The sequence below is a fragment of the Papaver somniferum genome, chromosome 9 (assembly GCF_003573695.1).
Source record: "Papaver somniferum cultivar HN1 chromosome 9, ASM357369v1, whole genome shotgun sequence".
Taxonomy (NCBI): domain Eukaryota; kingdom Viridiplantae; phylum Streptophyta; class Magnoliopsida; order Ranunculales; family Papaveraceae; genus Papaver; species Papaver somniferum.
Window position 1 is genome coordinate 140276174 of NC_039366.1, and position 72089 is coordinate 140348262.

A 72089-nucleotide genomic window follows, 5' to 3' on the forward strand; every position below is an offset into this window, starting at 1 on the left:
ACACCTCACAGTTCCTTATTATTTTATTATTTCCCTCATCCTATGAAAATTCCCTAATTTCATGATTTTTCCCTAAACCCATGAAAATAAATTATAAAATTAGGAAAACCGTGGGGCCGGACCCTAGCCGGCCGGTCATGCCCTAGCCGGTCCCACACGCCCCTTATTTTATTATTATTATTTATTTTGTTTTCTTCATTCCATGAAAACTCCCTGATTTCAACAAAATATCTTGGTTTCGACAAAACTCTTGATTTTATGAAAATTCCCTAAAATCATGAAAATTACATAAAATTGGGAAGAGTGCCTTGGGACCGTGCCCGTTGGCCGATCGGCCATGCCCTGGCCATTTCCGGTCCCACACTCCATCATTCCCTATTTTATTATTATTTTATTTTTTAATCTCATGGAAATTCCTTAATTTCATGAAATTCTTCAGTTTTTATAGAATTTCCCTCGAAGCAGAGGAAAAAAATACAGAAAATTACATAAAATTGGGAAAAGTGCTGCGGGACCGAGCTTGCTAGCTGGCCGGTCATGCCATGGCCGGTCCCACACTTTGCAATCCCCTATTTTATTAACTATTTTTCATCATCTCATAAATTTTTCCTAGTTTCAGCAAAACCCCGGATTCTGCATATTTTCTCAAAATGTTGCTCAAACGCACACCGGAAAATATCAAAACTCTCAGGACTGAGACAAGAACGCTGTGGTGACACGGGCATATCCCTTTGACCGGACAAGGGTGGACCTAGGGCTTGCAATTGGCCGATCCCACATGTTTTAATTATTTTGACCTAACTTGCTCAATTTCCCGTATTAGGTCCAAACTCTTTTCAGACAATTGAGGGTTCGTTCAAATGACCATCAACTGGTCCCACGACCACCAAGGGCCAGTCTCATGACCTCTTGGTCGGTCCCTCATCTTTTCATGGCTAGGTTTTACTACCTGTCGCTCACACGAGCATTATTTTAACAAATGATTAAACCAACATTTAATCATTCTTTCACCAACTGGTCCTAAAGAGACTTTGGTATTTTGCTCATTCGAGCATATGGGTGTTACATGGTGGATTCATCATCCCATGTAGTTGGTCCTTGCTTCGTTCTGCGGTTGATTTTCAATAAATCATCAATTCATTAAAATTAGGGTTTTGAATCCGGAGTTCTGCAAAACATAATTCTGAGCAGATTCAAATACTGATAATTTTATGTTGATCCCATGATCAACACTTTTATTTATTATACTCGGCCCGACAGTCAGTATCTTAAATTAATATTTTATTTGGACATGCTACCAACAATTCATCAAACGAGCAATATTTGCTCAGACTAGCAATATTTACTCAAATCGGAAATATTTGCTCAGATTAAAGAATATTGGTTCAACTATCAATATTCAATAATTCAGCAACACAGTTTTCTCAGGTTATTGATTTTTATTTTGTCTCAGCAGGCATGATTCAATCCATGAGTCTCTTAACATTTGCAAGTTATGTTCAACTCAGCAATACAATGACTCATCGTCCCATAAAGTCAGCAACTAACTCGACAATCACGAGACATCAGTCGTGTCACATGGGGGGATATTAACTATGGTTTTGGTCTGGCGGTCAACGGAACGTGTGTCTAAATACACGACGATAATGTGAGCAAGTCGTGCAATCAGTTGGAAGAGTCGGCAAAGTAGTGGGTGGAAAATTAACCAAGTCTCCGCACGATGAGCAACTGGTTTTGACATGATTTCCCACTTACCCACTCTCTGACTCCAACAACTGTCACACTTCATGGGATCATGGTGTTTTCAATTTAGCAATATAAAAGACCTCTGAATCCTGATTGAAAGGACAAGGAATTTCTCAGCAAGTTCATACAGACAATCTTTCGTCTACACGAACTCATTGTCTGAGCAATCACTTTCAATTGAGTAAACTCCAATCATTCAGAACTTTCCTACGCTGCAACGCACCTACAATCTCAAATCACCATTGATCCGCACATTTCTTAGATTCCCTCCTACAGATCAACCCATCCTCTATTGTGACCGAATTGACTCTGGAACGACCATTGTTCTTGGTTTAGGCCGGAGTCCTACAGATTGATCTCTCGAACTTAAAGAACTCCCTTCTTGCAGTGCATCTGTGTGAGGTTCAACATTTCGCTCGGTTCAAGGAGTTTCCACACGGACGTCTTCTCAATTCCGTAAAAACCAGCAAATCGTTTTTCCCCATCTACATATTGGCGACCACATTGGAAGATTAATCTCTCGGTTGCAAATTTCAAGCTTTCACAAGATGGTTGGTCTTAGGACTAATTCAACTGATCCAAACCCGATCCAGAATCTTTCAAATGGCAATGTTCCTCTTTCTAATGTTACATCTGACGGCATGGAAGGCGGAGGAACCCCGACTCTGACAGAGTTGGCTCAGATCCTGGAGATTCACGCCAGGAACATGGATCTGATGAAAAGTACGATGAACCAGATACTCGATTTTCTCATCAAACTGACATCTGAGTTAGGCGGCGTCTCCGCTTCAGGAATCCCAACACTGGGGACTGATTCGTAACCCAACCCTCAAACTAATAGTTTCACTACTTATGAGAAGAAGGTGGATCAGGAAGTTGCACAATTGATCGAAAACTTGTGTGAACTTTTACACTTTTCAGGGAGCAGCGTACAGACACGTTTGCTATGCTCATCCAGATATCATCTGACATGCAAATAATTTCACCAACCCCAACAGTCGAAGAAATATCCCTGGCGTCTGAATATTCAATTGACAACATCACTTTTGGAGAAGAAGATCGCATGGCAGATGAAGGACATAATCGAGCTTTGTACGTGACTGGTTTCATCAAGGGCTCCGAATTTAGGATGGATCTCATTAATACAGGCGTTTCCACAAACATCGTCACTATGAAAACTCTCAGGATGGCTAGATTCCCGCAAGGTTAAATTATTCGTCATCCCATTATGATGACAGGATTTGAAGGAAGCCAAAGCCACACATATGGATATGTGTATATAGATTTGAGGGTAGGGCCTATTCAATCAAAAGTGAAGTTTCATGTGATCGAGCAAGAACCTGACTATAACATGATACTCGGGCGACCGTGGCTCCATGACAACAAGGTGGTCCCATCCACCTACCATCAATGTATGAAGGCTTTACTCTACAACAAGATCGTTCGCATAGACGCTTCATCATCTTCTTACGCGCTGGCCTACGATGTTGAATTCATTGAATCCCAGAGGAGCATTCCTGAACCTCCTAACAAGATCTACAACACTCCACTTCCAAGTTGGAAGACTATTGAAGAAGCTGCCGACGCGTCATCACTATCCTTAGGATCAGAACCAGTCAAATCACCTGCTACACCGGTTAATCGTCGTAAGGACCAGGTCACGACCCCAGGATCCAATTTTATGACTACCCATGATACAGAAGGGAGGGTCATTTATCGGCGGCGCAAAGATTAACAATTAATAGGGGAAATTGATCAAGAGTCTCCCCGCAATAATGAATCATGTCAGATTGAGCAATCACCTGATGATGGGGTTCAAGATGCTCCGCAACAGTTGCAAGATGGGACGAATTCTACTACTGATGATCTTGAAACGGTTAATATCGGTACAGAAGAAGATCTGAGACCAATTTTAATCAGTTCTGCACTATCACTGAAGGAACGAACAGGCCTGGTAAATTTGCTGAAAGAGTATCGGGATATCTTTGCTTGGACATACGAAGAAATGCCTGGCTTGGACAACAAACTGGTCACTCACCGTCTGAATATCACTCCCGGCTCCAAGGCTGTCAAAAAATCACCTAGACAGTTCAGGCATGAGGTCGAGGAACAAATCAAAGTCGAAATTCAGAAATTTCTAGTAGCGGGATTTATCAAGCCTATTCAACATCCAACATGGCTGGCTAACGTTGTCCCAGTTAAGAAGAAGAATGGTCAAATCAGATGCTGTGTAGATTTCAGGAACCTGAATAAATGTTGTCCAAAGGATGATTTTTCTTTACCCAACATTGATATACTTGTCGATGCAACCAACGGCCACGGTATGTTCTCATTCATGGATGGTTATAGTGGATACAACCAGATCAAGACGTTCGAACATGATGCTGCTAAGACCACGTTTCGCACTCACATTGGGAATTTTCACTATACTGTGAGCCCTTTGGATTGAAGAATGCAGGTGCTACCTACCAACGAGCCATGACAACAATATTTCATGATATGATGCATAAGCAAGTAGAAGACTATGTCGACGACGTTGTGGTGAAATCGAAAGCTCGAGCATCGTATCTAGAAGTTCTGAGGCAAGTTTTTGAAAGATGCAGAGAATACAAGTTGAAGATGAATCCCCTGAAATGCGCTTTTAGAGTTTCTTCTGGGAAGTTTCTAGGATTCCTGGTCATTGCCGAAGGGATCAAAGTTGATCCAGACAAAGCAAAATCCATTACTACCATGCCTCATCCACGCAACGTGAAGGAACTACAGATTTTCATGGGCAAGGTAAATTACATCAGACGCTTCATACCGGGATTGGCTCAACTTATTGCTTCGTTCACTCTTCTGCTGAAGAAGGGAGCAAGTTTCATCTGGACAACTGTTCAACAGAAGGCGTTCCAGAAGCTATAACAGATACTTTTATCACCCGCGTTCATGAGATATCCAGTACAAGGGCGACCATTGATATTATACACAGCTTCCAGTGATGTTGCTATCGGAGCACTGCTAGCTCAGGAAGATGAAGAAGGCGTTGAACATCCGATCTACTATTATAGCCGAACCATGAAGGATGCTCAACTCAGATACCAGAAAGCTGTAAGAGCATGCCTGGCATTAGCTCAGGCAATGCCGAGGTTCAGACATTATTTGCTGTCCAACAGAGTCGTGCTTGTCTCCAAGGATGATCCCATAAAGTTTTTACTCTCAAAACCTGCTTTGATAGGAAGACCTGCAAAATGGATGCTTCAGATGTCAGAGTTCGACATAGTGTGCGTTTCTCCCAAAAAGATCAAAAGTCAAGTGGTAGCAGATTTACTGGCTGCCTTTCCAATAGAAGATTCCACGACATTACAGGACGATGTACCAGGTGAATTTCCAGAAATTTCAGTCGTCAAGGAAGAAGCATGGTTGTTGTACTTTGATGGATCTGCTACTCCTAGCAACGATATTGGGGGAGTGGGCATAGTCTTGGTCTCTCCATCTGGTGAAGTATTCTCACATTCATTTAAGCTGGACTTCCACTGTACAAATAATTCAGCAGAATATAAAGCCTTCTTGCTAGGATTATCCTTAGCTAAACAGGAAGGAGCGATGCATCTGGAGATCAGAGGAGATTCAAAACTGCTGGTCAATCAAATGAATGGGATATACTCTCTCAAGGAGATAACGCTTGCTCCATTCAGGGCTGAGGCACAGCGACTCCTAACTCATTTCGCTGATGCGACTATCACCCATACTGGCCGGACCAACAATAGACATGTTGATTGCTTGGAAACCCTCACCTCCAAGTTGCAATTTGAAGGGTCAAAGAAAGCTATCATAGTGCAAAGACGAGCTGTATCATCCACATGGCTTAGTCAAACTGAAGATGCTCAAGCAAACGACTGGAGAACACCTATTATTCATGAACTGAGCAGTTTCGTTACAGAAGGAGCAGTCAGCATTAAAGATCTAAAGAACTTCTTCTTGCTCCACGGGGACTTGTACCCTCGCAACCCTGATGCCTCTCTATCACGGTGCCTTGGCGATGAAGAAGCGAAGGAAAAGCTCAAAAGTGTGCATCAAGAAGTATGTGGACAGACGCTGGTGATAACACTTTATAGAAGACTTCAAAGACTCGGGTATTACTGATTAAAGATTTAATGTGGGTTGTAGTAATGAAGGTTCGAACTCTAAGACTTGTGAAGGTGAAGGATTTTTAGATTTAAAAATATATATACAAATATTGACAAATTGGTAGAGAGTTACTGGGACTAAAGATTCGTCCATTTTTCATTTTCAAGTGGTTCAGAATTTAATTCTAGGCGATTATAGTTCAAAACAAAACAAATATTAACTCTAGTTTATTGCCAAGATAGATTTTATAAAATATTACTTGTATTTCTTAAGCATGGCATATCAAAAATCCCTAGGACTAAGCATACTCCATCAAATGAAATCATAAGTAATTAATTTAAAATCTTATTTCAATTAAAATTGGTGCAAAAAGTAAATAAAGAATTAATTTAAATTACCACATGGATGAAACACGGCCTCCTCCGTCGTCCCTGTGATGGGTTTAGCTCATCATGTTGGAAAACCTCTCAAAGAATTTCATTGATGCTCAAAAGTGTTTTACAATGAAGAGAAAGATAAGTAAATAGTATTAAACAGGATTCTGCGACCCAAAAAAGGCGTCCAAAATAAACGACAAGAAGAGGTGCTATTGTTACTGAATCTCTAAGACCAACACCTACGACCCACGCCTCTGAGTCTCTTTCACTGTTGATAAATGACTGCTGCTGCGAGTCTGTTCTTCGCGTTCTTGGTGTTCTTCATCATCAGCAGCAGCAGAAACAGAGTTTGATCAACTCTTGATTTCTGCTTCTTTGGCTCTCCTCTCTTCTCCCAACTCTCGACATCCCTTATAGACAACCATAGCAACATATTTATAGCCAACACACCCATCGAATCTCGCTCATTCACTCCATATAATTCTCTTTAACTCGGCAGTAAAGAAAAATATTCTTGGGAATATTTTCTTTCCATTCTTGCTCTGGTACGCATAGATTTACATCCTGGTCACTCTAGAAGTGTTCAAACACGACCCACAACGTTGCTAGAGCCCTCATGCATGAGAATAACACGCTCAAATCTTCTCCAATCCCGTGTCTAACCCGTGTTTCCCTGTTTTGCTTCCGTGAATTGTCCAGCTAATTATGGCCAAATTTGATCGAACCAAAAGCCCAAAACGTGTTTGATAGGACATAACACAACTTCCTACCAAAAATCAGCCATTGAATCGCCCTATAACACGTTCAAAAATTCCAACAAACATCTGCCAGTTGATATATATTTTTTTCCCGCCAATTTTTGGTTTTTGAATTTGGGAAGAAGATGTCCTCCCTCTAACCAGAACTGGGGTGTGAATAGCAGCTGCCTTGGGGTGACCTGGGGGTGCCCCTTAGTAATTAGGTTACCCCTTATCCAAAAGCGAGAGTCCGAATAACACTTGTCCTCCGGGTGACAAAATCAACTTTTCGAGCCGAATTTTCCAAAAATGTTTATTTCCTAAAAATACATAAAAACACAATATTAGTACAAAAATAGAGTTCCAACAATAGAGACATTGAGGACAAATTAGACACAAAAATGTGTCTATCAATTACTGGCCCTCCATGGAAGCACAGTCAAGAACTTTGCAGGGATCTTGTCCTAATTGTCGGACGCCTCCTCATCATTTAGAGGCCCTGACACTTCATCACACCGGAGACTGGAGGCAGCCTTACATAGAATACCTTCGAGACAACAAATCACCATCAGAAAAGAAAAATGCAATCAAACTCACTCAGAAAGCTAAAAGATCTGTCTTTCTTGACGGGATCCTGTACCGCAAAAGCTTTAGAGGAGACTTGTTGAGATGCCTGGCCGGAGATGAAATTATGACAGCCCTGAAAGAAACCCATGAAGGATAACACCAGGGGAAAAAGAAATTGTTTCTTCAAATTCACGAGAAGTATTACTGGCTGACTATGGAAGATGATGCAGCTGCGTACGTTCAGAAGTGTCATCAATGTCAGATCCACGCATGATTACATCATCACAACTACTGAGTATTTCACTAAGTGGGTCGAAGCAATCCCGCTCAGAGGTACTACGGGAGTAACTATTGCAGCCTTCGTCAAAGAACACATTATATGTAAATTCGGCGTTCCCAAACATATCATCACGGATAACGGGACTCCTTTCGCCAACAAGGATGTGGAGAAATTGCTCAAGGAGTACGGGATCAAACAGATTTTCTCCACACCATACTATCCCCAAGTAAATGGTCAAGCAGAGAGTACCAAAAAGACTTTGATCCGAATTATCAGTCGAACGATTCATGACAACCCACGATCGTGGCATGAGCAATTACCCATGGCTTTGTGGGCTTACAGGACTGCACCAAGGACCTCGATTGGAACATCACCGTACTCGCTCGTCTATGGAGCTGATGTTATAATCCCAGCTGAGATAAAAATTCCTTCAGCAAGGATTGCAGCGGCTAGTGGAATACGATGAGATGAAGCTGAAGTGTCCAAATCAAGAGTTGATGAAATGGACATGCTCGAATCGAGGAGAGCTAAAAGTATGTGGGGGCTTAGAAACAGAGAATATCTAGAGCTTACAACAAAATGGTAAGGCCCCGAACTTTCCAAGTAGGATATTTGGTATTAAAGACAGCAAAATATATTCAACAAGACATGTCTGCTCCTAAGTTCTCTCTGAAATGGGAAGGGTCGTATGTTATCACCAAAGCTGTGTCTAGTGGATACTACAAAATCTTAGCAGTCAATGGAGGAAATGAAGGAAATATTATCAACGACAAATGGCTCAAGGCCTATTATGCTTGATCAACAGCAAATAATTAATCTTTTACTATTATTCAAACACATATCAAATGTAATTTATTTCCATCAAAAAAAAAGCATGCAAGATGCTTATTTGTTCATCAAACATCCATCAATTGAACAAAATTACTCTGTTATATTATCCTTCCTCATCAAAAAACCTACACATCAACTCTCCCGAATGCTCACTCAGAGCAAACCGTCCAGCAATAGATAATCTCTATAAAAACCCTGTCAAGTTTCTTCTGGAAATTTTTGGTTTTCGTCTTCAAATCCTGGACCGCCTTCTCGACCCTTGCCGACTCTAAAGCGAGCATCTTCTCCTCCTCCAGTAAAGCAGTGGTCACAAAAATTGCATCAGCAGCCTCCGCCGCCTTATGAATCTTGATCATCTCGAGCCGATGACGAACCCAGCCTACATTGAACCGCAATGTCTCACAGTTCGAAATCATCTCATCCCACCTGTGCAGTTCCTGATTCTTGACATCTCGCAGGCGCATCTGGTCCATCTCCTCAATGATCGGTAACAACTCTGCAACTGTAGTCAACAGGGTTGGTAGAAAACCTTTACACACTTCGGTCGTAGAAATATGCCCATATCTTTTCCAGATTTTGGTGTAAAGAGGCGTGTGACACTTGGGAATGACGAATCCACCGACCACCTCATTGTCCGGGAAAGTATTGATCAAAGGAGCTTCAAACAAGAGTCCAGCTGTTGGATATTCACGAGCATGATCCATGTCTCCAGCCTCCACGGATTCTGCAGAGTCTTCACAGACCCGGTTGCTGCTATCTTCAACCTCAACCACGGTCACGGACTTTCCATTCCTTCTCCTTCTATCATCAACAACGACACGAACATCCGCTTGCGACGAAATGAAGAAGTGTTTAATTTTATCAAAATTGAGCATGGTAAAGCTTCAAGAGTTATAAGATGGCTTACAGATGATCCAACCTCAGCATGAGCCGACCTATACCGGGCAGGGGCTCTAACAGTCCGCTTGGGCCTCGAATTTTGAGAAGAAGGATTCTTCTGATTATCCTGCAACAGATCATTTTTCTATGATCAATAACCTTGATCAAACAGAGACGAAGAAGATATACAACTTACCGAGATAGACGCTTCTATTTCTTGCTTCGATTGAAGTTCGTTTCGAGAAGAAGTACTACCGCTAGACATAATGATGAAAGGTATGGCAATCAAAATTTCTTCTGCGATGAAACTAACTCAGGAATGGAAGAAATATTTGCGTAAGTGTTAAACCCTAAATCTTGGAGATATATACAAGGCACGGCTGGTACTTATCTTTTGTAGATAGTCAATTCGGTTACGAGTTTTACTGAAACCCTAAGCCCCAAACAAGATCAATACTAAAGATGCGGAGGAAAATAATGCACTGGGGACTGACCAAAGCTAGACATGGTCATAAGTCCACACGTCCTTGCGTGTTATATATCTTTTGCGACGTGTCCGGATGTTTTCACAGATGGAAACTGTAAAGCAAGTAAAGGGAGATCACAATGGGTTCGACGTATGAGGATTGGCTCATTTTATTTGATTCAATCGAGAAGACCAACATTAATAAAATGATTTCTCATTCAAAAGGAAAATCTTAATACTTAGGTGAAGTTGTTCAAACAAGATGTCTACTACGAAGGCTAAGAAAACATTCAAATGTTTAAAAAGGATCGGGAGTAAAACTACTCGTCAGATTCATCCAAGCTGTCAGATTCATCATCACTGTCCTTATCGGAATCCTCCTCTTCGTCGGAATCACTATCAGGACCATTGATGAAGTCTGGATGGGTATAAGGATCGTCCGAGTCCGAGTCTTCTTCTGCTTCAGCTTCAACTCGTTTCATAGTCGTCTTTTGGAGATCCCTGTTACGCGGTCAGGCTTGATCTTGCGCTCTGGTAACACCCACGTGGTTTCCTCTTCGGAAGCGTCAACATCATAGTCAGAAGTTACCCCATCGACGAATCGGTGTCTCTCCTCTGCCGCTAGTATTTTGCGCCGGATTCGATCCTTCCTACGCTTACGATCCTCTGCTTCATCAGTCTCGGCTTTTCGCTTCATAAGCTCAGCATAAGTGACTCTCCGGTTGTTCAGGGGTATGCTAGGCTTTGCCCCCTCATCATGAGTTGTCTTAGCTTTCGATTTGGCTGCAGAAGCTTTGGAATCCTCGTCAGAAGAGCTGGAGGAATAGCTATAATCATAATTGCTGCTGCTGGAAGTTGCCATTTTCTGGAACCAAGAGCACAAAATTATCGACATGCCAGTAAATCCATATACAAAAATGGTAATTCTTAACTCTTACCTATTTACAAGGAAACTCCCAGTCCCATGGTGTTTCCACACATCAAGGAAATAATAAAATTAGGAAAAGGTGTCGCGGGACCAAACCCACTAGCCGGCCGGCCATGCCCTGGAAGTGGCCGGTCCCACACCTCACGGTTCCTTACTATTTTATTATTTCCCTCATCCTATGAAAATTCCCTGATTTCATGATTTTTCCCTAAACCCATGAAAATATATTATAAAATTAGAAAAACCGTGGGACCAGACCCTAGCCGGACGGTCATGCCCTAGCCGGTCCCACACACCCCTTATTTTATTATTATTATTTTTTTTGTTTTCTTCATTCCATGAAAACTCCCTGACTTCAACAAAATACCTTGGTTTCGACAAAACTCTTGATTTTATGAAAATTCCATAAAATCATGAAAATTACATAAAATTGGGAAGAGTTCCCTGGACCGTGCCCGTTGGACGGCTGTCCATGCCCTGGCCATTTCCAGTCCCACACTCTATCATTCCCTATTTTATTATTATTTTATTTTCTAATCTCATGGAAATTTCTTAATCTCATGAAATTCTTCAGTTTTTATAGAATTTCCCTCGAAGCAGAGAAAAAAATACAGAAAATTACATAAAATTGGGAAAAGTGCCGAGGGACCGAGCTTGCCAGCTGGCCGTTCGTTCCATGGCCGGTCCCACACTTTGCAATCCCCTATTTTATTAACTATTTTTCATCATCTCATGAATTTTTCCTAGTTTCAGCAAAACCCCGGATTCTGCATATTTTCTCAAAATGTTGCTCAAACGCACACCGGAAAATATCAAAACTCTCAGGACTGAGACACGAACGTCGTGGTGACACGATCATATCCCCTTGACCGACCAAGGGTAGCACTAAGGCTTGCAAATGGCCGATCCCACATGTTTTAATTATTTTGACCTAATTTGCTCAATTGTATTAGGTCCAAACTCTTTTCAAACAATTGAGGGTTCGTTTAAATGACCATCAACTGGTCCCACGACCACCAAGGGCCAGTCTCATGACCTCTTGGTCGGTCCCTCATCTTTTCATGGCTAGGTTTTACTACCTGTCGCTCACACGAGCATTATTTTAACAAATGATTAAATCAGTATTTAATCATTCTTTCACAAACTGGTCCTCAAGAGACTTTGGTATTTTTCTCATTCGATCATCTGGGTGTTACATGGTGGATTCATCATCCCATGTAGCTGGTCCTTGCTTCGCTCTGCGGTTGATTTTCAATAAATCATCAATTCATTAAAATTAGGGTTTTGAATCCGGAGTTTTGCAAAACATAATTCTGAGCAGATTCAAATACTGATAATTTTATGTTGATCCCATGATCAACACTTTTATTTATAAAACTCGGCCCGACAGTCAGTATCTTAAATTAATATTTTATTTGGACCTGCTACCAACAATTCATCAAACGAGCAATATTTGCTCAGACTAGCAATATTTGCTCAAATCGGCAATATTTGCTCAGATTAAAGAATATTGGTTCAACTATCAATATTCAATAATTCAGCAACACGGTTTGCTCAGGTTATCAATGTTTATTTTGTCTCAGCGGGCATGATTCAATCCATGAGTCTCAGAACATTTGCAAGTTATGTTCAACTCAGCAATACAAGAACTCATCGTCCCATAAAGTCAGCAACTAACTCCACAATCACGAGACATCAGTCGTGTCACATGGGGGGATATTAACTAGGGTTTTGGCCTGGCGGTCTACGTCACGTGTGTTGGAAGAGTCAGCAAAGTAGTGGGTGGAAAGTTAACCAAGTCTTCGCACGATGAGCAACTGGTTTTGACATGATTTCCCACTTCCCCACTCTCTGACTCCAACAACTGTCATACTTCATGGGATCATGGTGTTTACAATTTAGCAATATAAAAGACCTCTGAATCCTGATTGAAAGGACAAGGAATTTCTCGGCAAGTTCATACAGACAATCTTTCGTCTACACGAACTCATCGTCTGAGCAATCACTTTCAATTGAGTAAACTTCAATCATTCATAACTTTCCTACACTGAATTCACAACACACCTACAATCTCATATCACCATTGATCCCGCACATTTCTCAGCTTCCCTCCTACAAATCAACCCATCCTCTATTGTGACCGAATTGACTCTGGAATGACCATTGTTTTTGGTTTAGGCCGGAGTCCTAATGATTGATCTCTCGAACTTAAAGCACTCCCTTCTTGCAGTGCATCTGTGTGAGGTTCAACATTTCGCTCGGTTCAAGGAGTCTCCACACGGACGTTTCCTCAATTCCGTAAAAACCAGCAAATTGTTTTCCCCCATCTACAACCATGTGTCTAGCTGCTTGCACATCTCAGAAGCCTGATTTTTATCCTAGATTGACGTGCTCGTACTGTTCTCTAAAGGGTCATGAACTTTCAAGGTGTTACAAGTACAAACACCAATTGAGGCACGTCAACAAACTTCAACGAAGATCAAATCAATTGGCAAATAAGCTTAAACTTGCTCAGAAGACCGCTGAGGTATGTAGGATTTTATCTTCGTCTAAGAAGTTAGTTTCCAAGGATAAATCAAGACCATCAAAGAAGAAAGTATGGTCAAATCACTTTGATAGACAGAGGTTTGTGGATTCCTCTCAAGAGGAAAATGGTGGACAAATTGTTGTTCACCGCAACACAACTTGATTGTGTTGATTGGTAAATCCTGTCTCATGTGCTTGATCAAAAGAGACAAGATTGTGCACCTCTCAGGCTTTAAGAAAAGTTTTTTTTTCTTCTTTTCTTAGAGCAAGGGCTATGGGATAGTGTGTTTTAACACTCTATCCCTTCCAAAACGGGCGAGAGACTAGCTGATTGAGTGAAAATATGACCATGGGATAGAGGGGATAGACACACTATACCGCATAAAATATGCCGTTTTCAAAAGGAAATTTTCAAAAAATATACTACAGTGTTAACTCAAATATATGTATGTTGTGTGTTAGTATGAAACGAATGGATATGATATAAATTAGGGGTTAGGAAATGGGACCAGCTATATCAGATTATTACACGTGTTATATTAAAATAGGCTTACGTGTATAGTTACAAACCTTATTCCCTGCTTTTCATGTGATTAACAAACTGTTGAATGAGAATTTCTCTCATACGGCTAAAAATATGACGTATTAACTTCCATTTTTACCAAACGGCTAATAGTGTGCCGTTGTTCTAATATTTATTTCAAACAGAAAATCGTTAGCCGTATAGGGAAGACTTTCACTCACTCCTTCAGATGAAAGAGAAGGTGATTTAGTTTCGGGTGAAAGGGAGTTTCCCTCTACCCATAGTGGATTCTAATTTGATCAAATTTGATCAACTCTTTCATTTTGAAAGAGACTCTCAACCCCCATATCCCTTGCTCTTAGTTTTGTGTCTATCAATAAAGGAGGGTTATTCTCGACAATTCTACTCTCTCTAGGAGATTTGTGCGTGCACGAACCTGTTAAAAGGTTGTGTGACCCTACATTCCTTTTTCCTTCCCTGAAACCTCTTTTTATCTCAAGACCACTTGTTGAGATTGTGAATTCCTCTCACAAACCCATACGCCTATGGATGCTCCAAGTACCTTGTCTTCTGATGAAAAGGGTGTTAATGTGATTGTCAAGCCATCAATCATGAAGGAAAAAGAGAAATCTCCGTTAGCTCTGACATTGAAAAGAAAAAGAAGGAATGTGAGGAAGCCTAGAGTCGTTCCTTCAAATTCTCAGAAGTTTTCTGATGTTCTTGAAGTGTTGAAGGAGATGCAAAAGGAGATTCATCAAATAAAGGCTTTTGTGTTTAAGACTCATGAGATTCAGAAGGCCCTGGTACGATATCAGTGAAGAAGGTTTATTGATATTAAATCCTATCTTCATGAACCTTATGTCCCAATGGCTGTTGACGACAAGGAGTTCGGGGACGATAAAGAATTCTTCAAAGGTCTTAATGTCTAATAAATCTTCTATTTTTCTTGTTTTGATTAGAAGAATAACTAGAGTTTGGAATAGCCATTATTGTGAGTACACATAGCTATGTCCAACGTTTTCATCTTCATGTTTTTAGATTTATTGGTTTAAATTCTAAAATTGTTTGGAAGATGATTTTTGCAGTATTAATATTTATGGTTTTATATATTGCAATTTGTTATGGGATATGAATGTTTGCGCCCGTGAACTGTGTTTATCCCATACCTTGTCAAAAATTAAGTCATTTATATGTCGATATGCATGTGTTGATAAAAGAAGGAATGAACTTTTGACAAATATAAAAGTTAAGCCTATTATGTCAATTTTTGATGGAAGATTGGTTAAAATCTTTTGTTTGCAAGGATTATGTCTATTGTATATCATTGTGTAAATGGTGATGGAAAATAGAATGAATCCTTGATTATTCCACAATATTTGGTCGACCTTTGGTCTATAATTTTTGTGCATATACTGTGTTGTTCCATAAAGTGTCTTATGTTGAGCACAATCGACTGAGTTATTCTTAGTTGTTGCTCCGTGAGATATTTTATGTCGAGCATGTTCAACTAAATTAATCATCCTCGTTTGGTTATTTAGTTGTTGCTCCATAAGTTTTCTTATGTCGAGCATGACCAATTAAATTGATTACTTTTTGTGGTTAATTTGGTTGTGTATTCCGATTAGATTAATTATGGGTTCTCTTGTGATTAATCTAATTGAGTATTTTTGAGTCTCCATAAGTTCACTTATGTCGAGCATTTCCGATTAAATTAATCATGGGTTCTCTTCTGGTTAATTTAATTGAGTATTTTGGATTCAAATTCATACTTGTATGTTATTTTTTATGTTCAAAGAAATCCTTATTTTCTCTTGAAATTAAGGTCGCTCTTGTTGTTCTTTCGGGAATGACATATTATGGGGGAGAGTTCTTAATTGAACTTGTGCTTAATTGCCAAATCTTTGTGGGGAGTGCGGTTGTGGAATATTATAGTAGTTATCTTGTATCTTTATAAACTCCTTGATAAATGCATTTAGCTTCGGCTTTATGATTGCATCTAAACAAGTTGATATATGCTTTCTTTTGGTCATGAAATGTCTCTTTTGGAAATTTTATTAGGATCCCGTTTTCGTACCTTTGCCAATTTTATTGACAAAAAGGGGGAGAATTAATATGTAATTTCACACTATAAATACATATGGTTTTCGGATCATTATGTAAGGGGGAGTGGTTTCCATGTGAGATGGAGTATTGACTAAGGGGGAGTGATACATATCACCATAGTATTGTTGTCGAAGTTGTGATACAATTGAACTTTGATACTATATAATGATACTATGACACTGTATAACAATGATTGAGAACTCTTGTCTTCTCGTTTTTATAGCTACGGATTTTTAACAACGATGATGCTGAACTTACAACCTTTGGGATCATTGGAGTACTTGGAAGTGACGAAGATTTCGAGTAATGTTGAAGATTAGGCATGTGGAATAGGAGTTAGAAAAGTTAATTTATTTATTTTTGGTATTCCATATGTATTGATAGTTTTGTTGCTAAAATTGACAAAAGGGGAGATTGTTAGAGCATTGCTCGGTCGAACTCGCATGCGTTGCTATTTCAAGCATGTTTGTCAATGTTAGTAATCAAAACTATAAGTCTTGATTTCTAGTCTACTATATCTAAGTCTCGGATTAGGATAGAAACTGTAGTTGAGCTCAAGAACTCCATGACAATCATCATACAAGACGAAGGACTACTCAAGGAACTGGTGGAACTTCATCGACTAAAAGGTATGTGGAGACTTGAACTTATCTATCAATCAAAAGTCTATCTACTCTATCTCCTATCTTGAGACAAAAGTCATTTTGCTATATAGACTTTGATTATACACATTTGCTATTTCGAGCCGAGTTTATCTCACCTATCTATTTCTCGAAATATGTGTTGGTAAGCTTTCTTTGGCCAAGTTCATCTTACCTAGTGACGAAAGTCATGATATTTTCAATCACTTTGAAAATTGCTTTGACGAAAAATGGTTTGTGAATAACAACTATATAACGTCCTCTAAGAATGTTTCAATGATTGAAATGAGAGTTTAGATTATATAACCAATGTTGGATATAAGCATTGTGTGGAAACACATATATGTATAAGTCCTTTTTCCTTGAACCGAAGTTTGCGAACTTTGTTGATCAAGAGAACCGGAACAGGAGCCCTGAACTCAGTCCACGAACTCAGTCTGCGAACACAGTCCGCGAACTGGCGCAAGTTCTCGACCCGAGATTATCTGCTGGAGTTTGAGAACTCCTTCCGGGAACTTAAGTCCGTGAACTAAGTCTGCGAACTTAAGCTGGTTATATCTAAAGACGATTGTTTGTGAACTTATTTATATTAACTAAGGAATGCTAAATGCAAACCGTGGCTATAAAGTTCATGAACCGATTCGAGTGAATCAAATCGTTTTTACTTCGGTTGTGTCTTGTGTAATTACGTAATATTTCCTTGCAATTGAACAACTCTTTAATTAGTTCATTTGAGTCGTTTGAACTAGTTATGGTGAAGAAGAATATGGTTGATATGAAAGTGCTCATACGGATAACCATTTGGTTAACTATTGTTGAACCAACAAATGTACATGTTTGGGTACAGTTACACAAACCTAAAATCGTGCATTTCATTTGTGTGTAACAATCTAAGTTTTCGATCCAACGGTTGAAAGATATTAGCTTGAATCTAATCAGGTTTTCATCTAACGGTGAATATTGAATTCTTTGTTACCAAGCTAACATTGATTGCAAACCTAGATTTGAAAAACTATATAAGGGAGAACTCTAGCAACTGGGAAACCTAATCCCCGCACCTCCTGTGTGATACTAGTTGTATTAGCTAGAGTTTATTCTCCTTTAACCTTAGGTTTCTTCCTGTAAACCAGGTTAACGACTTAAAGACTTCATTGGGATTGTGAATCCAGACCGATACTACTTTCTCGTAGTTGTGTAATATGATGTTGCATCTTCTATCGTTTTGATTACAATCGTAATGATTGGCTTGAGATTTATATCTCCGATAGGCAAGATATAAAAGTAATCACAAACATCTTCTTCTCATCGTTTGTGATTCCACGATATCTTTTTTCGACGCGTAGCTTAAGATTATTGTGAGGTGATTGATAATACTAGGCTGTTCTTCGGGAATATAAGTCTGATTTATCAATTGTTTCATGTTCACCTTGATTTATCAAAAGACGAAACAAAAACTATTGGGTATTTCAGTGGGAGACAGATTTATTTAATCCTATGGACTTTTCTGTGTGAGACAGATTTGTCTATCAAGTCTTCGACTTTGGGTCGTAGCAACTCTTGGTTGTGGGTGAGATCAGCTAAGGGAATTAAGTGCGTAGTATCCTGCTGGGATCAGAGACGTAGGAGCATAATTGTACCTTGGATCAGTGTGAGATTGATTGGGGTTCAACTACAGTCCAGACCGAAGTTAGTTTGTAGTAGGCTAGTGTCTGTAGCGGCTTAATACAGTGTGTGTTCAATCTGGACTAGGTCCCGGGGTTTTTCTGCATTTACGGTTTCCTCGTTAACAAAATTCTGGTGTCTCTGTTATTTCTATTCCGCATTATATTTTGTTATATAATTGAAATATCACAGGTTGTGCGTTTGAATCAATCAATTGGAAATCCGAATTTTGGTTGTTGATTGAAATTGATTGAACATTGGTCTTTGGTATCGTTCAAGCGATTTCTCTTGTATTCAATTAGAGTTGCAGATTACTATTTGCTTGAGTATGAATTGAATCGAGAAAGAGAGATATAACTCTTTGATATACTTTATTAAGATTGAGTCTAGTTGATTCTCTTGAAAGTATATTGGAGTTTTTCCATACATATTGCTAAGATAAATATTGGGTGTGGTTGTTGTACCCCCACTTTTTCAGTTTTCGATTGATTTGATTGACTAACGGTTGTTGAACTTTGATTGCACCTAGTTTGTTTATGTTTGAGAATCTTCTCTTCTGATATAAGATTCACGCAAACTAGATCGGAGTTTCGACTGGGATCCGTAGACTGTTTGTAGATCTAAAGATGTCTTGTGATAATCCATTGTTCCGCAGAGTGCGTTTACAGTTAGATATAATGCTCACTTATAGATTGAAGCAGTCAGGCGGATGTGGTATACCGGTCTAAGTGAGTATTTGATATGGAGGGGATAGACAAGTAAGTTATTTTCATTGCTTATTCACAAGAAAGTTTCTGATTTGGAATTGTAGCTATCGATGTCGATGATACAGACATGATGGATACTCTTGATGTAATAAGAGACCTTAAAAGCTATTTGAAATCCGAATTTGAGATGAAAATCTGGGGAAAGCTCGACTGAATACTGAGCTTGTGGTATATTATTCCACCAGTTTGCATAAGTCTAAAGTTGTCAGGCAATTTAACAAAGACATGCATCCTGATAGCACTCCCATGATTAGTCGAGGTTCAAATGTAAGTAAGTGACTATTTCGTCTAAAGGAAGATGACGAAGATGTGTTGGGAGATGAAATTCCCATATATAAGTACAATAGACACATTGTTGTACTTAGTATAATAATGTACTCGATAAAAATTTTCATCCTCAGGAAACTTGTTAGCTAGATATAGATCAGCGCCAAAGCAACGTCATTGGAATGTTACAATGAATGTAATCATGTACTTAAAAGTAACCATTGAATATATTTTTTTAATCCCTGCAAAGACATAAAAAGGAATGCTAATGAAAGTGCAATCCAAAAGTTGTTGATTATGAAGGAAAAATAATCTTTTCTCCAACGAAAGTAATCAGGGGGAGATATATTAGTCTATTCTCTAAGTCATTACCGATATTTAGTTTCGAAAAGTACATGACTAAAGGAATTGTCCGGAACAACTCTGAAAGTAATCACGGGGAGATGCCGACATCAGGGGGAGGATCCAAGGATATGATGTCGACATATTTTAATTCGAACTTGAAGTTGTGTTGTACTCTTTTTCCCTTCGATCGAGAATAGTTTTACCCAAAGGGTTTTGTTACTCGACAAGGTTTTTAGCGAGACAACACTAAAAGCATCAAATATGTTGAACGTTGAAGACATAAAGATTGCGTTGATATTACTGAAAATATCTGAATCAAAGAAATGAAACGCGATAGTCTGTTAAGCAACGTAACTTCCAGAATCAACAACAAGGTCATATAAACATTCAAGTCACCAAAGTAAAGTGTGATAAACTTCTTCTGACTGCATTAGACTAACAAAAAATTTCTGACATCAGGGAGAACATCTAATAGTGTGTTGAACTATTTTTTAATGAGACAACAACAAACACCAGGAATGTAATTTCCCAACTAAGGCTATTGTCTTTCTCACGAGGATTTTCTGCCTTAGGAGTTGTGAAGCAACTAGTCAACTTCAACGGAGCAAAGTGATCATCTGCAACGGATCACCTTTACTTGCATCTGTCACGTTGTACTCTTTTCCCTTCGTCAAGGTTTTATCCCACTGGGTTTTCTTTGTCAAGGTTTTAATGAGGCAACGTGTACGCATCCAACTATGTCCTAATTTTACCTAATATTGCACTCTTTTTCTTTTGTTCGGGTTTTTCCCCTATGGGTTAGCCTGACGAAGTTTTAAGGAGACAATTAACTTAGACTCAACGATCTTTAAAGATCTTATTACATGTGATGAACTATATGTAAAATACGACACAACATGTGAAGAGTTGTACCAAGGTTTTGTCCAACTGAATTTTTCCTTGTCAAAGTTTTAATGAGGAGATTGATTTCGGCACGGGTCATCAAGGAGAGGACGACATTTGAAGAACTATATTTGAAGCACTAAATGTGAAGCACTACATATGAAGTTCTACTGGACTGCACAAGGGGGAGTGTTGTAGGGCTTGTAGCCTATGGGTGTGCGGCCCAATTTAGCATCTAGGGTTTTCTTCCTACATGTATATATAGGATATTGTTCCATGTAACCCGATGATGTTGTTCAATGGAAACTACTTTCTGCCTCTTTACTTTTCCCTATATCTCCACTGCAATACTCTATAGTTTATATAAGAACAATATGGTCCCACAACATTTTGATGGATAAGTTTTACTGTATTTGTGAAGTGCCGACATTCTGTTAATTTTAAAGGTTTTCCCTATTTCCCAACCCATCTTTTTCTATTTCTCATCCCTTCACAATTTCTAAAAACCAATCTACTTTTTAATTCTCATATTTCTTATTTACCACCTCCAAAAGTCAAATTAAGTTTGACTACGATATCACCTCTCCAAATCCGTCTCCTTTGTTATTAAGAATCCATTTCCGGATAAAAAGACTATTGAGAAATTGTCAAGTTGGAAACCCTAGATTTAATTATTGTTTAATTATAAATTTATAACACCCACCACTGTGGAACGACAGATTTTGTCGACCACTAAACTGGTTAATCATTTCAACCTACAATTATGAAACCGACCAAGTTCTTCATTAGTTAAGATATGCAACAGCTTGAGTACGTTTAATATCTCCACTAGCCATACGTTACCCTTGTTGTAGTTGTTCCTAAAATAATCATCAAGTAGTACTCTTAACGATGAGCTTCATCACTAATAGTCAGTTGAATTACTATTGTTACACATTAACCTAAGAGCATTCACAGTGGGCGAGTATAACCAAAAATTTGGGATGAGATCGTAACACAGTGGGACGGAGTAAAGATCAAATCCCAACCAAAGATCAAATTCCAGACCAAATATGGTCGCGACCAAATCCCAAATTCTAATATAGTCGGGCGTAAATTTAAAGTACGCTTGTTGCTGGGCGTAAATTTAAAGTACGCTTGTTAACGGGCGGAGATTTAAATTACGCCCGATGAAAATTCAAATTAAATAAAAAAGAAAAAGAATGATGAAAGTTACGAAAAAAAGGGGACGGACTTTTAAAGTCCGCCTGATGAAAGTTACAAAAAATAAATAAATGGGGCGGACTTTTAAGGTCCGCCTGATGAAAGTGTAAAATGGGGCGCAGCCATAACAGTCCGCCTGACGAAATTTTAATCATGTACCGTTGCGTCACAACACGGACTAAACCCAAAATTTGGTCTTTTTTTTGATCTTTGATCTTTGGTTTTGATCGCACCACTGCAGTTGCTCTAACAATATTAATACAAGGAAGTGCAGCAGTAATACTTCCTTCTATTAACTGATTTAATAATTCGTAATTATAATTTTTTCTGACCAAAAATATTTCTTGTGATTTTATTTTTGGTATTAGAGATTTTACTTTCCTTACGGATTCATATACAATACTCAATCAAAAAAAAGAATAATCAAAAATTAGGTTAGTGTTTGCTTCCCTTGGGTTTTGATTTTTCTTGAACGATTCCTGATCTTTTTGGAAGCAATTTTTGCTACAAAATCAGGAAGTATTATAAACACTTGAGAAAAGATAATAGTACATGGTGACGGGTTTTGGAGATCACATAGAGAAGGTGTTGGTCGGGGAAAGATGCAGTGGAGAAGAAGGTTGGGTAGTTTTAGTTTATGGGTATAAACAAAAAGTCAAAAGAGAAGAAGGTTGGGTAGTTTTAGTTTATGAGTATAAACAAAAAGTCAAAAGATTGCAAGGAAAAATGAACATTCATTTTAGGTGGTACATATGATAATTGGGGATGGAAAATAGGAAAAACCATTTTAAACCAGAAAGAGATAAAAAATAAAGTAAAAAGTAAAGGACATAATTGACTAAATCTTTTAATGTCAGTTTTATATGTCCGTTATAAACCACATTTTAGTGGCCTATAAGAGCATATAACCCATTTTCCGCATACAGTTTCTTATGTATGACATAAATAAAGCACGACACAAATGGTTCATCTGGTCGATTAAGAATTTAAGATCTCTTTAAGCCCAACACATTGAGTACTATACCGAAATAGTCCAAGTCATAAGCCAATCTAAGTAGCTGCAACTTATTGGCAGTCCATGGAGGGAACCTAAACCAAAATTCAGTTAAGAAACTTCTTTTCAGTATCCCCTTCTCATGGCTAAATGTATCGAAAGAAAACTTCCCGTGGTACCTTCCAAAGCCACTTTGACCAACGCCTCCAAATGGAATTGTTTCACATGTGTACTGCAAAAATCGAACTTAGTTAGAGTCTTCGTCAATTCATGAGGTTCTACAATCATATTAGCCTCTGAAAATGTACCGAATATAAAGGCATTATATGCAACATATTCTCTCGTTCGTTCTGCATATATATATATATATATATATATATATATATATATGTCCAGTATGGTTTACATGTAGGTTTAGAGGATATACTTGAATAACAGCATCATTGAACGTTAAGCTTCCCGATGACGTCTCGTTTATCATTCGTGTCTTTAGTGTCTCATTGTTGGTGAAAACATATAAAGCAAGAGGTTTGGGCCTTGAGTTTATGAACTCAATACTATCCTCTATCTTCTTTAACTAAAAAAAAAAAAAAAAAATCATTAAAGTGATAACCGAAATGGATATATGTAAGAGCTTCAGATAGTAAGAAATTTACTGTGATTATTGGAAGTATTGGACCAAAGATCTCATCCGTCATAATCTCGGCTTCAAGCGGGGGATTCAGCAAGATTGTCGGCTCAATATACCTGCATTTGCAGTTTTAGAAGTTTTCATTATATTCGTAGCTGAATTAACAACAAATGACAAATCAACCAAAAAAACATGCAAGAATTTAAGTAATGGATTTTGAGTTTCAGAATGTTTTACAGATTATCTTCGTCCAAAGAACCTCCATGAATGATAGAGTCACCGACTGCAGGGTCACTAAGAATCTTCTTCAATCTTAAGAAGCAATTTTTGTTGAGAATCCTTGTCATTGATTCTCTTGGGTTTTCAGCATATATTCTCTTGATCCAGATTTTCAATAATTCAATCTAAAAAAAAGTAATTTCACATTATACAGGAAGTTATAATATACTACCTCCGTTTCTAGAAAAAAATGTTACTTTCACTTTTTCATTTTAGCCTAAAAATAAGCCAAACTGAAAAAATGAAAGTAACACTTTTCCAGAAACGGAGGGAGTACAGCACTATTGTACTATATTAGTATGCTCGCATTTCAAAAGGAAAAAAAAAATAGATAACGTACCAATACAGGCGCGAACTCCTCAAGAACAAGAATATAATCGATTCCTATACAAGCCTGACCACCACATGCTCCATATTTTCCGGCAATTATTCTCTTTGTAGCAGTCTTTTGATTCAACATGGCAAAGAAAACCTTTAGCTAAAACTCCTTCATGACATAGTTTAGCATAATTCATTCATCATCTCCATATACGTTATTCCGAGACCAGGAATAACATAACAAGAACTATATATGTTCTACTTCTAAATAATCTTTTTCATGTACAAAATCATGCTCTAATGTTAGTTCCATCCTTAATGGAAAGATGATTTACAAATTCAACTGATAAGAGAGAATTCATGCATATACCTTTCTGTCCCAAGTGCTCGCTAGAGAATCAATGACAGCAGGACATTTTCCTCCTAATTCTAAAGTAACAGGCGTTAGGTGCTTCGCAGCTGCAGACATGACAATACTCCCCACTCGTGGACTCCCTAAAGAATGTGTCACCATTAAAATCAATGAATACTCAGTACTATAAAGAATATATTTAAAACGCTAAAATATGAAAATGATGATGATTCTGCTTATAAAGAACTGATGAGCATGAATTGGTAATTCATATTATTTTATGAAAATGATGATGATTTAGATTAAACACCTGTGAAGAAGATCTTATCCCATTTCATTTCCAATAGTCTTTCTGCGATCATGGCTCCGCCTTCGACAACTTTTAAAGCTTCGTAATCTAAATACATTGGGATTATGTCTGCAAGAACGGAAGAACAAGCAGGAGCTAACTCTGAAGGTTTCAGAATAACAGTGTTTCCAGCAGCTACTGCGCCTATCAGTGGTTGCAATGCGAGACCTGTCCTTAGAAAACAAAGAGTACAAAACAAATATAGCACTTAGAACTACCCCAAAATATATCACTTCATATCATTTGGTAATCAAGCAAGAGGCAACGTCAGAGCGGTAATTGGATAAATTATCCGCGACCAACTTAAACACCGCATTGAATGAGTAATTTAAAAGTTTTAAGCTACTTGTCATGGGCCGGCAGGCACTCACCGAAAGGAAAATTCCAAGAGGAGAATATGAGAACAAGACCCAGTGGCTCTGGCTTAATTTCTCCTATCGTAGGAAATGCTGCCAAAGGTAGTTTTGCCTGGAAATTTTACAATCTTGGTTAGTTCTATACATTTAAACAAAATTATTTCTCTTACTCAAAGGATCAAAGCTGACAACTTTTTTTTTTTTTTTTTTTGACTTAATTGATTTTTGTGAACCAACCTGACTCATGACTCTTGAATCTCATTCATTACAATTGATTCAAATATATTTAACAGGATTACTAAAAAAAAAAGTTAAATTCACTCAAATATGTGCCCAAGGAGTCAGCTATGAAATTGTGGACAACTTAAATGCCTTTGAGTTAATGGGCTAATAAACGTCGAATCAGACATCAGAAGAGAAATAAACAAACAATCTAACATCTGACTCTGGCCGCATCAGATGCCTAGTCAAAATTAGATCTCGAATCACCCTCAAACAAACAAGGTGCAGGTTTACTTCTTTGAAGCACAATAAAATCTACCTTTTTGGTGGCTACCCATTCGTCCAAACTCGCCAATGCAACCTTTAGAGTCTTTTCCAAAACTCCTATCTGCAGTCATCGACACAAATGTCAGGAAGTTTTAAGAAGGGAAAGCATAGAATTTTAGATAGCAGTCCTCAATTCATCCGCGGCTGTAAACTTTTGTAAGCTATAGCTGGGAAAACATAGAAGTCTGGAGTGGTGAACCGGATAGAGTGAGACCTACCGGCAACCGATCAAAAACAACTGGTTAACCATCCATATGTTTAGTGTGACTTTCTGAATTTATGACCCGATTTCATTTGCTCTTACTCTGGACTTCCTTGATCACTCTTTAAGGAAAACAACACTCTACAAATTAAAATCTTTTTTTTAATAGCGTGTTAAATTAAATGTAACCGAATGATAATTACCTCATCTCTATAAGCTTCACAACGATGTTTCCCCAGGTCTTTATAAAGAGCCATGAAGATCTCTTCTTCTTTCTCACGCAGTAGAGTGAGTATTGCCTTCAGTTGAGTCCGCCTCCAGTTTACACACTTTGTCTTCCCACTTCTAAACGTTTCTCTCAACTTTTCCGCTTCCCTCTCCAAATTTTCTCCAACAAAACTCTCCATGCTCTCCAGCCTAGTTAGCTAGATCTCTCTCTTTGTGATCACTCTCTCTAATATGAAGAAAATCACACTAATTTGACTCCCAAATCTGAAATCACCTTTAATCAATCACTACTGCATGCGGGCCTCTCCCATTTCGATTTAACTACTGCTAGTACTAGTACTACCCAACTATATATGTCTCACTCTCAATAGTCATTCATCTTAATTGCATTTAAACCACCCCAACTGCTATAAATATATCTCAACTATATTGAGGTATCATGCAACGGGAATGATGATGACAAGTACCAACCATGATTGTTTTCGTTGTATGTCATACAAAAAAAAAAAAAAAAATTGTCCAATTCTTTTTTGTGCGCCTCGTAATACCATATCAAAGTTCACGACTTAATAAAAACTAGAAATAACCCATGTGATAAGGACATTGCATGACAATGAGGGTTCTTCTAATAAATGTCTAATGAAAATATGAAAAGTATGATTCGACATTTATCTAACTTAATAATAATTACATGTGGGAGGGATCCCCTAACACTTTTATTATCACACTATCTCACATGTGAAGTTATTTTTACGAATTAAAACCAAAACGTAACGAATTTGAAGCTAATATTTCGGGTATTATCACACTATCTCACATGTGAAGTTATTTTTGCGAAATAAAACCAAAACGTAACGAATTTGAATCTAATACTTTGGGGATATGTTACTATTACATAGCTCTACTTTCCTACCGAAAATGAGTGTATTCCGACATATATAACACCATCATCTACTACTTTGAAAATGAGCCGTTGAAAATCTGCGGATTTCTGGCCATCAAAATTAAAACCGGTAGATTGTGAGGTTTTATATTTCGGAATGTGCTCATTTCTAGTAGGCATGTAGACAGGGGCGGAGGTACAGTCGGGCTTCCCCTGACTGAAGCCACCCCAAAGCCCACAAAAATCCAATTTTTGACTGCCTAATTTTAGTGAGCCCAAATTTAGTGTACTAATTATAGGCTTAAGCCAAGGTATAAAAAATTGTCAAGCCACGCGTGTTTTACATTTCCAGTTCCGTCACTCCACGTAGAATTTGGTAAGAGGAACATATCTTCAAAATATTAACCTCAAATACGTTGCAGTTTGGCTTTTATTCACAAAAACGACGTCCAATGTGTAAGATAGTGTGAGAATAAAAGTGTAAAAGGATTCTTCCTCTATATAATTATTATTATATTCCAAAATTTCGTTAAGCCTGAGTTCCATACTTATATAACTTGCAACTTTGACGATGTAGATAATTTTGAAATTTGGTTCATATTGCAATTGATTAAAAGAGTAATCACTAAAATTAAGTTGCACTGGAAAAATTATCTTGTTGTGTTATGTTACTAGAAATAACCCGTGCTGTAACGGCGCGACATGAGACTGAATAATTTTTGGTCGTCATACCAATTTTATTTTTTGATGCATCTGATATGGTGCCTATCGCTAAATCAATAAAAATACCCATGCAGTTCTAAAATGTAGTGTTTCTTCAACTGCTATATATAAGAAATAACTCGTGTCGTAACAACACTGCTTACGACTGATGTAGTTTTTTTTCGGCCTTTTAATCGTTCAATTCCGAGAGGGTTCTCTATTTTGTTTCAAAACAGAATAATAATCCATGTGAGCCTAATAAAATTATCCGCATACATCACCAAAAATCCAACAACCGAATTATTCAAGTAATAATGTAACTATGTATATCACTTCTCATCCTATTCACCTTGCCACCACAAAATCCTACTAATGTATATATTTTACTCCCTCCGTTCTTTTTTAACAGGCTGGTTTCTATAAATACATGTTTCAAAAATATAGGCTGGTTTCCTAATTGGGAAAGTCAAATGTTAGTTTAATTTTCTGGGACCACTAGTCTCTTAACTTCTTTTGATGACAAGTGTCTTGTGGACCCTCTATCATTACTTCTTTTGCTGACAAGTGTTATGGGGACCATTTCACTTCACTTCTTTTATTGACAAGTGTCATGAGGACCATTTTCAATGATTAGTTCTCTTAAATACCTTAATTTTATCTAAAAACAAAACAACCTATTAAAAAAGAACGAAGGAAGTAATATTTTATACTTTAAACCATTAAACTCTACATATTTTTTAGAATTTAATAATTCAATTAACATTTTGAGTTATGAGGTGATCAATCAATTAAAGAGTAATAAATTTAGGTTCATAATGGAAGGAGGTTACAAACACCACGACCGCTAGATGTCTTTGGCTAGGATGAGACTGGGATGGTCGGATCACATGTTTGTCTCTCAAAATGTTATCCGTCCGTCCAAGCTCAAAAACCCATTTTGTTTTATATCATAGATTTAATTTTGCTGAATCAAACCAAAATATCATAAACTCGATCAAAACTTGGATTTGAATATAATATATTTAAGATTGTATCGTCCGTTTATTTAACAACTCTTAGTATTTAAATACCAATTCATTGTACTAGATAAATAAACTTATGGCCTTGGTTGGTAGAATTTACTATATTAATTTATGATTATAGATAATCATATAAAAATAAATGATTTTGATTTTCATAAAATCAATTTTATGATAAATTTTCACAAACATCATTTTTAAATAATTGATTATCTTAGAATAATAGAATAACGCTCTCAAAAAGGAGAGGAAAGAACGAGGACCTAAAATCGTTATTTATTTTTGTCTCTCTATTAATAGTTTAGAGAAAATAAGAAGAAAAATCCAAACCAATTTTGTTGAGAAAATAATTGATTATAATTATGTTTAAATATATTTTTTTCTATTTATGAATATGATGGGTTTTTTCAATTATGATTGAAATAATCAATCATTGTAAATTTTAACAAACACCCATATAATGGATTATTGGATGGATAACTGATTATGAGCTCATAATCAATTATAATAATATATACCAAACAACCCCTATACAAATGGTTGTGTATGTGTGATTTACTTGATAAAGAATTTTATATGTTCTTAATTTTATCTTCAAAAATGATTGGATTCATCTCTGGCTTCTGCTTATGAACATAAAAATGGAAGGAGATACGGCTTGATTAGTAGAAAAATTCCTACAAACAAACAAAAAGGAAAAAAAAATATAGATCCTACTTAATTAATTAAGAACCCACAATTAGCGGATATGGAAATTAAGGGGATACAAATTTTACTCCTATCTTAGGTATTTGCTAATAGGTGTTTTTCCTAAGCGAAATTACTAAATTATCCATTGTTCATTATAGTAATAAAAAAATATAGGCGAATCTATTAACTTACCCTTAGCTCAATAAAAACCTAAATCTATAACTTATATCCCTCATTCTCATTTTCTTCTCCTTATGTGTTGGTTGTTGCTCCTCTTCTACAACTTTGAAAAAAAAAATCTCCATCAAACTATTTTATCATCGATTAATCATCGCTTCAAAATTTTCTTCGCCAATTAATTACTTGTATAAAAATGTCTCGACGTAAACAAACTCAAATACCTAAACCTGATCCAAAAGTGGGAGTAGCGGTTAGATCAAAATCAAAATCGCAATAATTACTCGAAGATAAGTTACATCGAATTTCCTTTTGAACAAGAAGAAGATTGGGGACGATCAATTTATCAATCAAATGACTTCAGTGAGACGGTAGGTGACTCCCAGTTATTTTATAAGTTTTCTTATTGATCTAAGATAGAAGGAATAGGTTAGAATCATGAATCGTAGCTGAAAATTTTCAGTTACAATTTGGCGTGGGCATTGAATTGATGATGAAGACGCTCCCGGACATAGAGACCGCCATTGATTTTTATATGAATGCCTTGCCACCTGTACTTCTTGGTGTAGTCTTCGAGATAAATTCCATGCTGCAGTGATGGTTAGAATTACTAGATTTTGCATGTACTAAATCGATACTGATTTTTGATTGAATTTCATGTCGACCGTGTTGGCCGGCATTGTGTTTGAAAATATTTGTCAATGTTGAGCGGTGCTGAAATTACAGGAAAAAATCTATGGCTTGATTAATGTTCAATGCCAGTTGTTTGTTTGGTATTGTTTTGGAATTTTATCGATGCCGACGTAGTTGTAACCTAATGAAATTATCTGGATTGATGTTTATAACATTAGACATTATTGACTTTTAATGTTTAATATCGGTTATTTGTTTTAGTAGTGTTTTAGAATTATAATATCAATACCTACTGTAGTTATCCTCTGGTTTAAATTTCATAATATCTGGTTTTGTCCATATTTAGTGTTCAATGCCGGTTGTTGGATTTACCTTGAAATTTACAACAACTGGCATGCTAAACATTTTTCCATGAAACGTCGGTTGTTCGTTTTTCCATGCCAGATAAGTTTTCTTTGTGTCAGTTGTCTTTTTCCATATATCGTTGTTAATTTTATTTTTTGGACATATATGTTTCTCCTCAAGGTCGTCGCCCTAAACGTTTGGGGGCAGGTAAAACATGGACTGGTTAGGATTATACTGACCGCATTAAACTCACAATCATTGAACCTATTAGGGAATCAGATGATGAGAAAGAAGAAGAATAGGTTAAACCAAATCAAGAACCAAGACAAGGTGAAGGTGAAACCTCATGACAAGGTGAATTGTTCAAGGTAAAAACACGTACAAGGTGAACAAACCGAGAGAAAAGAAATAATCCAAAATGGAGGCACCTTTCTACTCCTGAAGACATATGTTAGCTTCCCGTGATTATGTAAAACTTTGGGGTGAACCCCTTGAGCCGACACTCTTATTTGGAGTACTTGTATCTTCATTTTGTTGATTTTCTTGGGTTGGTTCTTCACTTGAAACTTAATGCTCTTGATTTAGGGGTTTTGATTGAAAGTCAACAAAATAATGTAATTGAGAATCTTTATTATCAAAAGAAACATAAACCCATTATTCTTGATAGCCAGAAAATTTACCAACATCAAATTGTTCACTGGAATCACTCATTTCCCCGATCTCTAAAAAAACATAGACTATTTCAACTTTCCGTGCAAAACTTCTCCTTATTCTTCTTCTCTCTAAATTAACACTATAACCAACTGTAATTCATTTAGTTTGTGTTAATAATTAACAAACTAATCAGAATTAATTAACAACTCATTAATTAAAGGTAAATTAGACATTATCTATAATACAAAACAGAATAGGTTTTTGAGCTTTGGACGGACGGATAACATTTTAGAGACAAACGTTGCATCCAACCATCCCAATCTCATCCCAGCCAAAGTCATCTGACGGATATAAAAATTGTAACCTCTTTTCATCATGAATATACTTTGAGTGGGTTTTCTCATAATTAAGATCATAAATAAAACTTATATTAAATGTGATTTTCTTTTAAGACCATTAGCTTCAATTATCTTATCATTTGATTTTTTTTTACATTATATTCTCCATCTACAAATAAATACATATTTGAATAAATAAATAATACACCAAAAATCTTCAAAATCAATAATCACAAAATTTCAAATAAATCCACAAAATTAAATGAAAACTAACTATTATTTCTGATCCATGATGACCAATTATAGTGAAAATTCATGATTACCAACTGTCTTTTTTAATAAATCATGAATCAAGAAGCAAATTAAATATAAAGACATAAATTATTTATAAAGAACAAAATCCTACAACATGCCTAGATGAGAAACAAACCAAAGCACAAAATTGTCTTGAAATTAATATGAAGACATTTGGTGCAGTGAATCATAATCACCATTTTCATTCATATAAATCCACCCCTGCAATTGATATATGTGCAAAGAATCACAGTTACATAATGGATTTTCCATATTTTCTCCTGAACCATGAATCACAAATCTGGTATCTTAAATTTTCAGTAGACGTGAGATGGAAAATCAAGAATAATGTGTTCAAAATCCATTCATTTCATCTGCATCACTTGAAATTTTGAACGGTTTCATTAACTCATGTGGAGTGAAAATCAAAAACGCAGTGGGGATCTGTGAGATTTTTTGTGGGAAGTTGTTAGTTTTGAGAAAGTAAGTAATTTTAGGAAAAGGGAAATAAAGGTTTGCGTAAATTTTGGGTCGAAATATCGTCTGAGTTTTGGGTTGAAACACAAAACAATATCAAAGACCACCAATTTTGGGTCGACTAAAAAATAATATTTTAGGGAAAAATAAAACAATTGACTTGATATTTTTATCAGGAAATTATTATTTTAATTAATTACAAGTGTAACCGAATTTATAACTCTTTGGATGAATAATATCTAAGATTCTTATAGTTACCGGTTCTCATGGATCAACATAAGTCTTATCATAGTTCGTAGTATTTTTCAATCATTAAGACTAAAAATAAAAGTTCGTCTCATGTCGTGCCGTTACGAAACGGGTTATTTCTAGTATAAATATATGGAAAAGAGAATTATTTCAAAATATTCTGATTTTATTTTATTCAATATCCCTCACTTAATTTTCACATCCCCAATTTTGGGTTCTTAATTAGGCTTGTCTGATTTTGGAAAAAGTAATAATATAATACTACCTAGTAATAATATAATACTACCTATGGTCCCGACTTTTTCATTTTAACATAAAAAATAGAAAAGGAGGGAGTATCATACTTTTAGCATCAAAAGACATAAATGTAAATTCATAATGGTTAGAGGTTACAATCCTTACAATTGTCGATATTTATATATAGATAGGATGAGACAAGAATGGTGGGATTAACGTTTGTTTCTGAAATTATTATTCGTCCATCCAAAACTCACAACACCGTACTCTTTTTGTATTACAGATTGGTCGCCACAAAAAACCTTTTTTTATATGTAAGAAAGAAAATATGATTAATTAAGTGATGTCTGATAACAAAAATTCAGAGATAAAATTAGAATAACCTAACCAAGTACCAGATATACCTTTTTTGTGCCTATTTGATAGTATATTTGTTAACATCCATAAAATTCCGGCTATTAAATGAATTCAAAATAAATATAATGCCTTCCACAATATTCTTTAGCTCCTATTAAATATCTGATTTCTCCTACGGACAGCCTTGATTAGATTTTGATAGTCTGTTTTTATGATCTTCCACAATATTCCAAAATCTTTTGAGGACTTGTTAAAGGTGGGAGGTCAGACGTTTTCGACGTTGTTATGGTGGCTTTTAGTTCAGGGTCAAAATCGTACCCTGTATTTAATGCGCCTCCTGCAAAGGAACGAAATTCATCTAAAAAATAATGAGTACATAAACCTCTCACAGATGTATTGAGCAATTCAATGTATTCGAATATATATGTAATTCACTCAGAATGGTGCATACAGCAACGATCCAAAATATTCTGTGAATCCTATTTTACACCGGCATTATTTACTAATGCATTGACCTGCCTGGTATTTTTCCATGCTATGTTCCCAGCCGAACTCCCAATATTGGCATGACATGACGATTAATGTTCACTCGCAGCGGAGTAACATAAATCTCCCGAAGTGTCAGTATTAAGACCTGCATGAAAACACTCACATAGGCTACACCACCCTCTGGCAAAGAGATCAACGTGTTCACACATTTTTTAATTAAAAGTTAGCGCGATCGACCGTGCTTAAATTCCTTAAGGGAAATCTAGACTGTCCATATCAGTCTTAAAAATGATCATGGCCACACGATTTGGCCACACAATTCAACATGCCTAGCCTACTCCTAGCGGAACTGGACGGTCATCATGATGACCACCGACGGGCCTACTAACATCCCGACCGATCGGGTTCCTTCTAGCACTCCCGCAACGTCTTTGAACGCTAACCCTAACATGGGTGATCGCGTTATTGAAAGATAGCTCAAAGGAGCTAAGACCGGCAAAAACGGTCTCAAATATATCACGACCGTCCAACTTACCTATCCTGGTTGGACGGCTTAGATATTCCTTCGAATGATTAAAGAAGTGCTAACGTGTTCACCGTCGACCCAACTCCACCCTCGGTCGATCGACTTGCTCATAGCAAGACCAGAACGCATCAAATCGCTGGCCCAAAGTAGGGTGAATGCACCGTTTTGAACCCTAAGTTGTGTTGCGGCGATATACTATTGTCGCAAATCGATCAGAATCATCCATCTTCTCCAGCCAAATCAAGTGGCTTAGATTCAATTTCAGGCGACCTCGAAAGTGTTAGCGTGCTCACTTGAAACCCACCTTTGCATATGATCGACCGACCTGTTCGAACTAACGTTCAGTGCTTTGAATCGCTTGCCCAAAATAGGGTTGGCCGAGCGGCCCCTAAACCTTACATCAACGACAATATGTAACTGCCGCAAATCATCCCGTCCATCAACTTCGCTGGCCTAGTTGGATGGTGTAGATTTATTTTCCGAAAACAACAGGGTAGCATTGTGATGGCCGTCCACCCCTCCTCCACATGGAGTCATCGACCAAGTGATAGCTCGCCCATAAGGTCCTAAAACGATCACCCAAAGGTGGCCGGTCGTGCTACTTTTTTAAGTCGCTCAATTCGCGACTGATTCAATCGATCTCTAAAGCAACGATGCTTCCTGCACGATTATTTTTCAGCTGCTTGTTTGAAAGCGATGCTTTATGTACATCGATTATAAGCGATGTTATGAAAATATTGATTTCATAAATAACTTATTAAAAGCACTATGTGCTGATTTTAGTGGTGAGTCTCCTGACTTGACCCATTCACTCGAGACATCAAAGGTGTCACAAAATGGGGGATGCTCATTGGGGTATTGGTCTGGCGGTTACAGCGTGCAGCGTGCAACTCTCCCATTACGAGAAAGTGTCAGGAAGGGACGGATGGTTAACATCAATAGGAGTAGTGGGTGAAAGTGTTCCCAGTTTTCCCTCGTAATGGAAACATGGTGATCACCACTTTTTACACAACCCCACTCCTCCACTACTTAACTGCCTCCACTTCCTACGAGATCAGGAATGTGCTCAATGACTTGTATAAATAGGATTTCAACCTATTTCAACACAGAACACAAGTGTTATCAACACAAGTAGCCATAAATCATATTCTGATACAAGTCATAAATAGTCATATCTTCATAATTCAACATTCTGATCTCAAACACCTTCTTCGCTTCCCTCCCTAAGATCAACCTCTCTCCTTAACTTTGTGACCAAATTGAATCTGGAACGGCCATTTCTTGGTTTAGGACAGAGTCTTACAGATTGATCTCTCGAACCTAAAAGTACTCATGTGTAATACATTTGTTTAGGGTTTGAATTCGTTTCTCAGCAACACACCCAAATTTACCAAAAACAGGAGAATCAGTTTTTACCCCAAAACAACTGGCGACCACAGTGGGAGATTAATATCTCGGTTGCAAAATCAATTTTCAATTTTTTCAAATTCAAGATGGTGGATCTTAGGTCTGGATCAGCGACAAATCCTGATGTCACTGGCGCTGACAATACCCCTGGTATCAACATTCCTGCCGGTGACACCAATGTACCACCTGCCAGTACGATCAACGCATCTCGCGGTACTACATCTTCAACCACCAACACCAGCAGCGCAGGAAACATTCTCTCAGACGTGACACCTCCAATCACCAGATCCAGAGTTGTTTCCACCACCCCCAGTGTTTCATCGAGCGTAACGCTCCCGGTCGTTACTAGAGCTACTGCCACCCCCCATCAGGACGAGAAACCGGAGGAGCCAGAGGAGGCCAACCCCCTATTACCATTGTCGATTTGATGGAAAGACAATAAGTTCTTGCTAAGTCTCAGACATACATGACTACAACTCAGAAAGAGGTACTCACTTTCCTTAAGACGTTAACGGAGCGACTACCACAAGAGCCGCGTCAACCCACGAAGCCAATAACGAGTACTTTCAACACTCTGGCGCAAACACTTCAACAGGCGTGCCTTCATATATGAAGAAGTTCGTGTTGCTCCTGAGCTCTCAAGGGAAAGGAATCAGCCATCCAACTTCGTCACACGTGAGGATCTGGAGCGTCTTTTCCTAAATAGAGGCAAGAAAAACTCGGTGGACATGCACCAACACCAACCTCCATATCCTCCTGATGTGCAAAGAGTTCCTCTCCCGAGAGGATACTCTTCTCCTCAATTTTCCCTTTATGATGGTACTGTTAATGCTCGTGAACACATTTATCGCTTTATGGAATCACTAGGAGAGCACGAATACAATCACGTCCTTCGCCTGAAAGAGTTCTCAAAGTCACTTACCAGAAGGGCGTACACCTGGTACAATAACATTGCACCAAACAGCATATCCAACTGGTGTGATATGGTAACCGCTTTCTACAAGAAATATTTCTTCGTGTCCGAGCAAATCACCTTTTCAGACTTGGGGAGAATATTCCAACGAAACAATGAGCATCTAAATGATTACGTAAAGAGATTCAGGATTCAGGCACTGGATTGTCACGACCCAAATGTGACTGAACAACAGTTGGTACAGTCATGCATTAACGGCATGGTGCCCATATATCGCGATCTACTGGAGAAATTGTGTTTCCAAACTTTTTCTGAACTTCATGAAGCTGCTAAGTGCTCGGCCACGACAACACCGGTATTACTGGAGAGGACCAGACCTGCCAGAAACGAAGATGCACGTGAGACTCGAGGAAGCATACGTCTCATCAATAAACAATGCAATGCTGGACCCTCTATAAGTATAGAGGGTGAAGGAGGAAAAAGAAAATCTCCAACGGCGGAACAACAACCCAAACGTACAACATCAGCGCATCAGGCAGCTCCACCACGGAAGGCACCAGCTAAAACTCCTTCGCAACAACAAGAGGCTGGAGACACTACTCCAGACTTCTCGTTCCCAATAGAGGAAGTAATTGAGCTCCTAGAAGCATGGATTCAGGATGATGCCATCAAGCTACCTCCTGTCAGACTCCCACCAACTAAGGAAGAGATGGCAAATCCAAAATATTGTCGTTACCACAGGTTCGTCAATCATCCCACCAAAGAATGCAACAAGTTGAAGCGCATTTTCAAAGAAAAAATAGATGAGGGGGAACTTCAACTAGGCACTGAGGGGGTTCACAGAGACCCTCTCCTAGTCAGAAGTTGCACACTTTCTGGGGACTCTGCTTACAAAACCGTGCAATCCATGATGGAGCGTGTATGTGAGATTCTTTATTTCTCCAAGGCACAACGTCAAGATATATTTGCAGCTCTCAATCGCAATGTGTCAGGCAAGCGCCCGTTTTCAATCGGGGAAACTACTCCTAAACCCCAACCTCTCTTAGAAGGCGCTGTTGGAAAATGCTACTGGGGACTGCTGACTACTAATCTCCTGAAGGGTGTCGAGTTTGACATCACGCTGATTGACGCGGGCTCGGGCTTCAACGTTGTTACCATCAAGACCCTGAGAGCCGCAAAGATTCCAAAATAGGTAGCCTTTCTCTGTCCAAAATAGGTAACCCTGAACCTCGAAATCAAGGTGAGAGACGCTCTAACACGCGAAAAATTTCATATTCTTAAAGAATGCCCGAATTATGATATGATTCTGGGCCGCTCGTGGGTGCATGAGAACAAAGCAAAGCTAGGAGTATGTCATTTTACAGTGTCTATACCTGAAAGGATTTCCAACAAGCCGTCCAACCCCGAAGATTATTTGTTATCGTATCAATAACTTGCAAACGCGACGCAACTACCTGGAGAGATCCCATCGACGTACGTTCGAAGATTCCGAACCCAAGTAAGTCTTATCGAGAAACCCTTTATACAATCAGTCAATCCAATTTTCGTCAAGGGCCGGGGACTTGACCCGATCGTCAACCCTGCTGTTACTAGGAGATGTGAATGGGTTGTTGTGCCTTTTGAAAGTTTCATTAAAAATCTAGAAGCCGTCTCCATCGCAACACCCAAACCCGTTTTAGATTGGAGATATGGTAGTGAAAGTTACCACTCAGCCTGATTCACGTACAGAAGGGAAAGATGATCCATATCTAGTGGCAGACGTTATCTTAGGGGGTTACTGCAAGCTCATCAATGCCGACGAACTGGGAGGTGTGACAATTCACTCACGATAGCTCAAGACTTTCAATACCTAAAACGCTGTGCTACTCTTCCTCCAGCGTTCTCTTTAGTATTTTCTCAAGCAATATCCCTTTTCATGCAATATTTGTAACTCCTCCAAAATGATTGCACTGCTTGCATTCATAGTTTCGAAGTATTGTTTCCTTTAAAGATCTATTTACTCCTGAATCATGACACAAAGTCTTGAGCAAGCCTAAATCCTCATCATTACCCATCAATTCAAATCAGAAAGACAAAACCCTAAAAAGAAACATCTCATATCTTTCAAGAAACACTGAAGGAATACATGCAAAAAGAAAAGGGCAAGGGAATCGTCAAACAACCAGTATATGATTGTTCAAGCGCTTCGTACCCTGAAGAACAACATACTTCAACGATAAGGCAGCCTCTCGATCACCACATCATTACGTGGATTGCAACACGCTATCAACTGAGGTGGACAGGTTCGTGTCCAATCTTTAGTTTCCATTATTACATCCCTTCGTGATTTTTAGGGTTACATGCAATTAGAGGAAGTGTACAGTCACGTAAAAATGCATCACCGCTTATATATATACATTTGTGTCACGTTCTCATTGACTGCACGACTCAATGAAATGGAGAGATTCTATTGTAACCCTACTGGGGAGCGCTACAGCTAGAGTCTCAAGATGTCATGAATAAAAGAACCATCCTTTAATGAAACTTAGGCTCAGCCACAAAGCTACTGAGTATAAGAAGAAAATGTCGACAAACTATGAAAAGTGCTCATCTACGAATAAAAGTAACAAAAGGGAAATTTAGTCACTAACAAGATCAACAGAGCCTTCACCAGAACCTTCATTGGAAGCTGCTTCAACACCTTCGTCACAAGGTGTTACCACGTCTTCTCCGGAAGCCGCTTCAACCTCCCTTTTGAACGCTGCTTCAAAATATTCTTTGCAAGATGCCACCACATCCTCCCCAGGAGCCGCCGTGACTTCTCTTTCAGGAGCTGCATCAACATCATCCCTTTCGGGAATTGTTTTACCATTCTCTCCAGAAGACGCTTCAAGACCTTTCTCGGAAACTGCTCCAACAACCTTTGGGTGTTCAGGTTAGTCCATGTCAGAATCGAGAATCATGATGCCATTGTGAATAAGGTAATCATGCTTGTTTTCACTGGGAGGTCCCTTATGCTCGATCCTTCGCCGCTTTAGCCGAGCTGCAAACCTTTCAGTTCTCGCGCTCGTCGGCTGAGGCGCTTCGTCGTGCCTCCATTTCTCCTCTATGTCGACTGAAGCCAAGAAAGCTTGAACACGACCTCAAACGATGTATAAGTGCTCAAGAGACATACCCTATATGCCACGACCGACTTCACGGAACGGAGAATCTATTTTGGCCATAACCTCCTCGAACGCGCTAGCCCTGAGTTTGTCGACTTCAAAGCTCTTCTCTAGAGAAGTAAAAGAATAACCATCACCAGCAGTTTCCATCATATACTGCAAAGAGATATTGTGATTGTATCAACAACCTAGGTGATAAGAGAAATTAAATCAAACCAAGTGAGGGTATGAATAAATGCCTGGAACAAAGAAGGATGCAACTATATGATGACTGGAATGAAGAAGGAATCAACTCTGTGATGATCAATGCAGAGAATAAGGCTCAGGCGTTTCCTTTATATTCCGCAAAGGAACAAGATCCCGGGAAGGCGAGAAGTCTCTGCTCACCATGTACAAAGGCTTCAGATGCGGGATAACGACCAAGTAGATGCTTATCGATCTGAAAAATAACTGACTTGCGCTAAGAGGAGACGTATCATACTCAAGGGTCGAACCAGCCCCTATATTGGTAATGTACGCCAAACTTATCGATCTGAATTTCTATAACTGTCATCATCTAGTGCTTACCCCGCAATAGCGTCACTATCACGTGCTAAGAAGGGGACTTAATGTTGATGGTGGTTTTTAGTTCAGGGTCAAAATCGTAAACCCTGTATTTTATGCGTTGTCATCCTGCAAAGGAACGAAAGTCATCTAAAAATAATGAGTGCATAAACCTCTAACGGATGTATTGAGCAATTCAATGTATTCGAATATATATGTAATTCACTCAGAATGGTGCATACAACAACGATCCCAAATATTCTGTGAATCCTATTTTATACCGGCATTATTCACTAATGCATTGACCTGCCTGGTATTTTCCTATGCTATGTTCCCAGCCGAACTCTCAATATTGGCATGACATGACGATTAAAGTTCACTCGCATCGGAGTAACATAAATCTCCCGAAGTGTCAGTATTAAGACCTGCATGAAAACACTCACATAGGCTACACCACCCTCTGACAAAGAGATCAACGTGTTCACACACTTTTTAATTAAAAGTTAGCGCGATCGGACGCGCTTAAATTCCTTAAGGGAAATCTAGACTGTCCATATCAGTCTTAAAAAACGATCACGGCCACATGATTTGGCCACACAATTCAACATGCCTAGCCTACTCCTAGCGGAACTGGACGGTCATCATGATGACCACCGGCGGGCCCACTAACATCCCGACCGATCGGGTTCCTTCTAGCACTCCCGCAATGTCTTTGAACGCTAACCCTAACATGGGTGATCGCGGTGTTGAAAGATAGGTCAAATGAGCTAAGACCGGCAAAAATGGTCTCAAAAATATCACGACCGTCCAACTTAGCTAGCCTGTTTGGACGGATTAGATCTTCCTTAGAAAGATTAAAGAAGTGCTAACGTGTTCACCGTCAACCCAACTCCACCCTCGGTCGATCGACTTGCTCATAGCAAGACCAGTACGCATCAAATCGCTGGCCCAAAGTAGGGTGAATGCACCGTTTTGAAACCCTAAGTTGTGTTGCGGCGATATACTATTGTCGCAAATCGATCACAACCATCCATCTTCTCCCGCCAAATCAAGTGTCTTAGATTCAATTTCAGGCGACCTCGAAAGTGTTAGCGTGCTCACTGACAACCCACCTTTGCATATGATCGATCGAACTGTTCGAACTAACGTTCAGTGCTTTGAGTCGCTCGCCCAAAAGAGAGTTGGCCGCACGGCCCCTAAACCCTAAATTACATCAACGACAATATGTAACTACCGCAAATCATCTCGTCCATCCAACTTCGCTAGCCTAGTTGGATGGTGTAGATTTATTTTCAGAAAACCAACAGGGTAGCATTGTGATTGTCGGCCACCCCTCCTCCATATGGAGTCATCGACCAAGTGATAGCTCGCCCATAAGGTCCTAAAACGATCACCCCAAAGGTGGCCGGTCGTGCTACTTTTTTAAGTCGCTCAATTCGCGACTGATTCAATCGAGCTCTAAAGCAACGATGCTTCCTGCACAATTATTTTTCAGCTGCTTGTTTGAAAGCGATGTTTTATATACATCGATTATAAGCGATGTTATGCAAATATTGATTTCATAAATAACTTATTAAAAGCACTATGTGCTGATTTTAGTGGCGAGTCTCATGACTTGACCCATTCACTCGAGACATCAAAGGTGTCACAAACTGGGGGATGCTCACTGGGGTATTGGTCTGGCGGTTTACAGCGTGCGGCGTGCAACTCTCCCATTACGAGAAAGTGTCAGGAAGGGACGGACGGTTAACATCAATAGGAGTAGTGGGTGAAAGTGTTCCCAGTTTTCCCTCGTAATGGAAACATGGTGATCACCACTTTTTACACAACCCCACTCCTCCACTACTTAACTGCCTCCACTTCCTACGAGATCAGGAATGTGCTCAATGACTTGTATAAATAGGATTTCAACCTATTTCAACACAGAACAAAAGTGTTATCAACACAAGTAGCCAGAAACCATATTCTGATACAAGTCATAAATAGCCATATCTTCATAATTCAACATTCTGATATCAAACACCTTCTTTACTTCCCTCCCTAAGATCAACCCTTCTCCTTCACTCTGTGACCGAATTGAATCTGGAACGGTCATTTCTTGGTTTAGGCCAGAGTCTTACAGATTGATCTCTCGAATCTAAAAGTACTCATATGCAGTACATTTGTTTAGGTTTTGAATTCGTTTCTCATCAACACACCCAAATTTACCAAAAACAGCAGAATCAGTTTTTACCCCAAAACAGATGTATAAAGAAGTAACGCAACATTTGTGTTTGTTAGAAAGTGATACTCCAATTCGTGATACACTTCTCGAATCCGTACAAGTAGAGATGCATACTCCTTAAGAAGACTCTTAATTTTGCATGTTGTTAAACCTATGCAATCCTACAGGAGTTCGTGAATTATGGGATGAGTTTTTCTCACGCATGATTGAAGATCACTGCCAATCCAATACAGAAACATGGGCAACTAATCCACTTTTACGAGAAATAAGGTATGTTATCGGTGAAAATTTAATGGCCACATATAAACTCCCACCAATCACTGAAGACATGGGAACATCGGGATCAAATGAATCAGTGTCTGAAGTTCCAGTCCTTCCTGAAGATCTATCGTTTATTGACATGCTAAACGGGCCGACCAAAAACATGCATTTGATAGGTAAATCTTTCCTGAAACTTTGCATATTTATTTGTATTGTTGTTTCTCTTTTATTGAAATTTGATTTCCCTTGCATAATCTCTCGCCAAATATGATCTTATGTGCCTTTGTTTGTATACCATAGAGAAATGAATACCTACAACAGACAAGATTAGTCTTGTTATGTATGTGGTTTTGCATCATTATCTGTGCACATTGTGTTGTTTCCTGCACTAAATGTTTCGTTACTTGCTGAAAATGGGAAGCATGGGATGTGCAGTGTATAGTACGAAGACACTTAAAAAGTGAGACTAAAAAGTAAAACAAGTCAATAGAATATATTACCTAATACTTCTATTTTATTTCCTTTACCTCATCTTTGACTGATTGATTATAATTTATGTAACTTCTATGAAGGATAGTGAATTCCGTTATAAGGGGCGACAAATTAATATTTTTCATTGATGGTCCAAGTGTATCGGGGAAAACGTTTCTTTATAGGGCGATATTGGCTAAGTTACGAAGTGAAAGACGTATTGCAATTGCAACTGCCTCGTTAGGTATTTCCGCAACCATGATGCCAGGTGGGACTTGGGAGGACGACCCATTCTAGATTTAAGATACCCGTACAAGCATACTCAACTTCTACATGCAACATAGGCGCAAAAGATCCTTTGGCAGATATCATTCGAGAAGCCGATTTGATTATTTGGGATGAAAAACGATGGCAAACCGATACGCATTTGAAGCTCTAAACACTACGTTAAGAGACTCGACTAAAGTTGAATTGCCATTTGGAGGGAAATTTTTACTTTTAGGTGGGGATTTTCGTCAAGTGTTGCCTGTGGTTGAGCACGAACACGAGCAAAAACAATAAGTGCATGCTTGACAAACACAAAATTCCGGAAGGATGTTAAGGTGATTTGTTTAAAAGAGAACATGCATTCAAGGTTAGACCCTAGCTTCTCATAATTCTTGCTACGGATTGGTGATGAGACTGAGCCATATATATGTCATGGATGACAGGATGAATCTTCTAGATGACATTGTAATGAAGTAGGAAGGTGAGCAATCTGTTGAGAAATTAATTGTTAAGTTTTTTCCAGAGCTTGAAAAGAATGCAAGACATAAAAATTACATGAGTCAAAGAGCATTGATAACTCCCAAAAATGATATACCGTCGAAAAGCTCAATCAAAAAGTTATTAGCATCTTTCCAGGAGATGAGGTAGTTTACCATTCCATTGACATGGCTCAAGATGACCGTCCCAATTTGTGGACGGAAGATTTTTTTGAACAGTATTGCTCCAGTTGACTTGCCTCCTGATGGGCTAATACTCAAAATAGGAGCTCCGATAATCCTATTAAAGAATCTTGATCCCAGTTATGGTCATTGCAACGGCACGAGATTGCTATGTTGACGTCTTTATAGTAACTTCATTGATGCGGAGATCGTAATCGGTAGTTGTTCGAGGCTCCGAGTCTTGATTCCACGGATACCCATGCACTCCCATTCAACTTCGTACACAAGCAATTTCAAGTTCGTGCGGCTTTTGCACTTGCGATAAACAAGGCACAAGGGCAGACAATACCACATGTTGGTATTTATCTACCGGAACCGGTATTTAGTCAAGGACAATTATATGTTGCTTTGTCCAGGGGAATTTTAACAACTACAAAAAAAAGTATTAGTTAAGAATTAATGGAGTTTTCCCGGATGTCTCTGGAACATGTACTAAAAATGTTGTATTCCAAAATGTTCTCAGGTCATCTAGTATTGCTGAGTGATATGTTATTGCTAATAAAAGGAAATTTATTTTTATTTTACTTGAGTAATTTGAGGGTCTGGAATTCAAAAATGCTAAATATTGTTGTTTGCCGATATGCAACGCACATGCATTTCGCTCGTAACTCTAGATAATTCATGTATGAATTTCATCAAGTAATTTTGAATTACCAGCTCTTTAACAAGAATTCGGTCATTAAGCCTCGTTACGGAGAGAACAAAAAGTTAGGTTCATGTGCAACAAGATGAACCACTTCTACGAAATTAACAACTTTAAAAATGTTGATCATGGCCTAACTGGATTCCAATTTTATTTTCTTTTAGTTCCACTAAATACTGTTGATGGGGTAGGGTGCTTATCCACTAAGGCTCCAAACCTAAAATTGTAGAATCCACATAGATGTGATGTAAACAGTTGTCAACTTAATTCACTTTTGTTTATACCTTGACTATGCTAAACAACAAAATACATACTTGGTGGTGGTGAAACATCTAAAGGTTTAAAGTTAAGAATGCGACTCCTTCTGTAGTACTCTTATAAATACACCATTTTTCCCTCTCGCCATAATTGTCTTTGCACCTCTCCCTCGACAGAATCTAACTTCTGCAAATTCTTCATTACCTTTAGAGTGTCTTCAAAGTGAGGCCATATGGGTAACTGTTTGATTACCCAAGCAACTAAATCAGTTGAGATGATGAAGACTGATGGTAGTATTCTCAAGTACAAAGCACCTTTGGAAGTACATCAAGTGCTATCTGAATTAGCTGGGCATGCGATTTCTGACACTCCTCCCGTTCATCATCATCTTCGGCCTCATGCAGAAATGTTTAGCGGGAGTCTATATTATCTTCTCCCGCCAGCGTTGTTATTGCCATCTTCATCATCCATCAGTGGTTATAGTGACACGGAAAAGAAGTCGCACGGATCAATAAAACCAAGAAACAAGCATAGAACGAGAACTAGCACTAATGTTGCAAGGATTAAGGTTGTTATCACTAAGCGCGAGCTTAAGGAGATGTCGAGTAAAAACGGAATTGTTTCATCTTCATTTCAGGAAATAATCTCCCAAAATCACAATAAAGAAACTAGTAAACAGGATAGTTACACTGTTGATGATGCAGAAAATTGCAAGGGGTGGAGACCCATATTAGACAGTATACCTGAATGAATAATTAAACTGAAATTACGCTATTTGCATCTTTTGTTTCCTTTTTCCTCCTGCTTTTTGGTTAAGCTGGTACTTTTCTCCCATCCAAATTCAAGAGTACTCACTCTTTTGATGAGTAGAGTACTGTACTGTATGAATGTTGTAGTCATATATAGCTTTTCTTTTAAGCTGGTACTTTCTTCCTTCACATATAAAATCTTTCATAAAAAAAACTGATGGAGGTTTGTCACATCACAAGAATAGTAAAATAAGTGAATGAAGGGAAACTGCGTCAACTGTCCTGATGAATGTAGTTGCTTGTACAGAGTACTATATGATTGGCAGCTGATCACTGAGAAACTTAGGTCTAAGAGAAAAAAATGGTGAAAGCAAGAACAAATGATGATCCCACATAAACTAGAGAATACACATTTCTTGAAACAACTTCCGAGTAAATACGAAGCTACGATCTTCTGATGGCGAGTCGCGAGTAGTTCCCTACTGGGATGCCGGACCTGTCTGCCGGGCGGGACCGAATCAGGTTAGTTGTTCAATTTGGGTGATTTTGTTATAACGCCAAATGATGGATTAGGTTATCTTTTCTTTTTTCCCGGCGATTCTTCTTGTGATGCTTTTCTGTGTGTAATTTTATAGTTTAATACCCTCTCCATTTCACGGATTTTATTCTTGGGTTGGCTTGATTTGATGAAGTTAGGTCCGATTTTTAAATTCCTGCTTTACTTTTGGGGGATGCTGATACTTGTTGGGTCTTCACTGTTGGATTTTTATTTTACTTGAGTTTTATTGGATGCTGTTTGGAGATGTGTCTTAGTAATTACATCTGTGGTAGTGAAAGTTAATGAAGAAGCAATTTTAATTATCGAATCAAGGTTACTCTACGGGTTGTAATTTTCTTAACAGAAGGAAATGTAATTGTGTGTACATATTTCACCATCAAACACGTGTATGTAGGAAGACACGTGGAGAGCATGCGGACCAAGCCATCAAAACATGATGACACACGCCCACAGCCAAGAAGCCCATCCCGTGGACGTCGGATCTTTGCTCGAACAAATCCAAGGGCAGAAGATAAGAGATGTATCAAAAACACGATGTACTGCGGAGTACCAAATAACTCCCGAAGAGTTACTTTATCTCATCCCCAAAAGAAGCCAAGATCAACGGTGAAGAAAAGGTCGACTGACATGGACGTGACAGGGGCAGAAGACACTTGTCTGACACGAGCATGCGTCTCAACTACCCACATTAAACACTCTGAGCAATATACGTGTCGATCAACCCGTGGAACGAACGAGGATTACTCTGCGTGATTAAGTAATGAACGAAGACCTCCGCGTGATGGACACAAAGCACAAGAAGATAAGGTTCCAACGGCCCTCAGAAACGGGTCCCACAATCTAACCCTATAAATACCCCTTCTCCACCAAGAGTAAGGGGGATCGGAAAAAAGAGTAGAGAAAAGAGAGAGGAGAATTGTAAGTGTAAGTTTATCTTTTACAATTCACAAACCAATGTAGACTCCAAAGTCATTCGACTACCTCTGTAATCATCAATGCATAGTGAAAACGACAACGCCGTGGATGTAGGCCTTAGTGCTGAATCACGTAAATCCGAGTCTTATTTACATTTCAGTACTATACGTTCATTTGATACTCCACGGATTTTACTTTTCTACTACGTTTTCTTTATCTTCCTCTATGTGAACGCCTCTAGTGATGATATTAGATGAGGCTATGATAAACCCGAAGGTTTTGAGCCAAGGAATCAGTAGTCATTTCATCAGTTCGAGTGGGCACATAGAGTGCGAACATTGTTTGTGAACATATAGATGCCTTCGTGATTTACGTGTTCACAATTTGGCGCTAGAAACAGGGACTTCATCCCGGTAAAAGATTTATCTTATCCTGTGATTTCATCTTAAACTAGCATATGATTGCTCTGCTTCATTAGCTCTAACAATATTTACCTTTTGTTAAACTTTACCATATTCAAAGCAATTTAAACTGGTTAAAAGATTTATTGCTTAGATCCATGTATTTACATTTTTTAGATCTCGTACGGACCTGTCTTTCCGGTGGGTTTTCGAAAATTTTCAAAAAGATCTACGTGCATTTTCAAAGGGATCCTTTCACGTGGCCCTCGGGCAGTTTTTCCCTGTCTTGGAGTAAGGTATTTCGCAAACTAACCCGATCCGCACGTACATTTCTGTTTCTCGCTGTTTGAAATTCCCTTGTGCAGAAAGAAAACGACCAAAGGACCCACGATGGAAAAGATGCAGGAAGCAGGAAAATCCAAAGCCTCGTCAAATGAAGCACCAAGGACAACCCCGGTCATCACCCGGAGCAAGCAGAAAGGAGACAAAGCCAAAATGACTAGTCAGAGGCAGGATACTGCGGAGATCACTTCGCCTATGAACGCTAACTCCGTTGCAGCCACGGCCCTCAGAGCAGCGGCAACAAAGTACAGTACGGCAGCGGCAGTCCCAAAGGTTGCGGAAGCCAGCAAAACTCTTGCTACGAATCAATTTCACCAACCAAAAGAAAGGGTGGATGAATCCGGAACACATCAACCCGCGCACCCGCCAACCTTCGGAATGCCATCAACAAACGATCAGAATCAAACTGTGTCGGCGTCTTTAACACCGTAGATGGGCACTCGGACCGATCTGGAAATGCTAACAATCGAAGCTGAACTTCTACCTCCCTTAGTGCAAACCGTAGAAGAAGGTGGCACCATGGCCGTAGTAGCACAAGCTGGGACTCTCAATCAGGGGTCAAACCAATCACATCGATTGATGGCTGAGCTTGAAGAATTGAAGAAGAGCCAGCAGGTTTACGCAGATGCAGTAGCTCTGCTGGCCAGAGAAAACCAAGATTTAAAAGACCGGATTGCCCAAAGCACGAAGACCAGCCAACCACTTGATAAAGCAAATTCAAAGGCACCAGAACCAAATCGAGACTGAAGAGTCATCGTAGCAGCTAATGGAGACGCGTCTAGGGGAAGTAGCGCATCCGACCCGGATTATAATGACGGAGAGTCAGACTATCACGAGCAGAAGAGCGTAGGGCACCACCGCGCGATGGAAGAGCTGCGTGATGAGATGATGGCAGAGATCAGGCAATTAAAAAGTAGACAAGTCGGGGGAAGGTTAGAAGAGGTCATGAGAGAGGCTAACTTCACGCCCCTAACTCATCGCCTGGCCAACACCCCTATTTCGCTGAAGTTCCCTGTCCCGACGTTCGAATGCTATGACGGATCCAGTGATCCCGCTGCACATATTTGGTATTATAACTGTGTCTTAGCTAGATGGAGTCAGAAAGACGCCGTACTCTGTAGATACTTCCCATCAAGCCTGAAGGGATCGGCATTGTCTTGGTTTGATAATCTGCCGCCAAACTCCGTCCACTCCTACGACCAACTCGCAGAAAAGTTCTTAAGAACTTACATGTACAACAAGGCTGTTAACACCGGAATGGATAAGCTCTTTTCGCTGGCAATTGGCTACAAGGAAACCAAGAGGGAATACACTAACAGATGACACAAGATCTTCCAAGCCATAGGAAGTGTGGACCCAGTGGTAAGTATCAACTGCTACAAGTGGGGATTAGACCTAATGAGTCCACTATTTGTTGAGATTCATGAAAGCGTGCCTAAAACAGAGGGAGATCTTCGAATAATTATTGAAAAGCACGCTCGTCTTGAAGAAATCCAGCGTGAAAACCCGAGGGCGTACCCGCAGAGGTCTCACCGTACCAATTCCGCAGAACAAACCAATGGGGCCAAAAGGAATTTCTCGGTGGAACGGCCTCACGAAGATAGGAAGGAACAAAGGGATGAACGACGAAAATTTGAAGATCAAGTTTAAACGAAGCTCAATGCTAGCTATGCTCGGATCCTGCGAGAGATCAAAGGAAGGGAAAATCTGGAGTGGCCATGGTCTAAGGGAAAATATCCCCCAAGAACTGAGAATTCTAAAGATTACTGTGAATATCACTGCTTCAACGGACCCCAGACCGAAAAATGTAAAAACCTCAAAATAATGATCCAAAAATTGATTGATGCTGACGAGCTCAAACATTACATACGAAAGGATATTGCCGAGGATAGATCCAAACGAACCAAGCCAGTCCAACTTCCAGAGGGAAACCGCACAATCAACACCATCTCGTGTTCTGAAGCCGCAGGGCCCTCACTCACAGCACAGATAGGAAAGAGGTTACGGAAGCAGTTAGAGGACCGCTGCGAATTGTATAAGATCGATGGGTTAGAGGTGGACGAGCACGAAGAGTGGATGGACTCACCTATTATCTTCGATGCTGAAGATATCGAAGAAGATATGGAAGACCATAACGACCCCCTGGTCCTCACACTACCAGTGGCTGGATGTAACCTTAAAAAGATCATCATAGACGGGGGAAGCTCAGTGAACGTTCTATTCTACGACGCATTCAAACGAATGAAGCTCCATGAAGAACAGCTAATAACCTCTTATTACACCACCTACGGATTCAACGGAGCAGCCACGAAGCCATTGGGAAACATCGTGTTGCAGGTTAACGCCGGACCCATGAAAGTAGAAACACGATTCAGCGTGGTTGACGCCCCATCCCCCTACAACGCCCTTATTGGACGAAAATGGTTACATAAACTCAAGGGAGTGGCGGAAACTTACTACCAATATCTCAGATTCCCTACACCTGAGGGAGTGATGGAAATCAAGGGAGATCGGGTCTCTGCAAGAGAGTGCCAAGCTACTCAGGATCGTATCAACAACGAACAAGAAGAGCAGCGAAAAACCCGAAGAATTAAAAATAAAGAAGCCGCGAAAGAGAAGGCCATAGACCTGTTCCTCAAGGAAACTACAGGAAGGGGTTTGACAAAAGATGATAATGTCCTAAACACAGAGACAGGTCCTTCAGCAGCCAACGAAGGACAGAAACATACCAAATAGCAATCAAAGAACGTCTCAGTCCTCGGGGACCCGAAGCCGGTGTTCACGCCAGTAGAGCCCGTAAAAGAAATCAATATAGGAACGGAAGAAAACCCGAAAATGATCAAAGTAGGGACCATAATGGACGAAATAAGGGAAGATTCTCTAACCAAATTACTTAAGGAATACGCGGATATATTCGCCTGGAAACTAGGAGATATGCCGGGGATTGACCCGAAAGTAATCCAACACGAGCTACGCATCAAACCAGGCACGCCCCCGTTCCGGCAGAAAATTAGAAAAGTTGCACCAGAGTACCATAAGGCAGTGGAAAAAGAACTTCGGAAACTACTAGACGCGGGTTTCATCAAGGAAGTCAAGTACCCTACATGGATCTCCAACATGGTCGTCGTTCCTAAGAAAAATGGAGGGGTTAGGATATGCATCGATTTTACTAACCTCAACAAGGCATGTCCAAAGGACAGCTATCCCCTGCCAAGCATAGATCAGCTGGTGGAATCAGTAGAAGGATATGAAGAACTGTCATTCATGGATGGACATTCTGTCTACAACCAAGTATCCCTGGCAGAATAAGATCAGTCACACACAACGTTCTACACCCCACATGGCCTTTATTTCTACACTAGAATGCCCTTCGGACTTCGAAACGCAGGGGCAACATACCAAAGAATGGTCGATAGTATCTTCAGGCCATGGATTGGTAGTACCTTAGAAGTCTACGTCGACGATATGCTCGTCAAAAGTAAGCTGCGCAAAGATCACCACCAGGATCTGAGAGATATCTTCGAAGCAATGAGGAAACATCACATGAAAGTAAATCCATAGAAATGCACTCTCGGTGTCACCTCGGGGAAATTCCTCGGATATCTGGTAACAAAAAGGGGCATTGAGGTAGACCCAGTGAAGATTCAGTCCATAGTAGAAATGCCATCCCCGAAGAATTTAAAAGAAGTGCAGAAGCTCAATGGGTCCATAGCATCCTTGGGCAGATTTATTGCCCGATCCTCGGACAAATGCAAACATTTCTTCGATATTCTCAAAAAAGGGAGCAAATTTAAATGGACCGCAGAATGCGAAGAAGCCTTCCAAAAAATCAAAGAACACCTAGCTTCAATTCCGATCCTGCAGAAGCCGGATCCTGATGAGGTTTTGGCATTGTACATAGCAGCAACAGAAGACGCAGTTAGCGCAGTGTTGGTCAAAACCAATACGAAGATAGAACATCCTATCTATTATGTCAGTAAAACCCTCAATTCCACGGAAAGGAACTACACGAAGATCGAACAACTTATCCTAGCAATGGTATGGGCTACTAAAAAGCTGAGAAACTACTTCCTAACTCACTTCATCCGGGTCCCATGCAAAGCACCACTGGAAGCAGTCCTTAAAAGCGCAGGAAAAGTGGGCAGAATATCCAAGTGGAACACCCACCTGGATCAATTCAACATCATCCGTGAAATTCAACAATCCCGAAAATCCCAAGTTTTGGCGGATTTCTTAGCAGACCTCCCCCTGGATAACGACGAGGAGATTGAGGGAATACCAGAAGCCGAGGAAGAAAGCAAGGATTCAATGGATATCCTCGAACCCGCGAGTCAAAGACAACGGGAAGTCTTCGTCGATGGGTCCAAAAATAAGGAAGGAGCAGGAATAGGCATCGTCATCACCACCCCAACCAGAGAAAGGATCGTACATGCACTCAGGTTAGAATTCAAAGAGCATACTAACAACATCGTCGAATACGAGGCAGTCGTACATGCCCTCCGTTTAATAATAGAAATGGGTGTAACCGATGTAAGACTGACAAGTGATTCACAGCTTGTCATACGGAAAATAGGGCTCGAGTACAATGTGTACGACGACACCCTCTCAGCTTACATGGCCTTGGTCCAAACATTGGCATCACAAATTCCAAACATCAAGTTCCGGCACTTATGCAGAAGGGATCTCAGGCACGCGGATGCCCTAGCATATATATCATCCATGCTGAAGGACAAAAGCGTCGAAGCTATTAAGATAACAAGGGTATACGAGCCTTCGATTGCATCACAATTCTCCTTCGCCACCAATCAAGATACAGTGGAAGAAAATATCGAAGACCGGGTAGGAGAAGACATCCATAACGATTTTGACGAAGAAGACATCCTGTCAAGAGCAAATCAAGACGAAGATTTCAGCAACGAAGATGATTGGAGAAAGGTGATCCATGCGTTTCTCCAAGAAGGAACTTTACCCGCGGATCATAAACAAGCCAGGAAAATACTCTCCAAAGCAGGAAGATATGACCTTCGGGATGGAATCCTGTACAAGAAATCCTTCCTCGGACCGTTACTACGCTGCTTGTCCAGAAAAGAGGGGCATCGAATTCTAAACGACATCCATTATAGCGACGCAGGGAATCATAGCGGCATGATATCACTGGCCGACAAAGCAAAAATGCAAGGATATTACTGGCCCACAATGATACAGGATGCCGCAAGAATGTCCCGACGATGTGAAGAATGTCAGCGTTTCGCCAAAAAGATACACGCGCCAGCAACAACGTTAAATTATGTAGGTAGCCCGTGGCCATTTGCAAAATGGGGCATAGATATCGTCGGGCCTTTCATCGAGGGATTAGGGAAAGACGATTTTTGATAGTAGCCACGGACTATTTCAGTAAATGGGTGGAAGCTAAAGCCTTAGCCAGGATCAGAGACGTGGATGTGTTTACTTTCATATTCCAAAACATCATTTGCAGGTTCGGCATACCAGCAGAAATCGTGTCCGATAATGGTAAGCAGCTACAAGGGAAAAATATAGACATGCTCTTCGATACTTTCAAAATAAGGAAGAACAAATCCACCCCCATATACCCTCAAAGCAACGGACAAGCGGAAGCCACTAACAAGACCCTCGCCCTTATCCTCAAAAAGCAATTAGACGAACATAAGGGGCAATGGTGTGAACAGTTGCACAATGTGTTATGGGCATACAGGACAACACGAAGATCTGCCACTGGGGAATCCCCGTTTCTCCTCACTTATGGAGCTGAAGCGGTCATCCCAACAGAGGTCCTCATGCCAACCACAAAGACTGAAGCATGGGAGAAAAATCTCACAACAGACATGATGTTGGAGAGATTGGACGACCTGGAAGGAAGAATGGAAGCAGCATTGCAGAAGATGGAAAATTATCAACGAAGACTAGCAAGGGAGTACAACAAAAAGGTAAAACTTCGAAATTTTGTAGAGGGGAAGTATGTGCTAACAACAATCCCACAGTATCAACGAGAAAAGAAATGGGGAAAGCTAGCACCTACGTGGGGAGGACCTTTTATAATACACGACATTGCGGGGAACGGTTCCTACCATCTTCGCAATATGAAAGGCGAAGTTCTACGACATCCTTGGAATGCTAAGTGGCTCAAACCATACTACCCATAGGTGCAACGCAGCTTTGCATCTGCGTGAAGAATCCCAGAAGAAGAAGGCAGCGTAACCGCTCTACATGTTTCTATCTCTGGACGAGGAGTAGCAAGCCTCAACCTATCAATCAAACAAGCCTTCTGAAATTCGAGTAAATAAAACTAATCAACAATATTGGGGAAAGTAGTCAACCTACAATCTCTCAGGGCTCTCCCATCAGTGTCCATAAGTGTAAGACCGGGGAGAAGGCACCCAGCAGAAAGAGATACCCAACCAATCTTAAGGCAACGGGTCGACGGAATGGGTGTATGTAAATATTTTTACCCCATATCCTAGAACGTTGCCTCGACCCCCACCGTCTGGGAATCCTCTGGACAAGGGTTCGCCAGCGGGGTGACAGGTCTCAAGACGATCACGAAGGTACCTCCCTTCGGTATCGCACCCAAACACTTAAAAAACTCTTCTTTTGTTTTTAGTGTCCTTCCTCACAATGCTTAAAATAAACAACAAACTGATATTGCAGGTATATCAAAAAAAATGATCCATTTCATAAAGGTTGGTTACAAAAAGCGGCAAGGCCAATACAAGGAATACACATCAAAAATATTCTTTTTACAAAATACTAGCAAAATCTAACGGAAGGCTAATGATGTCGCGGTCTCTACTTAGATGATGCCGCCCCATCGGCAGGGTTGTTCCGAAGAGTTGAAGGGACGCTCCCACCGGATGAGGGTCCCGAGGAGCCAGGAAAGGAGGAAGGGACAAGACGACGCGGATATCTCTTCACGAGGCCATGCTCGGTCTTAAGGCCAAGCTCAATCTTCTCCAGCATCTTGTTTGTCTCCTCATCCAATTGACACCGAGCCTTATGCATAATAACTGTCGTCCGCTGGTGGTCTTGAGACAACAACGAAGATAGACGATTCACTTCTTTAGAAGCAGCACCAACGGCCTCCTCGCGGGATGCCGCCAAACTCTTAAAATGATTAGTCTGTTCTTCCTGTTGCGCTAAGGAAGATTGAGCCTTTTCAAATTTTTCATTTGCAACGCGGAGTTGTCCCTCGAGCTCTGAAAAAGACAACACAAGGGAGTTAGCACAGAAAAGACACAATCATACTCGACGAAATAGGGTTATACCTTCGACACAAGACGAAGCCTCTTCATACTCATTAACAACCGCATCTCGCGCTTCATCAAGATAGTCATATTCCTCGGATAATTTCTTATAATCTAGTTGAAGGTTGGTGAGAGTAAATTAACTGGCATCTAATTCTACCTTCTTCATCGAATCCATGTGATGAAGGTGGTTGACTTCGTTGTTTATCTCTGATACCCCTTTGCTAAGTCTGTACATACATACTTCGAGTTTTCTCTCAGACTCATCCTGGCGGGCTATTTCAGTGCGAGACGCAGCAAGGGCTTTGCTTAGAGCCCCAACTTCGGCTCTGGCATCGTCCCTTTCTCTGGTAAGACACAACATGCTCTCCTTAACTCCCGGAAAAGGAAGGGAGCGAGCCTTTCGTAATTCCTCTTCCAGAAGATGTATTCTAGACTCCAACAATGAAGTGCGCTCACAGGATTCCCGCAGATTCTCACGTGTCCACAGCAGCGTACCATTGAACAAAGTACGGTCATGGTTATACAGATTCTGCATATCAACCATTTGAACATGCCTTGCGCGCCATCCCTCAGCCCGAGCGTCCCACTTTTTGGCTTCGCTCTTAATTTTCTCGACGAGCTCTTTGATACGAGATTTTTGCCGTGCCCTTTCGTTTCCAAGCCATATCATCTCAGGGACGCCACCCACTGAAGATAGGGTGGGGAGACTCAGACAGAACAACAAAGTAGTAGAGAGGAATTACGAGAGAAAAAATGGAGAAGAACCAAACCTGTGAAAGCTGAAACTTGGCTGCGGGTTTGCTCTAACTCAGCGCGTACGGCGGAAAGCTCTGAACGAAGACCAGTCTCCGCTTCACCCAGCCTTTCTTTCTCTTTAAGGCTATTCTTCAGTTATTTTATCTCCACCTCAGCCGCAGATAAGGCCTTTTCTCTGTGACGAAGCTTGGCCTCCAGCTTCAAAGATTTCGCTTTAAAGAATTGATACAGCACATGGTTACAATGCTCACTCCTCATCATCTACACATCAAATGGCAAACATTATTACACCGAAGAGATACGTCACGAAGAGATATGTACGAAGACTTACCTCCAAGACACGCTGCTGGGGAAAACCGTATTGGTACCCATCGGCTATGGCCATCATGTCAGCAACAGAAGTGGGAGGCTCCGATACGAGGATAGCTTCGGGAACACTCAATCTTTTCCCCCACATCTCAGATACACGCGCCTCGGAAGATAGTTCCATCATCCGACGGGTATAAGCATCGGAATCCTTCTCACCAGCAACCACCGGGACAGGATGGGGGACAAACAACAGACCCTTTTTCTTGAGCCAATCCATTATGGCATCCTCACCCTCAAACGTCAGCGAATGAGGGAAATCCTCGGAAGGCGTGTCAACCACAGACTTCCCCTTTGCTGATATTGCCCCATCGACACAAGTTTCGGCATCAACATGCGCATTGCGATCATCCGCGCCCTCATCCTGAACAGCAGCGTCTCCCTTACCAGAACCCCCGAGCACATCCCAATCATCATTGGGGGAGAGCAAAGAAAATCCTTCGGGAAAATCGAGGGCATCGTCAAAGAGTTCCCCTACGGAATAAATCCTGTCAAAGGAGAACTCTTGAGAAATGGTGGGGAGAGTTTCCGCAGCCTCACCAGCAGGAGCAGACATGTCCGCGATAACACTGCCGTCAGCCACCGCGGTATTATTTCTCACTTCAACACCATCACAACCCGCACCAATCTCTTCCTCGACATTATGAGGGGAAGTATCAGTGCGCTCTTCCCCATCAGAGATTTCCTCATCCTCGGCAAACTCTTCGTTCACCAGACTGGTAACTTCTTCATGAACCTCAGCCTCACCCGTCACAATGGTAGAAGACTTCTTGGGCCCAATATTCTTCTTTTTCGACACCTTGGCAGTAGTGACACTCTTCGGTGGAAGTATAGCACCAGAACCTTCCTCGTCATCTCCTTCAACGACATCGAGAGCATAAGGAAAGTTCATGCCTTCGAAGTTTAAACGCCAGGGACAGAAATCTCCATAACGAGCAGGAGGAGATTCACGAGGCCTGCTACTCTCAGAAGGACGCCAACCGCGCGGACCGGGAATCCAACCATACGCCCAAGGACCAACAATTTCAATAACAGTGGCGTGTCACTCGTAATCATGGTCACGTTTGATCCTTTCGCGTGCGGAAAAAATTTTCCGCTGACTCGACCCCTCGGTGCCCGGAACGTATTTCAGTTTGGCATCGTTCACCTCACTTAACAGACGAATTTCGCCCTGAGAAGCAGCAAGGTTTTGAAGGCTAACACTCCACGGTTTACGGTTCCTACTATTGACATAATCCCCAAAGGAGTTGTTGAATTTTTCAGGGGTATACCACTCCCTCTCGGCGGGATTTGGAACGTAACATGTCATCGTCGTCTCCCCCTTACTCCGCAGATAACATTCCCTCAGTGCACGGAGATAATTCCCCGATAGTTGCGACACGGAACGACTGTGAGTATTGGTGGAAGAGCCTTCACGACCATCCAGCACATCGTAATAAAAGGAATCACCAGACTTGTACAACGGCAGCATAAGACCCGCCTCGAAGGCTCCAACCGTAGTCAGCAGGTGAAACTCATCAAACTGATACTTCGAGATGAGCTCGTAAGTAATATCATCCTCAGGGGCATAGAAACGAACCTCGAAGGCTTGAAGCTCATGCTTTTCCTTGAAAACTTCAAGGTCAATGTGCTTGAACGTAACTTTCTTCTTGCTGACCGAAACGCTGCGTATCACCGGGGCAACCTCATCCTCTTCCGCAGGATCGGACGAACCAACAAAAGCTTCGGAAGCTCTTCTTTTCAAAGGAGGATTCTTAGATGATTCAGCTTCGGCGCACCACCTTTGGAGTTCTTCCCTTTGAAAGAAAGTACTGGAGGCGGCGGCAGAGGGTGCTGCACGGGCACTATGGAACGAAGAGGGGGAATATCGAAGGTGCCACTGCGAGGACGTGTCTGCGTACACCCCGAGTCATCACGAGGGCAAGAAGCAGCACGACCGGCAGCGTTTCGAGACCCGGAAGGACTCTTCGATGGATCCCCTTTCCTAGGAGGCGACGCCCTCGTCCCAGAAGAAGATGAAACATTATTACCGCGGGGATCCATTTGAGACAATTTAGAGAAATCTCCCCCAGGTGGATATCTATCAGACTCTCTACGTGGAGGGGATTTCGCTAGACTAGAAGCCGGAGCTTTATATGGAAGCCGCAGACGGTCATACATGGCTGCGAAGAGGAACAACAAAAACAAGTTAGAAGCAAACACGAGGGCATCAACAAAGATCAAAAAACAACAAAATTACCAGTTCATTTCAACAAACCCCAGAAACCCCAAAACTAGCATACATACATGTACACCCTAAAACCCTAAGCTTAAAAGTTCAATCAATACAAGTGCAACAATGGCCTCCTCGACTTGAGAAGAAGAACAGGGGAAAACTAGCATACATACATCAAAAGGTGTTCTTCATCACAAACAAGGTACGACAGCAGCAGAAAATTTTGTTTCAGCACAATCAACACAACTTAAAACAACAGAGACGGAGAAAAGAAACCTTACCACCACAAATAAAATCCCAAAAGAAGACAACAAACCAGAAACAAAGAAGAAACGAGCGTGATTAATGCTAGGGAAGAGAGAATTTAATGGTTGAAGAACAAAGAATGAAGACTGACAGGGAGAATGAAATTAATTTTCAAGGAGAATAAAATTAATTTTTCTCCCCTCCTTAATATACTCGAAAGAAAGAGAAGGAAGTTAATGGAGGAATGGGAAACGTGCCCCTTAAATGAGCAGTTAATGCACGAGTGAGAAACGTGCCCAAGTATCTAGGAGAAGTTATTAGGAGAGAGGAAGAATATGTAACGTCTGTTTTCTTCAATGCTTCCACTAAACACTCAAGCCCAAAGAAAAGGGCAAAATTGTGTGTACATATTTCACCATCAAACACGTGTATGTAGGAAGACACGTGGAGAGCATGCGGACCAAGCCATCAAAACATGATGACACACGCCCACAGCCAAGAAGCCCATCCCGTGGACGTCGGATCTTTGCTCGAACAAATCCAAGGGCAGAAGATAAGAGATGTATCAAAAACACGATGTACTGCGGAGCACCAAATAACTCCCGAAGAGTTACTTTATCTCATCCCCAAAAGAAGCCAAGATCAACGGTGAAGAAAAGGTCGACTGACATGGACGTGACAGGGGCAGAAGACACTTATCTGACACGAGCATGCGTCTCAACTACCCGCATTAAACACTCTGAGAAATATACGTGTCGATCAACCCGTGGAACGAACGAGGATTACTCTGCGTGATTAAGTAATGAACGAAGACCTCCGCGTGATGGACACAAAGCACAAGAAGATAAGGTTCCAACGTCCCTCAGAAACGGGCCCCACAATCTAACCCTATAAATACCCCTTCTCCACCAAGAGTAAGGGGGATCGGAAAAAGAGTAGAGAAAAGAGAGATAAGAATTGTAAGTGTAAGTTTATCTTTTACAATTCACAAACCAATGTAGACTCCAAAGTCATTCGACTACCTCTGTAATCATCAATGCATAGTGAAAACGACAACCCCGTGGATGTAGGCCTTAGTCCTGAACCACGTAAATCCGAGTCTTATTTACATTTCAGTATTATACGTTCATTTGATACTCCACGGATTTTACTTTTGTACTACGTTTTCTTTATCTTCCTCTATGTGAACGCCTCTAATGATGATATTTGATGAGGCTATGATAAACCCGAAGGTTTTGAGCCAAGGAATCAGTAGTCATTTCATCAGTTCGAGTGGGCACATAGAGTGCGAACATTGTTTGTGAACATATAGATGCCTTCGTGATTTACGTGTTCACAGTAATGGTTCTCCTGTCCTTTCATTTTTCCGGAGAAGATGACCGAATTAAATCGTCCGTGTTAGTACTTGTTAAATCGGTTTGTAAGAAATTGTCAACATTTTTCTTGATCTCGAAGTTTTGTCTCGAGAAGTCCCCTTGCTGTTTGCTGCTGTCGGCAGGTAATGTTGCCGCGTGTTGACGCGTATTAGGTCCTTATTAATTGCTTTTGTCCCTAGGTTTTGTTGCCACGTGTTGCTGTCTTTTAGATGGAAACGTGTTGGGACCAAGTTAGGTTCATGTAGTGATGGTCGTTTTTTTTTGTTTTTTTATTTAATACACAATTTTTAAAGAAGATTTTTGGGCCTATTAGTTTGAAAGGCTTTTTTTGGTTTTCTCCTTGGTTTAGACCCACCTCGTATTTTGGCTAGTTTTATCGGGTTCTTTCAGTTTTTGGACTCCTTCCGTCGAAGGTCAACCCTCTTAGAGAAAATGGTTTTCAATTTTTTACCGGTGCTTGAGGGAATTAAATTTATACTTTTTATATTCGGACAAAGTTATCTTTTCTTCTAGGCGGTTGGTTTCAAAATCATCTTCGTCGGGAGGTATTTCTATTTTGATCTAATCCATCAGATTTTTACATGCCTCGTATACCCATATTGTCGACTACTTCAGGTCTCGCTTTCGGTGCAGGTAAGGCACTCCAGCATTCCAATTTTCCTATCCACACTATTATGATCTTTAGTTTTGGTAGTTCATATTTGGTGTTTGTTTTAATCTCTTCAAAAGTCCAATTATAAATTAGAAAGTTGTTTTCATTTAGCCATATTAACTTTTCTAAAGTCTAGCCATAATATCCAGCGTAATTTAACCAACTATTCTAAAATAAAATTTTCACCGACCATTTAAACCTTCTCCTGTACACCAAGTAATACCCAACTTCATTCTCCATTTCCCGTCCCATTTCAACCCACAAATATGACCATTCTCGCTTGGAATTGTCAGGGTTTAAACCAACCAACAACAATTCAACACCTTTGTGGACTTATCTTGATGTATAAACCAACTATTTTGTTCCTTTCGGAAACATTAGCCAATGATATTCAAATGCTGCGCATCGCGCAAACACTACAATTTCAAAACCATTGCTCCGTTCCTAAATTAGGTAGAAGGGGGGGCTTGTGTCTATTATGGAAAAACGAGGTTAATGTCCAAATCATCTTGAAGTCCCAAAACTACATCCATGCGCTCATCACACCTCCAGCTCCAGCCCAGCCTTGGCTTTGCACAGGTATGTATGGCCCTCCACACCCAGACCCAAGGAAAATCTTTTGGGAAGACTTCCCAACAATTTTCCCAACTCTTCGACACCTAGGCTACTCTTGGGAGACTTCAGTGAAGTGATGGACCAATCAGAGAAAAAAGGAGGCAGGTCAGTCACTTATGCACAAATGCAACCTTTTCTCAACAAGGTCAGGACAACATCCAGGAAAGACTCGATCGGGCAATAGCAAACCAATACTGGAGAACTGCCAACCCTCATGCCAGAGTCACTCATCTTCCGCGAATAGCGTCAGATCATGCTCTTATTCTACTTCAGACAAAAGCTTTAGACTGCCAAGGAAACAAGAATTACAAATTTGAGCACCTATGCCTATCTCATCCTCAGCTTCATCAAGTAGTTAACTCGGCGTGGGATAAGCTACATGACTCGGATCCACCCTTAAACCTCCAGCTCAAACTCATACCAACCAGCGAAGCCTTAACATAATGGAACAGGATCAACTTCGGTCACCTTCCCACATTGATTAAAAAATCGACCGCGAAAATCAAAGCATCCCAACATCAATGTGCGACGCAAACTGGTATTGAACTGGAAAATTGGATTCTTCAAGAAAAGCAACTCCGAATTGAACACCTAAATCTACTTGATTGTCATGCAACTTACTGACAACAGAGATCCAGAATCCAATGGCTTCAATCTGGAGACCGCAACACAACTTTCTTTCATACCAAGGCTACAATTCATAGAAGCTGTAACAACATACAACAACTTCAGGATCATCAAAACAACTGGATTACAGATAAGGAAGAAATTATCGATCTCATGATTGAGCACTTCACAGATCATTATACTGCACCCAATACAGTAATTGACAAAATCCTGTTTGAAGCAGTATCACCAAGGTTAACCCCTCAACAATGTAATATGCTAACAACTGAAGTGACTCCCGAGGAGATCAAAGAGGCGCTCTTCTCAATAGGATCGGAAAGTTTTTTGGGAAACAACCCAACCGCAGCTTATTGAGATGGTTCGAAGTTTCTTTACTTCCCTTAGTATTCACCCTCTCATGAATCATACTAGCCTCACGTTAATCCCAAATATTGATCACCCCTCAAAACCATCCCAATTTAGGCCAATAGGGTTATGTAAAGTCACGTATAAAATCATTTCAAAGATACTGGTGAATCGCATAAGACCTATACTCCCATTTTTGATAAGCCCATATCAGAGTGCCTTTGTGCCACAAAGATCCATTCACGACAACATAGCCATCGCTGCCGAACTTTTTCATTACATCAGAACCTCAAACCGCACTAAGGATCCTATCTCTTAAACTAGATATTCAAAAAGCTTACGACTCCTTGGACTGGGGTTTCATTAAACAAGCTTTCGCCAGGTTAGGCTTCCCATCTACCTTTGTGGATTATATTATGATATGCATATCAACAGTAACCTACTCAATCAATATCAACGACACTCTGCATGGGTACATCACTCCAACTAGGGGGATAAGGAAAGGAGATCCTCTCTCATCCTATATATTTATTATATGCACGGAAATATTATCCACAAATTTGGGAATCCTTGAAAACCAGAAAAAGATAGAAGGACTCCGCATTTCCCAGAAAGCCCCGCCAATACTACATCTCATGTACGCAGATGACTTATTGATAACATATAAAGCAACTCCGGAAGGCACCAATCACCTCAAACATCTGCTACAAGCTTATGGAAATTTGGCGGGTCAACACATCAACACATCGAAATCAACAATCATCCGAAGCTAGAACACCACCAACTAGATGAACTAAAACAAGCCTTCATATGCCAACAACATCAAATCCCCCTCCCCCCACCACCACCACCCCACCCCCACCCCCCAGGAGTATAATTTAAACATGGGAGATCTTCTAGCCATATATTTGCCCCAATCCTTCAGTGCCTAACTCGAAAGGCAAAAGGTTGGATGACTAAGTGCCTAAACCAAGCTGGAAGATTCGCACTCATAAAATCGTCCCTTACTCCTACAGCCAATCACCTCATGCAGACACAAGCCCTTCCTTCACACATCCACAAAAAAAAATAGATCGTATTACAACAAATTTCTTCTGGGGTCACGACTCTTCCATCAAGAAGCTCCACCCACTAGGAAGGAACAAGCTATACAAACCCAAAGTTTAGGGAGGGCTAGGCATCAGAAGCAGCAAGGAGCACAACAAAGCACTTCTCATGAAACGAATATGGAACATTCACGAAAAGTCTACCTCCATTCTAGCCACATTATATAATGCAAAATACCCCAAACATACACCCATTTTCAAAAACATCCCTCCTCTCCCGTCATCTCCCAGTCCACAATGGAGACAATTGGCATCGCTCATACCAACCTTTAAACATCATCTCTTCCATCAAATTGGAGACGGAGTAAACACCCCTATTCAATCAAACTGGATTCCACAATTCAATAACAACATTAACCCAGTCTTATGCTATCCCATTCAATCGGTTGCTGACATCATCGACCCGTCAACAAGGAACTGGAATCATGATAGGCTGAATCTACTTCCCCAACCCATAGTTCAACGAATCGTCAGCATTCCCATCCCACAGAACAACCAACCCGACAAGATCATTTGGCCTTTTACCAAAAGCGGAAAATATACGACTGCATCAGGATATAACCGCCTCATCAACGACTCTGCACAAACCCATCAGAACCCTCTTCCACCAACTACCTTCCTTTGGACACTTATGTGTCCCCCAAAAGTACAGCTTTTCTTGTGGAAAGCAATTAATGAGGGTTTACCAACCCTCAACATTCTCAACCGCATCCAACTCACCAACTCCAACCTATGTCCTCAATGCAGTTCTAGCCCTGAAACTTCCAGTCACATTCTGCTTCATTGTCAAACAGCCATTGATTCTTGGAACCTCCTACTAGCTCATCTCACTAACAACCAAAACCCTACTCATAATATACCCACCTCATTACCCCATCAGACGACAGTCTCCCTACTCCTCAAAACAAAAGCTCCTGCCCCAGTCACCACATCCTTTTGCTTCCTTCTTTGGTCCTTATGGATAGCTAGGAACGACGTAGTCTATCGCCAGCAACTGCCAAATTCGACGAATATAGCGCAGATGGCCATTAAACTCCAACAGGAATATATCTGGGCTGAAAACCACCTACCTCCAGTACTGCCTGGGATGCAACCTTATCCGAACTCAGCGCAAACGACACTAGCAACAACAACCATCTTTGTGGGATGGCTCAAACCCCACTTAGATTGGATCAAAATTAACACGGACGGAGCGACAAGGGGATATTCTGGAATAGCGGGAGCCGGTGTTGTATGTCGAAACGAGGAGGCCGCTACAATCTTAGCAATCTCACAACCACTGGGTATCACCACTGCACTTGCAGCGGAAACTTGGGCCATGCTCATCGCATCAAGAACGCAATGGAACGGGGATGGCCAAAAGTTCAATTTGAAACAGACTCGGAGAACTTAACGAGATTTCTAACCACGGACGCTGAAGCTCCATGGTATATTTCTAACCAGATCGCAGAAATCAAGTATAGGTTTACCCAAATTCAGCAATATGCCATTAGACCCGTCTACAGAGAAGGAAATCAAGCAGCGGACGGTCTGACAAATCGAGCGGCAGATGATTGCTCTATAGGAAAGCTCGCAACAACAGTGTGGGATAATGTAATTCCCATACCTATAAGTTCTATTGTAATAGCAGACTCTATGGGCATAACATTCCCACGTGTAATCTCAGTTTAATTTAATAAAATGCATTCTTCAAAAACAAAAAAAAAAAAAAAAGAGTAGTTGCTTGTAAAAGTTTTAACTCAGTTTCAATTTGTATGAATAGAAAACTATAACTTTTGAAGTTATTTCTAGAACTAGCACTACCAAGTTTACTGGCCTGCGGATTGCAGGAGAATCGGACTAATGATACCCCTACTAGGGACTGCAGGATCAGAGCTTCAGGCGGGTTTTAATTGTTTTATGCATTCAGAACTACCAGAAAGAAGAAGAAGAAAAACAAAGAGCTCCTTCCGCATGATGTTCACGAAAGAGCTCAAGAAAAACAAAGAGCTCCTTCCGCATGATGTTCACGAGCAGAAAACCGAATTTCAACAATTTTGTTGAAGCTTGTCTAATCGGGTGGTTACCGGTTAATGAATCCCTTCTATTGAAAAAAAAAAGAAAAAAAAAACTGAGTCCATATATATTATTACAGAACCAAGCATGCCTCGCACATTTAGTGGTCTGAAATGATTGATTGAGAGCCCAACCTTATCACCAACAATGTTACAGAAATTGCTTATATCTGAAAGGAAATATAAGGCAAACTAAAACAAGAGCAATCTAATATGAAGATGGCAACTCAACTAACAACAAGAACTAAAGGTGACAGAGCAATAACACAGTGATCTGAAGAAAAGGGAGCTATTGCCCACAATGCTCTCTCTAAACAAGTAGAAATAGTTCTAAGTTCCTTCATCCAATCAGAATTCATACTCGTCTCAATTTGTAATCAGTAGAGGTCGCCTTCCTTGTGTGTATGGATCACACAGTCTGAAGTTGGGTAAGAGATACAAGTCAAAACGTATCCCTCCTTCATCTGATTTTCATCCAAGAAAGATCCATCGGATTGGTCGACTGGTGCACCAGATACCAACTGACCGGCACAGGTAGAACATGCTCCGGCTCTGCACGAGTAAGGTAACTCCATACCTGCGTTTTCGGCTGAATCGAGGATGTAACAGTCATCTGGGGCATCAAATTCGCACTCCTCACCTTCTGGTCCAACGAGCTTAACCTTGTACGTTGCCATTGACGTTACCTTGCCGTAGGTGGATGATGATTTCAGGCCAAATCTCTTTGAGACACTCTTAACAGAACCAAACGAACACCGAGTCCTCATGGCGGCAATTTTACCACTGTTCTGGGGTGTGCTTCTGATCATGCAGCAAGCTGAGGAAGCTCCTATTGTCGCCATTTTTACACCTGTACCAGACATCAATTTCAGGTTATCACTTGACCATCAAGTAATGGGAGAAGAGATCTTGGTGAAGTGTTTGACAACATCAGACTCAAATGTGATAGCATTCATGTGAGTTAACAAAAAAACAGAACCACGGTCAACAGATATGAATGTGGGTAAGACTCTGAGCTACGTCTTTTCGTTCCAATAAACTTTTAGCATACAAACAAAAGCTGTAGGTCGGATCACAAGGTCTAACTAGATCATTTCTTGAGCTAGAAATCTCCAAGTTGCTATGATGCCTAAATAAATAAATCTAAGCCACAGTACACACATCCTTTGTAAGAGTACAAAACCAAGAAATGAAATACTCATTTCTCTTGATTGAGCTAAATAAGCAGCAATTCATATTTGGAGCTGTCTGAGAACAAGCAAAAGAGTGGTTCTCCATTACCTCAACCAAGCAGTGAGTGTTACAAACCACTGTAACATACAAACGAGCCATAATGCCATTCTAACATTGAAACGGTAAGATCAACTATATAGCAAACCAAATAAGCTTCAGGAAATCGGGATAGTTGACAATCCAGACAGTCATTAGGAAAGGCCATTACTGACAAATCATACTCTAACATGCTAAGACCACAGCTAACATGTTGTCTTTGCTGTACCATCATACTCTAATAATAGAAACCTCAAAACACATGTCACTATCATCATGCAAAAAAAAGGGTAAAAGACAAGCAAATCTTGAGTTTCAATCTCAACACAGCAAAGAAGTACAGGTAAAGATCCTTTCTTTTTTGAACTTTCAAAAAAAAAGGTCTCCACATGTTCTGATGTGTAAAAATGCAACCTTCAATATAATTCATCATAGCAACCATCTACCCAAATCAGAATACATTCACAATGCAAGCATACCAATTATTCACCCAATAGATACAAGTGTTTTCTACAAAGACGAATAAATACTGGCGTTGTCTTACCAAGAAAAGATGATTTATTGTGAGGATTTTTTCCTCAAAAACCACCCGTAAGATCTTAGATTAACTCAATCAAATTCACAAAAACAAAATAAATCAAAATATGCAATAAAAATCGAGCTACCTACCACTCAAATAATGCACTACACATTCCTAGAAGAAAAAAATCAAATAAAAATCGAGCTACCTACCACTCAATAATACACTATGCATCCCTAGAAAAAAAAAATCAGACTAATGATACATACAATCATACAGACTTCAAGAAAGGAAATAGATGAATCAAATAGGAACATCAATAGACGGTGACATAAACCCTAAGCAGGTATAATCTAGACATGATCACACAAAACCCTAAATATGTATCATCTGTGTTCTGTTTTATAAAACCTGAATTTCAGACTAATAAATTAGGGATTTTAACGAAAAAACAATACCATTAACAGAAAACAATCCAAATAATTCTGAACAAAATAAACAATAAACAATCAATCTCATCACCAGCGTATTAAAAAATCTTTAACAAGGACAACAATTTTCAGATCGGAACCAACAAAGAGACCAAGACCAGATCTTACCGAGTATGATAAATCAAGAAAAGGCTTGGCAAATTCTATTTGGATTCGTCCACTTGAAAATTGCGGAGAAACCTAGAGAAAGTGAAATGTGGAGAGCACACGAAATAGAATATGTGCCCTAAAGTCTGAGTATGTATAGACTGGAAAGATGCCTTTTGGGGTATATTTATAGCCGAGAAGGGACAAATCATACCACCGAGTCACTTAACACGCCTACCGTACAGCCAACGAACACTTGGAGTGATGTCTTCGGATTTTACGCGAGGTTCAGCTTAACACTTAATACTAATTATTTACGTAATTTTTGTTTTGAAATGATAATTGTGTGAGTCCTAAGCTCATTTGGAGAGGTTTAGAGGTACACGATACTTACTAAATATTTAATAATTTATCCAAGAGGCAGACTTTTGTGTGAGTGCCTACGATTAGATTCTATCAGGTTCATTAATGACTAACGAATATGGACACCATCACCCATGGCTTTTAGGTTAGTCCATAAGCCAATTAAATAAAAATCAGGTCGAATCAAATCACATACTTATAACACTTAAGAAAGTGAGTTGCGGGCCTTGCGGCCTTGAACCGTAGAACATTAGAAGCTCGAGTTCATTGAGTGATTTTTATGATGAACGGCCTGCTCAATCGGATGAAGACAGCAGCCAGAGGGTTTGAAAGACTAGTGACCAATTAGTTATTTGATATTGGAAAATTAGGTTAAAACAAAAAGTCAAACATAGAGAGATGTTGCATTTCTGAACTTCTCTTCATTTCGATATTTTCGATAAATTGCCGGACTACAAACGGATATATGAAACATTATCTTCATGAAACCATGAGAGTCCTATAAAGATGTACTTGAACTAAGAACACAATATAATAGAATTTTGTTGATGCTTAGAAAACAGAAAGTTTGACGGTCTTCATACTTGCACGAAAACTAATCATCATTGTTTGTAGGGGACTCATATTCATTGGAGTGCCTCTTCATCTCAATAGACATCCATAAGAACCATCATGTCCATTTGTATTCAACCTGATATTTGAACCGTGAAATTTTGTACGGGCAACTAAATGTGCAAAACATATCATTTTATATGATATTGAAAATATCCAACAATCTTCCCATATTTTCAATAACAAATAAAATAGAAACTTACAAAGCTGGAGTGGCAACATCACTTAACTGACTGCCAATGCACCCGAGGGAATCAAGCCGACGTAAATCAAGCATAATTGGGAATAAACATCATTGTAGAAACCAATACATAAATGATAGGTAGCTTTTGGATTGAACCTTTACTTAGTATAAGAAATTCAAAGCTTACGAAATTGGAATCTCCACACATACTAATTTCAGAGAATAGTGTGTTATGTAGCTTAGCACGTTAATGGCAATATGCTTCTATCCTACATTCATGAGTCTGCTTTAGAGAACGGTCTTATTCTCTCAGGAAATGGAATGATTTCCATACTCTTGACGTGTTTCTGCAAGACACACAATGAACTCATTAAGGATTAATATCCATCATTTTTCTTGTAAAAGCACATCATTAATGAGAATATGGGAAAATTTGACTTAGTGCACCATAATCACTTCCATAACTTGTTGGTACCCGTTGATCCTTGTTTATCTTTTTCAAAACATAGGTTGGGTTTTCGTTAAGGGCGATATCAACCTTCTTTCATAGACCTTAGCCCATTTATGTATACTCTATTGAAATCATTTCCTTTGGGAGACTCTAAATAAATGGGTCTGCCAAGTTCTTCCTCATCTCAATCTTTCACTCCAATTACTCCTTTCTTAAGTAATTGTCTGACCACTCAATGTCTAAGACTCGTATGCCGTGATTTTTTCATTACAAGTCTTTGTTAGAGAAGTTATAAATCATAACTTGATTCACAATTAACCAAGACCGCTTGAGATGGATTTTTCCAGAATGGGATTCATACAAGTAGGTTTTAAGTCGTTCTTCCCCATTACATGCGTCTATCCATGCAATCAATTACGGATACTTAATTAAAATTGTTTTAATTTGGTTTTACAAAAACAATCCTAACTTTTCTAGTGATTGTAATTAACATTTACAGTTAATTCACATGAAGTCATTATAGACTTGCACTCACTAGAGGCATATGTAACTTGTAGGCAACTTGTACTTGTTATCTTAACAAGTATATTAATATGATGAGTAACTCCCCTACTCATGCCTGATCCTCCATAAAATTCATATCTTTTTGCAGTAAATTATAAAAAAAGGAGACAAAGAAGTAGAGAAGAAGAAGGATTCCATTGATATGAGTTGTCTGGTTACATGGATACAATATCCTTCATATGCATGGGAAAGGGAAAACCAAAAGGCTTCCGTTTTGGACCGCACACCCATGGGCATGGGCCCTTTAACACTCCCACTTGTGATGTTCAACAGAACTTCGTACGCAGTGCTTCACATATAGTGTTTCGAATGTAGTTCTTCAAATGTCGTTTTCTCCTTGATGACTTGTGCGGAAATCAATTGACTCATTAAAACTTTGACAAGAAAAACCTCATTAGGACTAAACCTTGGTAAAACTCTTTACATGTAATACTTCACATGTTGTCTCGTACTTTACGTGTACTTCATCACATGCAATACGATTTTCAAAGACCGAAGAGTTTAAGTTAATTGCCTTGTTAAAACTTCGTCAAGAAAATCCAAAGGGACAAAACCTGAACTAAAGAAATAGGGTACAATATTAAGAAAACTTATAACATAGTTGGACTGTAATATCCGTCCCAATTTTCAAGTATATTTTTGTAATTTCATACATAAGAGTATTTTAGTAATTTTCGTTTTGATAACCATGCTCGTTCGTTTCTTGCTAATTAAAAAGGAACTAATACTTTTTGATTAGGTATAAAAAAATATATATTAGTTAGCAAAATTGACACTTGTCGACCAACGATTATTAATCTTTAAAATTAAATACTCATATTTGTTCATTAAGAGCTTTCCTTAGTAGCATGAAAGACCAGACCCAATAATTAAAAGAAGGGAATTTTGATAAAGTACCCCCGTTTTTTATATCCATAAAATTAATGCCCCTGTTTTTTTCGAACTTTCTAAAATGCCCTTACCGTTTACTTTCACTCCTTGGGCCCGCATAATGGAGTCAATGGTCGTTTACCTAGTCAGAAACTGGGTCAAATTACCATAAACCCTCCCACACTAAACCTAAATCGAGTAAGAACATGTAAATCTTATATTACCCTCTTCCATCACTTCTCTCCAACAGTCGCGTTCTTCTTATCTTTTTTATCTCCTTTTCTGTAATGAAATCGATATTCCTGTTACTGCTCTGTTTAATTAGGGTTTTTGAACTAAACGGAGACAATTTCGATAGAGATTCGGGTTGTATTTGAAGGCAAAAGAATCAGATTTTGGTATATATATTTTTGGGGGTTGAACTGTTTTATAGGGTTTCGTAAAATAAATAGTTGGGGAAGAAGATGAATCTCAAAAACAGCGGTAGTTGCTGCAAGTGATGTGGCTGGCATGAATGAACAGAGTTGCGGTGAAGGTGTGATGCTGCCATTGATTTCGTGATGGAAGAGAAGAAGATTGTTGCAGTATTAGAATTGAATGGATTATGAGCATTGGGTTATGGTGAGATTCATTCCACAACAACACTAATAGGAAGAAGTGTAGGATCAGAATCTCGCAACAGGTTGTATCTTAGCGAAATTATCAACAACACAACACAATAGCGTCGCAGAACAATTTCAGAAATGAGATAATAAACGATGTCAGCTAAAATCATGAGAAAGATGTGATGGTCCTGCGAAAATTAGAGAGTTTGCGAGATTAAGATTTGTAAGGTTGCGAGAATATCGCAAGTCATTTCCGAAAATAAAGGACAGATTAGCTGTCAACCACTATGTATTTCCCTATAAATAGTCGTTCAGTTGTAAAGGAATGGAAGAGATCTTTTTTGAGTAAGAAACAAGTAAATAGGAGAGAGAAAGTCTATAGCAGAGGTCATTCTTGATTCCTTTATCTTTTCTTGTAAGAATATTCAAAGATTGATCAACAAAATTAAGAGTATAAATCTAAAAATGAG

At 39.8% G+C, this 72089-nt stretch overlaps 4 protein-coding genes across 4 annotated transcripts; 2 read left to right on the forward strand and 2 right to left on the reverse strand.

The window, feature by feature from the left end:
• Positions 1 to 4674: 4674 nt before the first annotated feature.
• LOC113312640 lies at positions 4675 to 5871 on the forward strand. Its single transcript, XM_026561378.1, has 2 exons — positions 4675 to 5229; positions 5323 to 5871. Exons 1-2 carry the CDS (start codon positions 4675 to 4677, stop codon positions 5869 to 5871), a joined length of 1104 nt encoding a protein of 367 aa, XP_026417163.1.
• A 16683-nt stretch (positions 5872 to 22554) lies between these two features.
• LOC113314097 (aldehyde dehydrogenase family 3 member F1-like) lies at positions 22555 to 26453 on the reverse strand. The gene is made up of 10 exons (XM_026562862.1): positions 26074 to 26453; positions 25661 to 25729; positions 25135 to 25231; positions 24725 to 24931; positions 24433 to 24557; positions 24085 to 24189; positions 23703 to 23869; positions 23491 to 23581; positions 23262 to 23411; positions 22555 to 23066 (listed from the first exon to the last, which is right to left on the reverse strand). Exons 1-10 carry the CDS (start codon positions 26275 to 26277, stop codon positions 22827 to 22829), a joined length of 1455 nt encoding a protein of 484 aa, XP_026418647.1. The 5' UTR covers positions 26278 to 26453; the 3' UTR covers positions 22555 to 22826.
• Positions 26454 to 45064: 18611 nt separating this feature from the next.
• On the forward strand, positions 45065 to 45942 carry LOC113313677. The gene has a single exon (XM_026562471.1). It carries the CDS (start codon positions 45250 to 45252, stop codon positions 45766 to 45768), a length of 519 nt encoding a protein of 172 aa, XP_026418256.1. The 5' UTR covers positions 45065 to 45249; the 3' UTR covers positions 45769 to 45942.
• Positions 45943 to 65648: 19706 nt separating this feature from the next.
• LOC113310384 (ferredoxin, root R-B2-like) lies at positions 65649 to 68147 on the reverse strand. The gene is made up of 2 exons (XM_026559042.1): positions 67992 to 68147; positions 65649 to 66453 (listed from the first exon to the last, which is right to left on the reverse strand). The coding sequence occupies exon 2, from the start codon at positions 66443 to 66445 to the stop codon at positions 65981 to 65983; it is 465 nt and encodes a 154-aa protein (XP_026414827.1). The 5' UTR covers positions 66446 to 66453; positions 67992 to 68147; the 3' UTR covers positions 65649 to 65980.
• Positions 68148 to 72089: the final 3942 nt, after the last annotated feature.

What these genes read in the sequence shown, in the direction of transcription:
- LOC113312640 (XM_026561378.1), top strand. Translation starts at nt 4,675, where the DNA reads ATGAGATATCCAGTACAAGGGCGACCATTGATATTATACACAGCTTCC. An exon ending in TGGTCTCTCCATCTGGTGAA is followed by an intron (nt 5,230 to 5,322) that starts GTATTCTCACAT and finishes TTAGCTAAACAG; the next exon opens with GAAGGAGCGATGCATCTGGA.
- LOC113313677 (XM_026562471.1), top strand. Translation starts at nt 45,250, where the DNA reads ATGGGTAACTGTTTGATTACCCAAGCAACTAAATCAGTTGAGATGATG.
- LOC113314097 (XM_026562862.1), bottom strand. Translation starts at nt 26,277, where the DNA reads ATGGAGAGTTTTGTTGGAGAAAATTTGGAGAGGGAAGCGGAAAAGTTG. An exon ending in GGATAAGATCTTCTTCACAG is followed by an intron (nt 24,558 to 24,724) that starts GTGTTTAATCTA and finishes CACATTCTTTAG; the next exon opens with GGAGTCCACGAGTGGGGAGT. An exon ending in TCAATGATGCTGTTATTCAA is followed by an intron (nt 23,067 to 23,261) that starts GTATATCCTCTA and finishes CGATTTTTGCAG; the next exon opens with TACACATGTGAAACAATTCC.
- LOC113310384 (XM_026559042.1), bottom strand. Translation starts at nt 66,445, where the DNA reads ATGGCGACAATAGGAGCTTCCTCAGCTTGCTGCATGATCAGAAGCACA.